Source organism: Cornus florida, unplaced genomic scaffold (assembly GCF_030987335.1).
Source record: "Cornus florida cultivar Cherokee Brave unplaced genomic scaffold, ASM3098733v1 CherokeeBrave_3.0.0_Hap2_Chr11, whole genome shotgun sequence".
Taxonomy (NCBI): domain Eukaryota; kingdom Viridiplantae; phylum Streptophyta; class Magnoliopsida; order Cornales; family Cornaceae; genus Cornus; species Cornus florida.
In genome coordinates this window covers 68,206,200-68,278,288 of record NW_026775581.1, presented here as the reverse complement: position 1 = coordinate 68,278,288, position 72,089 = coordinate 68,206,200, and the positions used below count along the sequence as shown (strand labels likewise).

General features: G+C 34.8%; 1 long non-coding RNA gene across 11 annotated transcripts; it reads right to left on the bottom strand.

Moving 5' to 3' along the window:
• Positions 1–52,168: 52,168 nt before the first annotated feature.
• On the bottom strand, positions 52,169–70,257 carry LOC132286272 (uncharacterized). Of its 11 annotated transcripts, XR_009472738.1 has the most exons (10): positions 67,564–70,257; positions 65,548–67,389; positions 65,312–65,381; positions 61,746–65,235; positions 61,572–61,642; positions 61,349–61,396; positions 61,168–61,249; positions 55,859–60,946; positions 55,687–55,769; positions 52,169–52,510 (listed from the first exon to the last, which is right to left on the bottom strand). It is a non-coding gene; the product is annotated as an uncharacterized LOC132286272 (long non-coding RNA). The 11 variants fall into 11 exon arrangements; XR_009472737.1 differs by having other exon boundaries at positions 55,859–60,054; positions 60,171–60,219; positions 60,669–60,946; positions 61,168–65,235; XR_009472734.1 differs by having other exon boundaries at positions 55,859–60,219; positions 60,669–60,718; positions 60,822–60,946; positions 61,168–65,235.
• Positions 70,258–72,089: the final 1,832 nt, after the last annotated feature.

The window sequence follows — 72,089 nt, the reverse complement described above, 5'->3', positions numbered from 1 at the left end:
ACATAGGTCATATTCACGATTATGATATGTTGAGTTAAACGGTTATAAACGGGTTACCCGGATTAACCGCCCTCAACTCTAACCCTACACAGTTAAGTAAACGAGTTAATTGTGTCAACCCGTTTATGACCCGAACCCGTTTAAAGTCAACTCAAACTTGCTTATCTCGAGTCGTGTCGTAATCTGCCACCCCTACCTCCAATAGAATGGAGTTGTTTGAATTTCCATCACAATATTTCATGCCCATCTGGTATCACTGAAAAACATTTTCGGAATCTTCACTTTTTTTTGTTTTTAATTTCGTAAGGAATATGTGAAGTTGTTGCTGAATCCGACCCGAGTTATAAAACTCATGTTTAAGCTTTGTGTATATTTTATATCAAACCATGTAAATCTCTTATATCCTGTGTGAGTTTATGTTCTATCATGTTTTCTGATTGTATTATATTGATTGTCTATCACAATATCCTATAGATGTAAGCACTAATTATTCTTAGAATTTGAACCCCTTTGTTTTCATGTTTGAAAGTTTGAGTTTTTAGTACTGCAACAAAACACCATTGTAGGTGACATGTGATATATCGTCACTTATTAATCCACCAATTCGTCGCTCCTCCTAATTCGGGCCAAATAAATAATATTGGGCTCATATATTTTTTTTTTTGTTTTTTTTAGGCAGAGAAACAAGAAACAGCCAAGGATTTGGAATTGTGAACATCTATTATTATTATTTTTTAAGCATCTTAAACTAGTATACAAGTGGCTACTACGTTTTTTTTTAGACCTATAATTTTAATTTCTTCACATGGATCCCAATTGTTATTAGTAGTTTGGTTTCCATGAGCTCCTTGCCCATTGGGCCTTGCTTCTGGCTGTGTTCACTACTCAAAAAAATCTCTTTATATTAATATTCGATAAATTAATAATCTCTTTTAAATAATAAATTACGTTGATTCCGACTTAGGCCAATATGCTAAATTAACAATTCCCTTAAATTTATAAGATAATACATTTCAGAATATAAATAATATATATTCTTAAAAAATACATATTTAAGAATATAAATGTTTGGGACGGATACTAAGATTTTGTATGAGGAGAGAGAAAAAAAAATAAAAAAAGGAGTCATTTAAGGATATAAATCTTTAGAGCATCTCCACAGTCTGTTAAAATATATATATGTATATTTGTGTAAAATATACATTGTCAACAGTCTGTCACAAATGTGTAAAATTATTGTGTATTTTATATATATTTTTTACATAACCACATAAGCATATTCGGACATATATTTTTACACAAAAGGTATAAAACAACCTACATATGATGTGTCATAATAGATTTATACAAAAAAATTTGAATTATTTATTTTTAGCTCCAGTACCACGTTATGCCAGGACCCACATAACTTTTTTACAAACTTACTCAGGGTTAATTCTTTAATAGAATGAGAAATGGGGAGAGAAAAGAAATATATTGATGTGGCTCTGTAAAAAAAGTTATATAAAATACATAATAATTTTACACATTATTGACGTGACAATGTATGTTACATATCATAACTGTATATATTTTACACAAAAAAAAATATTTTAAAATTTTAACACACAAAAAAATATTTTAAATTTTTAATAAACTGCCGAGGATGCTCTGACAATGTATCTTACATATCATAAACTGTATATATTTTACACAAAAAAAAAAAAAAAAAAAGCCGAAGATGCTCTACCACCCTCTCTCTATATATGTATGTATGTTTATTGCCATCCTTGTGGTAATCCTTCCGTGAGTGGTTGAAAGAAATGAAAAAATTACACGACTCTAGAAAAATATATATATATATATATACACACATGAAGAACACACACCAGGACTAAACATATGTCACAAGAAATCAATATACAGGAGGACACCAAATTTAAAGAATATGAAATGTTTTATCATTTTTTCAAACAACTGTTAAATACATATTTAATATTTAAGTTAGTGTTGTTGTAAAAATGCGTGTTGTTGTAAAAATGCTAATGTGAGATAGAAAAAAAAAATTAATAATATAAATCTTTGGTATCGATATTTAAGATTATGTATAAAGAGGAGAGAGAGAGAGAGAGAGAGAAAATATAAAAATAAAAGGGAGTCATTTAAGGATATAAATCTTTGAGGCACAATATTTTTTGTATTGGTTAAAGTTTAAAAATTAATTTTTAATAATATTAGAAAATAATTATCATATAATTTATTTAAGCACATTTAAAATTTTGAGATCCTTCCAAATTGGAGGCCCTAGGCGACAGCGCCCTGACTTGAAAACATTGTCTACTTTAGAAAATCTCGACTCTTCTCACCCCCTCTCCCCCTCACTCCATGTATGTTTATTGCCATCCTTGGTCGTTGAAAGAAAAGAAAAAAAATACAGGACTCAATAGAGAAAAACCTATACATATGAAACACAGAGACTAAACATATGTCACTAGTACTCACGAGAAATCAATATACAAGAGGACACCAAATTTAAAAACCCTCAAATAAATATGAATAGGCCACCCAAGAGAGCAATTAATTATGAATAATTATAAGCACTAAGAAGTCAAATGATGATTTGATAATAATAGTAATAATAGCAAGTTAGGTAGCTCAAAAGGGCAGCCACAAAGATGGGCTCATTGCCATTAAAATCTATATATAGTAGATAGAGAATAGAAAATCACGCCAAGCATATTATTATTATTTGTCAATCCTTTTCTCATCTAATAATAATACCATATGCAAAATATTAACAATTTAATTAGGAGTCTAATCATGTCACGCCACGTGTTTAAATCTAATATTTTCAATGCATAACCAGTATTATTAATCTGTGTGTATTGGGAGAAGTTAATTAAAATGTAAACATGTCATTTTCTTCTTTTCACAATATCTATGTATAGTAAGCATATAAAGAATATTTGGAGTGTCTAGTTAGAATTCACATATGAAGAGAGCAGAGGAAGAAGAAGCAAATGATGTCATATGGGATTGTAGGAGTCCCTTGTATGATTCATTTGAAGTAGCTTCTATTAGTCATCACATCGAGCGGCACATGATGGTGTTGGTGTTGCCATCCACCGTTGGATCCAATGTGATCACTAGCCCGTCGAGTATGTCAAGATCGGACGGTGATAATGCAGCCATGAAGAAGAAGAATTATCATCAAGTGGGAACAATGACCAAATTTGAGGGGACCAATATGTGGAAGAGGAGGATAAGAAGCAAGAAGAACAAGCTCAAGAGTGGATTTCACCGCTTTTGTAATAGTATTATTGGTTTATGGAAGAAATAAAACTATGAATAAATGAATGAAAATCTAATTATTATTTTTTTGTGGCATTATTTTATGCTCTTTAATTATATAGGAATATGGAATGTTTTGCACTCCGCTTCTCTCTCTTTCTTTTTCTCAAGGGGTCTCCTAGGAGTACACTAGGTCTTTGAGCATGCATATGTAGCTTCATAATCCTGATCGTAGTTCATCCATTAATAAGTATGTAGGTAAATTATATGCATTTCAATATATAATGCATGATGATTATTTCTCTGAAATTATGGTGGATTATAGATATATATTGATTGATTATATCATAAGGGCAAATTAGGGGGAGGGGGTCTTGAATAAGAGTACATCCGTTCGGAGAGATGGTGGGGTGCTCTACCAATTAGGCCATCAAGTAATGCCCTAGTATGAAAAGATTACAACAGTATTAGTTGGTTCACCATATATGTTTATATGGAAGGAAAAAAACTCAGCAATGCTCTAACAAATTTGCATATACAGTAACATTAAAACAGAAGTACTAGGAGTTAGGAATTCGAATCACTGGGCCAATTTTTAAAAAAATTCAGCATGTGTTCAAATGATAAATTATGGGGCTGTGCTCATAAAGGTTTGCCACCATCATAACTATGAAAGAAAAAAAAAAGAAAAAAAAGGTTGGCCACCATCATGGACAAAATAAAAATAAAAATAAAAAGGGTTAATTATAATGACACCCCTGAGGTTTGCCTTAATGACAGCCAAATACAAGTGAGCATATTTTTGAACAATGACACTCCCTCAAATTTGATAAAGTTAACGAAGACACCTCGCTGCCTCTGACAAAAGCTAAAATGACATTGTTACCCTTTGCCTTTTCAATTGCCTTATTTTTTAATATTTTTAATTTAAATTTAAACTATACCAATTTAAGAACAAAAATAAACTCCACCCACAACACCGCCTTCTTCCTCATCTCTCTCCACCCACCCATCACCACCACCTCCATTACCAAATGTATGCTAATATATGTGTGTGTGTGTATAAATATATACAGAGGATGGTAAATATGAATTTTTTGATTTATAATATACATATATATATATATATATATATATATATATATATATATATATATATATATATAACCAAACAAATCTTCACCCTCCTTGCTCTGATCTTCTTTTTCTTTCCAAAGAAAAATCTGTCAATAATCAAAATCAGACTTATTGGCAAAAATCAGTAGGTATATATCATTGCCGGCCACCACACTTCCTCACCGCTGCAAGTTGCAGATCCATACCGCGCCACTGTGGGTTGCCATCGCAGATCGTCACTGTTGCTTCAGATACCACCATTTTCAAAACAAAATCACCACCATCTGCACCCCCATTGAAGACCCATGGCGGCCAAACTAATGACAACGGCCACTTTCTCCTTGCCAAAATTGTCAAAATGGGCTTATGGGTGCGAAAATTGAAGAGGGTAAAGAGAGATCTAACCATAAAATCCTTTGTCTTCGGCTTCTCAAACTTATTCCCAAGCTTCTCCACCACCATGTTGGTAACTGTTATGCTCGACAACGCCGTTGAAATCACCAATCTCTCCCCTTTTCAATTGATCTTGATGCTCCAATCTCTGGGTTTGGGGTTGAAAGACATCAAGCTAGTTCTGACGATCTTATTGTTGTTGAAGATCTTGACGGCAACATGGTCGGTGGTGGTGTCCCTAGCGTGGTAGATCTTAATCATACTTTTGAACATGTCCTTCACACCCAGTTCAATCTTCATCACCTAATCATCCTCCGACCGGGCTCACCACCGTCCACTTCATCGCCGCCACCAACATTTAAGATGAGAGCTTAGAGAGAAATGGTGGTTCGTATACATCAAGGGCAATTATGTCATTTATGTCCTTAGATATTTTACATTAAAAAATTAATTAAATGTTGAAGGGCAATCTTATTTTTTACCATTTTTTTAGGGACTGTTTGGCTGAAATTTCTGATAGGGGGTGTCAATGTTCAAAAAAGGCCTAACTTGTATATGACTGTCATTATAGCAAATTTCAAGGGGTGTCATTATAATTAACCCAAATAAAAATATGGATAAGAATAAAGCTTCCATGTGGAAAAGGAAAATAATAAATTTAGGAAAATGATTTTCAAAGTGAATAGCCATATAACCTTTGATGCATTAAAATTAGTCTATAGTATGATCCACTTTAAGATACGTGATGGCAGCTATAGATGTGAAAATTCACGCAACCCGAAACGATGACATTTCCTACAAAAAAGGATGACAAAGAGATAACTTCACTACAAATGGCACCGGTATAGTACCGATCGAGGACGCTCCGATGGTCAAGTAAGTGAGCAAAGACGAATGCAAAAAAATGTATTCAATGAATCGCTATTAATTTTTTACCCCACCTCATTTACTAGTCGATCTCCTATTTATTGTCATACTCGTGACCAGACCTGTGAAGATGAAAGTAGAGAAGATGAACCTTATCTCCTCTAATAACTTTAACAATCTTCATAAGTAGAAGTATCAAATGAGGCATAGGAAGAAATCTCTATGATGATACATATTTTGATAATATCCAAGAGTCTGGTTCTTTTGACTTTCATTTAGGCAAGTACGTGCATGTGTTCGTGTGTGCATTGGAGGGATAAAAAACATGAAGGGATGCTTCATTCATGCTTTCTTCCTCCTTCTCTTCCTTTCATTCTCCTTTTCTTCCCTTCCTTTCAACCTGTTTTCATTAAGGCAAGAACTTTATTGCAAGAAAACAAGTACATCAATAACAACCAAAACAATGTGAAACTTCTCTATCTAAAAGAGTACCAAATGATCCAAAGGTTGAGTACCAAATGATCCAAGGGTAGCAAATGATTGGGCAATGATAAGCACAAAATGGAGGGCCAAGATGCATTTTTCAAAACAGGAGTGCAAGGGTGAATTCGAAACATAATTTCAATTCAACATCCTAACCTTGTTACAACATATGTCAACATTGATTTCCATGTACATACTATTTGCCCCCTAAATTTAATTTTCAATTTAGACACATGGTGTTGTTGATTGGAGGAAAAGATATTAATTTAGCCACATGTCATTAGTTGATTGGAAGAAGAGATGTGTCTTTTTAGTGATAATAAGTTAATATTGTTATCTTAAAAGACTCTTAAATAAAATTGGAGTCTTAAGTCAATAAATTGCCTACGTCAGTTTTATTCCAAAAACATCGTTCATATGGATAAGCTTAAGACAAAGAAAATTTTCAATTCAAATATAATATTTGAATTTGAAAAGGAAACTGCTGAAGGAAACTGCTACTCCAGACATCTATAAATAGCACCATGAGGGCCTTGTGCAAAAGGTCCTTGACCAACACAAATTTCCTGTTTCTTTATCGATGTTTTTCATTCTCTGTAATTTAATACAGTCTTTTAATTGTATTTTACTTATGTTTATAGGAGTAGCCTAGTGTTAGAATTCCACTTCTTGTACTTTGTATAAGAATTTTACTTATGAAATTAAAGTCGACGCTTGGCATTAGTCCCCTATACTTTTATTTTCTAAGTCTCTTAGAATAGATGAATGCTCGTGTAATTTGTTTTACTCCCTTCATCCATTCTACTTATAGTGCTGAAAGTCCTCTTTATTGAGGCAATGAAGAATCTGAAGGAAGAGATCATTCTTGCCTTCCAGCAATCTCCTTATTCATTAAGGGCTGATTTCAGATTCGGTCAGCACCAAAGATAGTTTGGCTATCCAACCCCTTGGGTCAAAAAACTCTAACACACCCCTAAAAAAAACAGTCAAACAATTTGGCAAGCCCGGTGGGACCCCGAAAATGTCTAAATTCAACCTATATCTATGCCATTTACTCAATCTCAGTCGCAAAATTTGCCTGAGAAACAGCCTTAACAATAGAAATAATGGGCTGAAGTCGAAGTAAATCAACAACCAAGTAATTAGATGTTGGCTGACAATATTAACAATTTAGTGCAACGGATGGAAATTTCGAGCCTTACTTTTCATGGAGCATTAGAGCCAATCCATAACACATTGGCTAATTTGAGTAACTCTTTGATCGTCCTATCAACAAGGTTTGATCAACAACATATGCAATACCCCTAATTTTAAAAGGATAGTTCTAGTATTTAATTAAATGTTTTGGTTGCATTTTGAATTGATTGCTTGTTTAATTAATTGTTTTTATTGCATTTTGATTTGATTAATTGTTTATTTAATTGTTTTCTTTAATTAAATGTTGTTTTAATTGTTAATATATGCTTACGTGAAAATTGTATGTTTAGGTGGCAATTTAATTATTTGTTTTTATTCGTTGATTAATTAGGATCAGTTTTGGTAAAGCATATTAGGGTTGTGTGTGTTTTTAGGTGTTCATGTAATTATTATAGTCGACTTAGCTATATAATTAATTGTATTTTCTCTCTCCTTCTCCCAATATAATTTGTATTAGGGTTATGTTTTTTAAGCCCATAAATATAATTGTATAAGTCGTACTAGGGTTAAGAAAACCCTATTCAGTTTTACGAACAGAGAGAGTTTTGAGAGATAACCAGAGAGAGGAAAGTTAGGGTTTGGTTAGGGACAAAGGCTAAACCAATGAGGGATAATTGACGCTTGCTCGTGGGTTGAACCAGACGCAACAGAGCTCTGTGAAAACAACCAAGGTCGTCGGAATCATCAGTGACAGAGGTTTAAGGTTTCAAAACTGAAACCGAAGGCAAGTCTCTATTTTAACTCCTTCCCTTAAACCTGTATTCTGTGCATGCCTAGGTAGAATCTGTGATACCCCCGAATTTCCGAATGTGGGTTGGCCAGGCCCACGCCCGAATACCCGAGGATATCAAAACAAATTGATAATAAACGAACACAGAGTACAAAAGAATAAAGAAGAATAAATAAAATGCTGACAAGAAACTAAAATGATAATCTAATAATAAACCTCATAATATATTTTCATTAATTAATAAACTCTTCTGATACAATTGATCCTCCAAAATACAACTCGGGAATCCATACTGTGTGGACCCCTAGAAAATCCAAACTAAACAAATGACAGTAATCTGAAACAGGAAACTGAATCATAAAGGAACTCCTATGTAGCATCGGAAGAATGAAGTAGACTGATCCCCGCTCAACACGAACAATCTCTACTTGTGACGAACACCTGAAAAATAATGGTGGGTCAGGCCCACAAACAAGTTCTATTCTACTATAGTCCAAGCAGAGATCCGATACACGTATACATTCTAGTCAATCCAACAGTAACTAGTAGTCCGTATATATATATACACACACTAAAGGAATCTCATTACACTATAGGGTTGTCTCAACCTGAATAGTAGGTAACATGCAAAACACACATATAGTGAGCATGAGTACCTAGACCTACCAGGGTACACAACTACACTATATCTAGCTACACATCCCTGGCGATATACGCGCCCTAACCATTGATCCTGAGACTCAAGCTCATATCATGGCACCATACTTAAATATATATAATCTAATAACCATCCTATCCAGTATAAATTAATCCTCCATAAGTCATTCAACTTGTTCAGCTGACCTGACTTTAATATAAGTAGGACTTAACAATTTAGTTAATCTATTCCCTTATATAATAAATTAATCCTCCATAAGTCATTCAACTTGTTCAGCTGATCTGACTTAAATATAAGTAGAACTTAACATTTTAATTAATCCATTCCCTTATATAAAATAGGTAGGACTTAACTGATAAGTTAATCCATCCCTAAAATGCCACCGTCTCATACCGGTGCATTAAACCACACAATCCAACAATTGATGTAACAATTAAGGAAATACATCAAACATTCCATAAATAACTATGATAAATATGATATCAAGTTATCACATAATAGGAATGACTTATTATTTCTTTAAACTTCCTATATCATATGTCCTACACAAACTAAATCTTATACATGATGATATTTTATTATACCGTTAAATAAGGATTCTCTATATCCAATTCATCCTACACATTTAATCTCAATTGCTAAAATATTTTAAAAGATTAAATCCATTCGTTTGTTTAAAACATTCAAATAGCAAGCATCATTACGATTGAGTCTATTTAAATTTATTTAAACCCAAATCTAGTTCCTATTTAATGTTCAGGAATCCTAGGCATGTTTCTACGTTCCATCATTCCACAGATATGAAAAATACATAATTTAAACATATAAAAATTCACACCGGAAATCAAATAAAAATCATGCATTTATCAATTCATAACACAAGAACAGATATGAACCAAATTCATAAAACCTATATTCTAATCCAATTAAATATGCATAATTATTTAATTTTATGTGTTTAATAAATCCTGGAACTTCCTAGGCATGTATAGAAACACGAACCAAAAGGAAAGAGATAGAAGAAGAACTTGCCTTAAATTTTCGGATCGAAAGTTAAACTTCTTCTTCCTTGATCTTCTCTCTACAGGGTTTTTTTTTCTTCTTTCCCTCTCTAACTCTCTCTCTCTAGAATATATCACGTGAATATTTCTAACCCCCTTTTACAACCTATAGCTATATATTTATAGGTTAAATAAAATAATCATAACCCTTTTCCCAATCAAAGTCAACTTAAAAAATATATATTAAAATATTAAAAAGGTAAGTAAAATATGTTACGTATATAATTTATGTATATCTTTATTAAATAAATAAATTATACCTATCCCATTATTTATTAATGGATTATCCAAAAATACTTAAGTTACAATAATATTATAAATTAATTTAAAACATAACACGTATCAAATCTACGTATATTTTTATTATTTAAATATAAAACATATACATCAGATTAAATATTACTACCCAAGTTACCATAAAAGTAATTAATAAATTACTTTCCCTTTTATATATATTAAAAAGGTAAGTAAAATATGTTACCTATATAATTTATGTATATGTTTATTAAATAAATAAATTATACACATTCCATTATTTATTAATGGATTATCCAATAATACTTAAGTTACCATAATATTATAAAGTAACTTAAAACATAACACGTATCAAATCTATGTATATTTTTATTATTTAAATATAAAACATATACATCAGATTAAATATTACAACCCAAGTTACCATAAAAGTAATTAATAAATTACTTTCTTTTTTATATATGTATATAATATATATCTATATATATATACATACACAACTATCCATGGGTAATAATCCATACATATCCAACCTCCTATCCAAGTAGTCCATGGGACCCAATTGGTTGGCCCATTACTACTAACCATAACCATAAAAGAAAAAATAAAATAAAATAATAAAAGAAAAAAACATTTAATTTACAATTAATCAAAATAACATTTAAGCACATAATCTAATTAAACAATTAACACATAGATAATTACAAATAATACATAGACACATAATCAAATAATCAAGTAATACCTAATTCAATTAAACACATAAGCAGTTAGTTAAATAATCAATTAAATAATTAAAAATACAATTAAAACAAATAAATAAATACCGAGACTATCCTTTTAAAATTAGAGATATTAGAGAATCCAGGGGTTAATTAATGCTAAAACATATCTTTTATGCATGTTTAAACTGTATTTAATTTCGTTGAATTAAACTAGGTTGAGTTTTCTTAAAGTTTCTAATTGAATCCTACTGCCGTTGTTTTAAAAGCTTGTGTTCAATTCATGTCGTGGTTGTATAACAATGTTTTATGATTAATCTGGGACTAAGATTGAACCCTAATAACATATATATATGCAGTATAGAGGGTTTAGATAGCGCCGGAGACGAAGAAGACGATCAGAACAGGTATAACGACTCATAGGGAGATTGAGACGGCTCCCTGAATGAAGGAGCCAGCTCCCTCAATGATGGAGCCGGCTCCAAGGAGTGTGGATCCAGTTCCCATTTTTATAGAGCAGGCTCCCAAGTGTTTGGAGCATGCTCTTAACTTTTGAGAGCTTGCTTTCGCACAAAAACGCGTATAAACTGTTTTAGGGGCTGTTTGGGCTGTCTTGAGTATTTTTAAACAGTTTAAATTGCACTGAAGGATGTAAATAGCTGTGATGGACCTATGAAAATATTATGAAGCATTATTACAATAATGTATTAAGGAATGGAGTAACATGAAGTGAAAGAAAAGCCTACAAGTGGAATACTGTTTTATCAACTTGTTTGCTTACTAAAACTTAACAAATCTTTGTATATGATTTAATAATATTTAATCATATTCCAATAGTGTTATAAGTGTAAGGGATTATCTGAAAATAGCTGTGGTTGGATTGGGTTAAATTGATGTTTTTAATATATCATAAACTGCAACAATTTATGGACTGTTTGGAGGATGTAGTTGCGTACTATAATTCTAGCAATTTGTTTACGTATGATTTAAACAGTATTAATCATGTTTAAGCACTTGATAAGCATAATTGAGTATCTGAAACTGGAGTATGCTTATATGGAGTTAATTGATGTTTTAACTGATTGGATTTTATCAATTATTGGATTTAATGAAATTTACATTTAAGAATTTCATTATAATGCGCTCAGTAATGTTTCTGGTTATCATTATATTGTTCTGGATTATAATTGGTAAACTGCTTATTCTGTTTGTCAATTGGATGGATATGGATAGTTTAAATTGTTTATCATGACTCTAGCAATTTAAAAGGAAATTATATGATTATAGTCATACACTGGATGCATAATAGGATCTTGTCTATATATGATTTCTATTATGTTTGTCTCTGGATGTATTTGATGTTTAAATGAGTGTACATTATGTCATATGCATTATATGCACCGGTATGGGACGGTGGCATATTAGGGATAGATTAAATCAAAACGCTAAGTCCTACCTATTCATACATACGGAATGAATTAACTAAAATAGTTAAATCCTACATGGATGCATGTCTTGTCAACTAAAACAATTGAACGACATATCGGATGTTTGTTTTTTTTTTTTTTGTTTTTTTTTTTTTTTTTTCCTGTATTAAGAAGGATTTATATATATATATATATACATATGGTACCGTGATATGAACGTGAGTCTCAGGATCATGATTAGGGTGCGTATATCGCCTAGGATGGATAACTGGATATAGTTGTTGTTCCCTGGTAGGTCTAGGTATACATGACCACGTTACGTGCGATTTGCATGTTACTTTCTATTCAGGCTGAGACTACACTATAGTCTAGTGAGTGTTCTATAGTGTGTATTTATACATATATGGACTATTCTAGTTATTGTTGAGCTATCTAAGATGTATCTACATATCGGGTTTCTGTATGGATTGTAGTCGGATAGAAGTTGCATGTGAGCCTGACCCACTCTTATTTTTCAGGTGTTCGTCAATTCCAGGCTTAGGGCTTGATCGTGCTGAGCAGATACAATCACTCACTCCTCCGACTACATAGGATTTCCGTTCTTATTTTAGTTTTGGATGTTGGTTCTTTATTTTACTTTCATTTGGGATTATTAGGGGTCCACTAGATAGATTCCTGAGTTGTACGGATTTGGAAAGTTTAATATTATATCAATGTATAATATTTTGAGGATTTTTTAATTTAGAATTCTTTCAGTTTATTATTTTATTCTTGTTTCATTTTTGTATTCCGTGCTTATTTACATATTAATTGTTTGGTATCCATCGGATCTGTGCTCGGACTTGATCACCCGTGACTCTAGAATTGAGGGGTATCACACTTTATTGCACGATCGAATACTACATATACTTTGTTGCATGCACAATAATAAATTCCAGCGCCTGTTAGGGTTCAACAGAATTACTACCAACACCAGCAGCAAAGGTTTCAACCCCTTCTACAGCCGTTGCATGGACAGTATCAACCGCAAGCTAATCAATCGCAGGCTAATTAGCCACAATATCAGATAGCAGCGGAACATCAACCAATCGGAGGGGCAATCAGAATGTGAATTGGCGACCACTTAATCGATTTATCAACACCAACCGCATGTATGTCAGCCCCAAGAAGGGCGAGATAATTTTTATGCTGGTTTTAATTTTCCAGCGTTTTAGCCTCAAGCGCCGTATGTGCCTCAGCCTCAGGTGCCGAACGTGTCTCAGCCTCAGGTGTTGTATATGCATCAGCCTCAGACACCTTATATGCATCAGCCTCAAGCACAATAGCCAAATCATCAACCCCTTATGGTTGATATAGATCAATTGGCTAATTTAATTTAAGAAACTTATGGACCAACCCCAAGAAGAGTTGGTCGCCTTACATATAGGAAGCCATATATGGACTATATAGACCGATATGAGTTTCTAAAAGGGTATAAAGTTCCCGATTTCGTTACCTTTTCGGGAGAAGACTCCACTTCGACCATAGAACATATTGGTCGGTTTACCATTCAATGTGGTGAGGCTAGAGTAAATGAAAATTTAAAATTAAGGCTATTTGTTAATTCCCTTAAAGGGACTGCATTTTCTTGGTATATAAGTTTACTGGCAAATTCGGTCTATACTTGGCAACAATTGGAATAAATGTTTCATACCCAATTTTATAAGACCGAACCAAAAGTATCGATGGCTGACTTATCTAGGCTATCCCAAATGCCTGGAGAAACGGCTGAAGCCTTTATTGGTAGGTTTAAAAGGGTAAAACACAAATGCCAAGTAGCCCTACCAGAAACTGAATATGTGAGTTTAGCCTTTAATGGTTTAGACTTTGAATTACGAAGGAAATTTGAGGGAATGCAATTTCGTGACTTGTTCCAACTAGCCTCTAGTGCTACAAGATATGAAAAGGGCTTGAAAGGAGAACAAGATAGAAAGAATGCCTCTAGGGATACCTATTACAAGGACCCAAACTATGAAATTCATGTGATAGAGGCGTCGAATAGTAATTATGTCAAAGATCCTACTTATGAGATTCATTTGACAAAGTCTGAAATTGGCATTGAAGTTGACGATGCAGAACTGATAAATGTCAAGCTTTACATATGTCAAGTATCGAAAAAGCCTCTAGAAATGGTTAATGGTGTTCAGGTGTTGAATTCAATAACCAAAAGGACACCAAAAGAGGCTGAAAAATAATATAATTTTGAACTAAGGCTTACTTGGCCTTAGGCGGCAACTCATTCGGCTCTAAGAAATCCCAAGAGGTCGAAAGAATTTTCGTTCGATCCAAGAAGACCCATTAAGTTTTTCAACCATTCGGGGTACCAAAGAAGAATCGATTATTGTGACCGATTTAAATTATGAGTTGTTGCTTGACAATCAAATATGTACGTTTTGGTTGCTAATGTCAACAATTTAGTGCTGAGATTGGAAATTACCCGGGGGCTAAACACAATCAGTTTCTATATAATTCAATCCTGCACCTAGACCACATACTTGTCACTTTGGTGGCAAGGTTTGATCAGCACCTCAATTGATTAAGTGCTCAAAACGATTGTATGGTGAATGTGCCGTAGTTAGGATGTGGCTAAAAGATTGCTGATAAGCGAAATAATAAAAGGGCTGACGGCAAGACGGTGCTGATCGGAAAAACAATCGAAGAATTGTCAGAAGATGTAGGGACTGGTTAGCTTTGTGAAATGCTGAATAAAAGTGACTGATTTAAATTGTGATCCATTAGTTCAACTCTTTAAAATTTCGGTCTACCCTTATTTCAAAAAGCGCGAGGGGGGGGGGGGGCATTGTTTGCACCCTAAATTTAATTTTCAATTTAGACACATGGTGTTGGTTGATTGGAGGAAAATATATTAATTAAGCCACATGTCATTAGTTGATTAGAAGAAGAGAGGTGTCTTTTTAGTGATAATAATTTAATATTGTTATCCTAAAAGACTCTTATATAAAATTGGAGTCTTAAGTCAATAAATTGCCTACATCAGTTTTATTCCAAAAACACCGTTTATATGGATAAGCTTAAGACAAAAGGTAAAAAGAGTTGCATTTGGACAAGCTTAAGACAAATGAAATTTTCAATTCAAATATAATATTTGAATTTGAAAAGGAAACTGCTGAAGGAAACTGCTACTCCAGACATTTATAAATAGCACCATGAGGGCCTTGTGCAAAAAGTCCCCGACCAACACAAATTTCCTATTTCTTTATCGATGTTTTTCATTCTCTGTAATTCAATACAGTCTTTTAATTGTATTTTACTTTTGTTTATAGGGGTAGCTTTGTAACGACCCGAAAAGATACTAAAATAATAATAAAAATCTATAAAAATTTTGGCATGACCTCCGCAGAAAATGTCCCTCAACAACCTGTTGAAATACAAAAATAAATGCAATGGCCTCACTGGGCCTTAAATCTAACTTATCCTGTCCCAACGCACAATTCAGATATTATACTACATTCCCAAAATGATTACATACATACAAAAGTCCCGTTCCTCCATCTCATCCAAACATGGAACCCACTTAAGTTACATCAAATTACAGTCCATAAAATGTAGCCAGAATTAAAAATCCATAGCTTACAACATTATACTAATTAAACTAAAGTGTCACAAGGTAGTTAATATTATATTTACAAAATACTAGAGTCTAATACAAAAGATAACAAAATAGAATGGGTCTTCAAGCTCATCTAAACCTGTGGTGGACCGTCGTCCGCCACCTCTTTTCCATATCCTGGAAAAATGTTAAAAATAAGGGGGTGAGCATAAGCTCAGTAGGAAGTGTCTAAGACACACTTCTTATGTCCCCGTGAATCCATACAATGAATAGATAAAAAGTGAACGGGATCATGCCATCGAAAAACACACATTCTTAACCATAATAACAAGGATATAACAAATTGTAATACCCCTAATTTTAAAAAGGATATTCCTGGTATTTAATGGTATTTAATTTATTATTTAAGTGCATTTTATTTGATTATGTGTCATTATTTTTTTTATTAGGTGCTTAATTGTTTTCTTTTGTGGTGATTTAATTTATTTAAATGATATTTATTTTTAGTTATTTGATTGAAATTACTTGTTAGTGTTTTAATTATTTATTTGGCGTTAGTGTTTTAATTATTTAATTGGCGTTAATGGTTTAAGTGTAATTGGTTTAATTATTTTATGTGTGTCTTATTTTATGTGTTTCTTATTTGGTTTAATTGGGTTTACTAATTATTATTTTGTTCAATTAGATTATTTGTTAAGTATTTAATGGTGAATAGGGTAATTAGGTAGATACATCTAACTAGGGTTTTAATTACAGTATAAATTAGGGTTTTATATTATAGCCGTCGTAGGTTTCTACGTTAATTGGATGGGCCGGTTAGGATTGTGAGTTGGACTTAAATGAACTTAGGGTTTAGGAAAACTCTATAAGTATAAGGTAGACGTCTGTGTAGGGTTTTTTTTAAACAAAACACACGTTTTGTGGAAGTGGAGAAGGAAAAACGCAGTTTTTCACATTCTGCCAGATTTCATCAAACATCCGATCCCGCTTCGTCCGTGGTCCGATCAAGCTGAATTTTGGAGGAGAGGTTCACGACTTAGTGACGCACAATCTGAATGGTGGAGATCAGAGTTTGACCTCGGGAACAGTGATTCGTACTCGTGAACAGTAACTGGGTCGCACAGGTTTTTTTTCCATTCTGACCAGATTTCATCAAGCATCCGATCCTGCTTCGTCCGTGGTCCGATCGAGCTGAAATTTGGAGGATAGGTTCATGACTCAGTGTCGCACAATCTGAACGGTGGAGATCAGATTTTGAGTTCGGGAATAGTGTTTCGTACCCATGAACAGTAACCAGGTTTTGGAACTCGCAGGGATTTTTTAAGAAAACGACGTTGAAACTTTGAACAAAAGTTTCTGAGGCAAGATTCTATCCTTACTCTTTCCCTTAGGATTCATACTCTTTGCACTCTTAAATGATTCCAGGATTAATGAAGATTAAACCAAACTAAAATGATATCTGTTTTGCTATGAAATTGGTAGTTACAGTAGTGTTGTATGCTTGTTCAACCTAGACTAAGCATGTTTGTGGATGCATTGTGGTTCTGTGGTTCACGTTTTTCCTTACCACTGCTAGTATAAATTATTGGAAGGATGGGTCTAGATGATAGCTATCTTAACTTCTGTAATAGCAACTGTTGGAACTTAAATACTAGGAGGATTTGAGTTTAACACTCGATCGGTTTTGTGGAACACTATAATTTGAGCATGTCTACATACATACTGTGAATATTGTTTTGATGCTTACATTATCACAGTTAGTATCAACTGTGGAGGTTAGGATTTTGTGATACATACCCTACATATCTGTATGTCATTTGTAAGGTGTTAAATGGAAGTTTTAATTAATTCTGTCTTTATATCAGACTAAAGAGAACAACTTAAATTGGGCATGTATATGTTGTTGTTGTGACCCTGTTTATCAATGCTTATTTTATCACTGCTAACATTGAATGTTGGATATTGGAATTTAGTTGATATATACTTGATTTATTGGTATTATTGACTACTGGAGGATTGGAAAGTAGGCACCGGTATGGGACGGTGGCATACTAAGGATGGGTTTGGTTTTTAAATCAATACCATTACCCACCTACTTGGAATAAGGATGGGATTAACTAAAAGTTAAGTCTCGTGGATTTGTATTGTCATGGCAACTACTTGTTGAGCGGCAATACCAGGGATTTTGAATGGATTTTATATATGTACTGTTATGGTGCCTCGGTATGAGCTTGAGCCTCAGGACCGATGGCTAGGGAACGTATATACATTGGGATGTGTAGCTGGCTACGATAGTTGGAGGTGTACCCTGTTTAGGTATAGGTACATATGCCCACTTCGTGTGCGTTTTAGCATGTTACCTCTATTCAGGTTGAGACCGGCCTGTAGTCCAGTGAGAGTCCTTTAGTGTGACTATATATATATATTTACGGACTATTAGCTATTGTTGAATTGTTTAGGATGTACATGCGTATCGGGCCTCTGTTTGGATTGTAGTAGTATAGAACTTGCGCGTGGGCCTGACCCACTTCTATTTTTCAGGTACACGACAGTTCCAGGCTTAGACGTATTCGTGCTGAGCAGAGGTCTCTATTCACTCTTCCGACGATGTAGGACTCTCTCTATAGTTTTATTTCTGGACGTTTATTACATTTGTTCTATCTTCCGTTTGGATGTTTAATAGGAGTCCACTAGAGATAGAATCCCAAGTTGTAAACTGATGGAGTTTTGGAGTTTGGGTTTGATGGATTTTAATAATTATAATATTTTGCGGATTTTATTTTGTATTCCTTCCAGCTTTAATTTCATTTCTTAATTTATTTTGTATTCCGTGTTCATTATAAAATATTAATTGTTTTATATTCCCTCGGGTTTGGGCCTGAGCCTGATCAACCCGTGTCTCGGATCCGAGGGGTATCACACAAATATCAACCAATCACAAATTTACCACGATGTCATGAAGTGCAATGTTATGCAAATGTCACTTCCCATTTCTGAAACAATTCCGTTTCAACAACCAAACCGTTAGTGTAGTCCGACCCAAGGCACCTTCATGGCGTCACGAAAGAAAGGTTGGTTAACTATCCACGACCACAAGGCACCTCCAAGGCGTCGCATCCGGCCTAGTTAACTCAACTACATTCCCTTCTAGACTACACCAACATCACGGACCACTAGGCGCTTCCTAGGCGTCCGGTTTTCGCAACACTTTTAAAAAATATTTTCCCCGAAACAATTTTATTTGTTCTAATAATTATTTTTCCCCCTTTCTCTTTCCCAATGCATGAATGCTTTATACTTCAAATCATTAATTTAACTATATATTTTCACACATTTCCGTTTACATCATCATCACAATTTAATGAAAATTTCTAAACATTCATTTTATTTATTTATTTATTTATAACCATAGCACCCATTTTTCTTCAAGACAATAAATAAATAAATAATCATGGAACATACAACACATCAAACACTAAGCATGCTCATTTACCGTAATAAAAATAGACATGTATATGAACTTAAATAACACATAGAATACAATTATCATTGTAATTAAAATTTAGCATGCTTAGGATCAAATTTAAGGGGAAAAATTCACCAAAGGCCAATAAATTGTAGATTAGAACACCCATACCTCAAATTGATGAAAACCCCCAATTTGAGCCAAAGAACCCTAGAATTTTGAACTCCCTAGAGTGCACCAAATGATGATTGGCTCCTATCAAATTAACGGCCTCGAAGAGCTCAACAACTTTGCTTCACAATGTTCTACCAAATTCCCAAAGGAAAAAGCAAGATCAAGGTTTGAAGTTGCAAAAAGAAAAAAAAAAAATGGAAACTGCCGAGAGCAGTTTGGTTGCAGCAAGAGAGAGAGAAAAGTGGACTCATGCAATGACCTTATGGCCTTTTGTGTGTTCATAACATGGGTGGGGCCCACTTACTTTATTTCTTATATATATATCACAACATTACATTCTCCCCAACTTTAAAAGATTTCGTCTCCAAAATCAAGCCATACCTGAGGAAGAAAACAACTCTGGATACTTGGAACGAACCTCATGTTCGAGCTCCCAAGTAGCCTCCTCAACTCCATGATGCCTCCAAAGAACCTTTACCAACGGTATCGTCTTTTTCCTCAACACTTTCTGTTGTGTGTCAAAGATCTGAATTGGTCCCTCCTCGTAGGAAACATCCTCATTAATGTTTACATCAACCAAACTCAAAATGTGAGACGGATTCGGCTCATACTTTCATAGCATCGATACGTGGAAAACATTATGGACCCTGTCCATCTGCGGTGGCAATGCTAGTCTATAGGTAACCTCTCCTACACGGTCCAAGATCTCAAAAGGTCCAATGAATCGTAGCGACAACTTGTCACTCTTCCCAAACCTCATCAACCCTTTCCGTGGAGAAACCCGAAGAAAAACGTGGTCTCCTACCTCAAAGGATAGCGGTCGTGTCCGCCTATCTGCATAACTTTGGGTGATCCTCCCAACTACCACCCAAGTCAAGTACACAGGCCCGAAGCATATCCTCCAAGATCTGGATGGTACGTTCCGACTAGCCGTCCGTTTGTGGATGGAATGCCGTACTAAGGTGCAACGCTGAGCCAAACGCTGCTTGAAGTCCTTCCCAGAACTTCAAGGTAACTTAGCATCCTTATCTGACACAATAGCCACTGGAACTCCGTGCAATCTCACAATTTTTTTCATAAAAAGTACACCAAGTGCCTCTGCGTCATCTGTTGCCTTAATAAGCAAGAAGTGAGCCATCTTAGTCAATCTATCAATAATGACCCATACGGCTTCATTTCCCCTCCGTGACCTAAGAAGACCTGTCACAAAATCCATTGCAATCTCCTCCCATTTCCACTGCGCTACCGGCAACGGCTGCAATAAACCAGCTGGTCTCTGGTGCTCGGCCTTCACCTGCTGACAGGTAAGGCACTTAGCTACAAACTGTGCAACATCTTTCTTCATTCCATTCCACCAATACTGACGTCTCAGATTGTGATACATTTTGGTACCACCCGGATAAACTGCAAAGCGGGAAGTATGAAACTCCCGTAAGACGTCCTCACGACAAACTGTAGGAACAACCAACAAACCCTTAAACCGTAGACCTCCATCTGCATGTAAGGTCTAATCCTTCATGGTCTCGCCACTGGAGATCAAAGTGTAAATGGCATCCAAATCTGAATCCTGTCTCTGTGACTCAATCACCAGTCTAACAAGAGTAGGTTGAGCCACGAGACTAAACAAGAATGCTGACTCACTGCCATCATCATCCTCAAAGCAATACAATCCCATTTCAGCCAAATCTTCCAGCATCTTCCATTTCCGAATGGCTAAACTAGCCAAAGTCCCACGAGATTTCTGGCTTAAAGTATCAGCTACCACATTTGCCTTGCCAGGATGATGCTGCAAATCAAAGTTGTAGTCTTCTAAGAATTCAACCCATCACCTCTGTCTGTTGTTTAAGTCCTTTTGGGAGAAAAGGTACTTGAGAATCTTGTGGTCCGAGAACACCTCAAATCTCTCACCATACAAATAGTGTCTTTAACATTTCAAAGCAAATACAACTGCCGCTAACTCTAAGTCATGAGTAGGGTAGTTAAGCTCGTGAGTCTTCAACTGTCGAGACCCATAAGCCACTACTCTATCATCTTGCATCAGTACACAACCAAAACCATCACGTGAGGCGTCACAATAGATCACATAACCCAAGCCACGCTCAGGTATCACCAACACCGGAGCCGTAGTCAACCTTGTTTTCAACTCTTGAAAGGATGACTCACAGGCCTCATTCCATGCAAACTTGATCCCTTTCCTGGTCAATCTGGTCATAGGAGCTGCCAAACGGGAAAAATCCTTCACAAATCTCCGATAATAACCCGCTAGGCCAAGAAAACTCCGGATCTCAAAGACATTCTTGGGTTGCTCCCAACTCAAAACTGCCTCTATTTTTTAAGGATCAACTGAAACCCCACCTTCTGAGACAACATGTTCCAAAAATTTCACCTCTTGTAGCCAAAACTCACACTTTTCATACTTGGCGTACAAACGGTGCTCCCATAGAATCTGCAACTCTATACCCAAATGGACCTCGTGCTCCTCCCGAGTTCGTGAATACACAAGAATATCATCCACGAAAACTACCACAAACTGATCCAAGTAATCGTGGAAGACACGGTTCATTAAATCCATGAATGCCGTCGGCGCATTGGTTAAACCAAAAGGCATAACAAGAAACTCGTAATGTCCATACCGCGTACGGATTGCGGTCTTTGGAATATCCTCCTCTCTAACCCATAACTGATAATAGCCTGACCTCAAGTCAATCTTCGAAAAACAACTGGCTCCCTTCAACTGATCAAATAAATCATCTATCCTTGGTAAATGATACTTGTTCTTGATGGTGGCATGATTCAACTTTCGGTAATCAATGCACAACCTCAAAGAACCATCTTTCTTCTTAGCGAACAAGACTGGTGCACCCCACGGTGACACACTCGGTCGTATAAAGCCTTTCACTCTCAAATCATCAAGTTGCTTTTTCAATTCTTCTAATTCAATCGGTGCCATACGACACGGTGCCATAGAGATTGGCGCGGTACCAGGCATCAAATCAATAGCAAATTCCACCTCTCGGTGTGGAGGCAACTCAGTCAAGTCCTCTGGAAACACATCTAGAAAGTCACGCACAACCGCTAGATAATCAACCCCGTAAAACTCAACGTCATCATCGGCGAGAAGACTAGCCAAAAAGAATGTCTGCCGATCCGACCCCTAACACTATAAAATGAATGAGTGAGAGGATCACACCGATCTCCCACAAAACAGAAACAATCCCCATCCGAGGTACACACTGAAACCCTGCCCCTGAAATAATCAATGACAGCTTTGAAGGATGACAACCAGTCCATCCCAAGAATGACGTCAAATCCCGACATCTCGAGAAGGATGAGATCGAATTCAAGAACACGTCCGATAATTGTGATGGAACAACTCCTACAAACTCTACTAAGAGCAACTGAACCCCCTATAGGCGTGTCAACACAAAGTGGTCTGTCTAACTGACTGACCTCTAAACCTAATGCCCGTGCAAATGATGAAGCAACGAATGAATAAGAAGCACCGGAATCAAACAATACACGAGCCCAAGAATGGGACACAAGAAACATACCCCTGACAACTGAAGGACTGGATGGTGACTTGGTTGGAGTGAGTGCAACACACGACCGTGGGTCCTCTGCCCTTGAGAATTGCCTGCCTGATAGCCAGACTGCTGAGTAGGTGCACTCGAAGAAGCTCTCCTACCAGGTCGAGAACTCTGGGATGACATAGCTGGCTGAGACGGCTGAGGTGGTGGTGGTGGTCGAAACCCTGACTGAACTGTGGCAGACTGTATCTGCCTCTGCTGTGAACCTCCACCTCTGCCCAAACCACTGCCCCGCTGTGGACAATCTTTCACCCTATTGCCCTGCTGGCCACACCCGAAACCTCCACCAGACACCACCTGAATCTGAGTACACTGGGACTTGTGATGCCCTGGCTGCCCACACTTGAAACAAATCACTTGAGCTACCTGAGTCTGAGTGCATTGGGACTTGTAATGTCCTAACTGCTCGCATCTGAAACAAGTAACATTCGGTCTAGAAGACCCCATGGACACTGAAACTGTGGGTGCAGATTTGACTGGCTGCTGTCCCCTGAACCCTGACTGCTCATGCTTCTGCTTCTTACTTGATTGACCCTCGGAGAAAGTACTCATACCCCTGTTGTGCTTGTAGGACTCCCTGATAGCCTTGTTGTCCTTGCTCTCAGCCTCAACCACTAAAGCCTTTCGCACTGCTTTTGCATACTCTGTCGGTTCTGAAGCAGCTACAATTGTCCTAATGGTAAGATCAAGGCCATCAACAAATTTCTCTATCTTTCCTTCTTCATCATTAGCAATTCCCGGTGCAAACCTCAAAAGTGATGTAAACTTGTTTTCCTACTCTGTAACTGTCATGTTTCCTTGTTTCAACCCATCAAACTCCTTCTTTAGTTCCCTCCACTTAGGCGCCGGAAAGTACTTCTCATAGTATAACTTCTTGAAAGTAGCATATGTCATAGTATCCAGATTATGGGTGTGAGAAACGGTCTTCCACCAAATCTCAGTATCGCCCACAAAATTGTAAGTAGCCAATGTAATCTTTAACTTGTCCGTTACCAAATTCATGGCATTAATATGCTTCTCCACCCTATCCATGAAACTATCCGCAACAAGCGGATCTGGACCGCCCTCAAATAAAGTTGGCATCAATTTCACAAACTTTGCAATGTGGTAAAGAATATCATCTAACTCATTTTTCTTTGGAGGTGGTGGTGGCACAAACTGTGACCATGACGCACCCGTCTGTCGATATGCATCAAAAATAGCCTCCTGAACGGTTAACCTCAACTGCTCCCTATTTATCTGAAAGGGTGGATCAACGGTCCCCCTTGCTTGTCCCTCTCTTGGTGGGACCAAATCACGCAATAAGATATCTTCCTCAACTTGCTCCTGATCCCTTTCCACGGGATTGGAGCTAGAACTTTCCCCGGGATCCCTTCGTGTTGCCATGAAGCTATAAGAAAAGGAAACGGATCAATTACAATAACACTAAAATACGCACGAGAACGGAGTCCTCACACGAATGACTTGACAAGAATGGAAACACATAAACACCTTCCATACTTCCAAAATACCCAACTAAGGATAAACATAATCATAATAATATACAATAACATTAACCACTTAACACGTAATGATATAAGCATTTAAACAATTAAGCATGCCTTTCAAATAATTAAACACCTTAACACATAAACATATAAGCATGCAATCACGTAAGCAATTAAACAAGTAAGCAAATAACTCAACTCCCCATGCAATCCTAGGTAGGCCTCTATCCGTCGTCCTAATGGTATTCGAACCATCGCTCTGATACCAAATTTGTAACGACTCGAAAAGATACCAAAATAATAATAAAAATCTATAAAAATTTTGGCATGACCTGCACAGAAAATGTTCCTCAACAACCTGTTGAAATACAAAAATAAATGCAATGGCCTCACTGGGCCTTAAATCTAACTTATCTTGTCCCAACACACAATTCAGATATTATACTACATTCCTAAAATGGTTACATACATACAAAAGTCCCGTTCCTCCATCTCATCCAAACATGGAACCCACTTAAGTTACATCAAATTACAGTCCATAAAATGTAGCTAGAATTAAAAGTCCATAGCTTACAACATTATACTAATTAAACTAAAGTGTCATAAGGTAGTTAATATTATATTTACAAAATGCTAGAGTCTAATACAAAAGATAACAAAATAGAATGGGTCTTCAAGCTCATCTAAACCTGTGGTAGACCGTCGTTCGCCACCTCTTTTCCATATCCTGAAAAAATGTTAAAAATAAGGGGGTGAGCATAAGTTCAGTAGGAAGTGTCTAAGACACACTTCTTATGTCCCCGTGAATCCATACAATTAATAGATAAAAAGTGAACGGGATCATGCCATCAGAAAACATACATTCTGAACCACAATAACAAGTATATAACAAATATCAACCAATCACAAATTTACCACGATGTCATGAAGTGCAATGTTATGCAAATGTCACTCCCCATTTCTGAAACAATTCCGTTTCAACAACCAAACCGTTAGTGTAGTTCGACCCAAGGCACCTCCATGGCGTCACGAAAGGAAGGTTGGTTAACTATCCACGACCACAAGGCACCTCCAAGGCGTCGCATCCAACCTAGTTAACTCAACTACATTCCCTTCTAGACTACACCAACATCACGGACCACTAGGCGCCTCCTAGGCATCCGGTTTTCGCAACACTTTTAGAAAATATTTTCCCCGAAACAATTTTATTTGTTCTAACAATTATTTTTCCCCCTTTCTCTTTCCCAATGGATGCATGAATGCTTCATGCTTCAAATCATTAATTTAACTATATGTTTTCACACATTTCCGTTTACATCTTCATCACAATTTAATGAAAATTTCTAAATATTCATTTCCTTTATTTATTTATTTATAACCATAGCACCCATTTTTCTTCAAGACAATAAATAAATAAATAAATAAATAATCATGGAACATACAACACATCAAACACTAAGCATGCTCATTTACCGTAATGAAAATAGACATATATATGAACTTAAATAACACATAGAATACAATTATCATTGTAATTATACATAATTATAACAACAACAAGCTAAGTAATTAAAATTTAGCATGCTTAGGATCAAATTTAAGGGGAAAAATTCACCAAAGGCCAATAAATTGTAGATTAGAACACCCCTACCTCAAATTGATGAAAACCCCCAATTTGAACCCAAGAACCCTAGAATTTTGAACTCCCTAGAGTGCACCAAATGATGATTGGCTCCTATCAAATTAACGGCCTCGAAAAGCTCAACAACTTTGCTTCACAATGTTCTACCAAATTCCCAAAGGGAAAGGCAAGATTAAGGTTTAAAGTTGCAAAAAGAAAAAAAAAAAAATGGAAACTGCCGAGAGCAGTCTGGTTGCAGCAAGAGAGAGAGAAAAGTGGACTCGTGCAATGGCCTTATGGCCTTTTGTGTGTTTATAACATGGGTGGGGCCCACTTGCTTTATTTCTTTTAACATTATATATATATATATATATATATATATATATATATATATATATATATCACAACATTACAAGCTTAATGTTAGAATTCCACTTCTTGTACTATGTATAAGAATTTTACTTATGAAATAAAAGTCGACGTTTGGCATTAGTCCCCTCTACTTTTATTTTCTAAGTCTCTTAGAGTAGATGAATGCTCGTGTAATTTGTTTTACTCCCTTCATCCATTCTAAGTCTTTTAGAGTGCTGAAAGTCCTCTTTATTGAGGCGTTGAAGAACCTGAAGGAAGGGATCATCCTTACCTTACAGCAATCGCTTGATTCACTAAGGGCCGATTTCAGATTCGATCAACACCAAGGATAGTTTGGTTATCCAACCCCTTGGGTCGAAAGACTCTGGCTCGCCCCTAAAAAAAACAGCCAAACACATACAAATCAATTTAAGAAGAAAGCTTAATCATGACAATTAATTTCAACTCAACATAATAACTTTGCAAAAACATGTCTCAATAGTTGAAAAAAAAAAAAAAAAAAAAAAAGAAGTCATCACTTGTTTTACCTAACATATCCACATGATCGATCGGCACCTTTACAACTTCAATCGACAAATTACACCAATGACATCAATCATTGCTCCTCTAAGATCGATGAAAATTACCTCAGAAGGAATACCAAACATCCTAGAAGCCTTGCCAAAAGTTTAAATACATTCTACCATCGTTGGATCGATCTAAACTCCTCTAGGATCGACCTCCATCCGCGAGGAATGAAGGAGTTAACCTTATGTGGTTCGAGTTGAGTTTTAGGGCCTCCGCCCACTAGGATTGAAGAGGATAAGTGATTGTTTCTTCCCATCAACAACCTGTTATCTTAATGTCCTAAAGTTAGGAATCCTACTTATTATCATCCTCATGATCTGAGTCAGTTGTGAAGATGAAGATAGAGAATAAGAACCTTATCTCCTCTAACAACTCTTTAAATAAGGTGGTCGTTTCTACCTGTCAACTTCTTGATGTGTTCGTATGTCCTAAACATAGAAATCAAAACGGATAGATAAAGTGAACACAAATATAAATTTCCTCACAATTAGCAATTAATTATGTAAAAGACCTAAAAAATTGGCCTAAATATCATTACTAGTAAACTAGCTTATAAGCTTATAGACAACTTTTTGTTGGATATGGATAAAGAAAAAGAGACCTTATGAATAAGGATTGGTATGATGGGAATGTTAAAGGAGTTTGTTTGCATTACAAATTGCAGAATACTCCTCTTGGTAGGCGACATTATCCAAACTTTTCACTTTGGTTAGAAGCAAATCCCTTCGGATTCGTTTGGTTAGCTGGTGGTTAGCCGAAAATTGATGGTAGAAAGTAAAAAGAAAAGAAAATTATGTTTATATCATGCATTTGATTAGCTTGATTTTTTTGTAAAACTTTTGTGGAAAAATGTTATTTCATTAGTTTGGTTAGCAAGAAAGTGAAAATAAAATGATTTATATGTCAAAACTATCCTTATGAATTCAATACTAAGTAATATATATCATGCAACAAGCTTAATAAAAAATATAAATAATTATTTTATGAATAAAAATATATGTGCGTGCATATATATATAGAGTCCTAATTTAAGGAAATTCTAACTTAATTAGGAGTTCTATTTTAAAGAGTCAGAAAATTATAACTTAATTAGGAGTCCTAATTTAAGAAGTTAGAAAGTTGTAATATACTTAAGAGTCTTAAGAAATCGCTACTTTTGTGAGTCCGAAAAAAAAGGAAGAGAAATAACTGACAAGAGTATAATTGAAAACTAACATATAATGATACAACTTTCATGAGAAACTAAAATTTTCGCATGTTAACCAAACTTACAAAACAATTTAAAAATTTTCCATTTCTTTTTCTTTCTAGTTAGTTGACGCTAACCAAACAAACCCTTCGGGATTTGAAATTGTAATTAAATAAAATTCTATTTGTGTGTTTGGAAGAAACTATAATTTGTAAAAAAAAAAATTGAAATAAAATAAGCTTCATACCAATTGGGAATATAAAAACGTGACAGTTATTAAGATGGTTTTCATAATTAACAAAATAGTTAACTCCCTTTGGGATTTGAAATTGAAAATGGAATTGGATTGTAAATGAATAAAAATCTATTTTTGTGTTTGAAAGAAACTAGAATTTGTTAAAAAAATAATAATAATAAATAAATAAATAAAAAATGAAATAAAATAAGCTTTGTACCAATTGGGAATATAAAAACGTGATAGTTATGAAAAAGGTTTTCAGAATTACCAAACACCTAGAAAGTACGGACACTTTTAAGAAGAAGTTATACTCGTATCAGATACCGACACTTCTCTTCTCGGATACGTATCCCATACCTCATATCCATAAAAAAAATAATTAATTTTATTATTTCGAACATTTCGCCGACATTTCTCGAATATTTTTAACACAAGTCTGCCCACTAATCTTAAAAATAATATAAAATTCGTTACAATGATGACATAATATCATTTTTTAAAATTCATTTCAGAATAATTAAAATTTTATAAAACTATTATTGAATAAATTTATAAAAATAAAAAATTATATTTATATGTAGAACACCGTATCCATGTCCTTAAAAAATTTGACATGTCAACTTTATGGTATCTTGTCCATGTCCTTGCTATATAGGCTAACACAAAACAGTTAATAAAAAATAGTGTTGTAATTCTAATTCATATCAAATCCAAAGATTCCAAACACATTAAAGGAAAAGAAGACGCACATGGGGCATCTAATTAAGAACAAGTACTACTTTATCTACTAAGTGGGAGACTCGAATAAATGTCAATTTTTTTTTTTAAACCAAATCCAATCCATAATTGGATCCTTAATCCATTCAAGAACAACTTTATTTATCATGGGCATCCAATTTCGTTATATTATTGCTTTTAGTCAACATTTAATTATTTATTTATAACATCATTTTAGAAAAAAATCTAACATTTTAATTTTTGTGGGGACATCGCAATTTAATCTCTACTTGCATTTCATTTGGCTCAAGAAAATGACACTGTTTACCCTTCATAAATATATTTGCCCTTCACGATTATTAGTAGAATTGCACTCTATTTTTTTGTTAAGAGTTTAAGAGTAATTGTCATTTCAATATTTAACCCAGATAAGGCCGTCAATTTAACCCCATGTAAGCAGAACCAAGAGTTGACAGAAACAAATTAATTCATTTTTCTCTCGTGTAAAAATTCATCATAAGGCTGTCAAATAAAGAATGAATGTCTAAATTAAAATATTCTTAGAGAAATAGCATGAACAAAAGAAACAAAACAAATAGCAACAGAATCCAATATTGTTGCTTTCATTTATAATACGTCAAACCAACCTGATTTACGTACCCCAAAAATGATGAAATTTTTTTTTTCCATCCAAATAACAATTGCAGCTACCAATTTATACAACAAAGATTAAAGAAAATATCAAACTCCAACATGGCAAATAGCTCCAAATTCAGAAGTGTAAAGAACGCAAAGTTCGAGATTTTTTTTTATATATATATATAAAAAAAACCATAATATTACAATTTACAACAAACAGATAATAATAATAATAATAATAATAATAATAATAAAAGCAGCAGCTAAAAGGTAAATCACAGTTCACAAGTAGCCATATATATACGGGTTTGACTGATGTTAGCATTACCATGGACTGAACTTGGCACATAAAGGAAAATGAAAATACAAAATTTTTTAATGTCTCACTAATTTTACTTGTAAATGCATGCCTGCGGTCCATGGACTAAACTTCTTGCATTCCCATGTTTGACCATCGAACCCTAGCAGGAAAGTGAATATATAATACCCCGATATTTTAAAGGATTTATTAATTAGAATTAATTACTTTTATTTTATTTTTTTAAAATAATTTATTTGATTCAATTTGAATTAATTGCGTTTACTTTAATTTTTAATTGATTTGTTTTATTAAGTGCTTAGATTAATTATTTTATTTTATTTATATTTCGTGATTTATTGATATGATGATTGTCGTGTGTGTGCTTAATTATTGATTGAATTGTTAGCGTGTTAATTTTATTGATATGGTATGACTTGGTTGTAGTTTATTGTTTTGTTTATGTGCTTAGTGTAATTAGTTTTTAATTTAAGTGTTTATTTAATTATTTAATTTATTTAAATTAATTGAATTTGGCTTAAGGGAAGTTGGACCAAAAGATGTGATCGTGGGCTTGTATGAAGCCTTATTAGGTTAATTAATAAAGGCCCATGGTTATTTAATTATTTAAATGATCATTTTTGTATTAATTATAAATACATATATAAAATTGTATATAAATATAATTAATTAATAATTGTTATGGAAAGATATATATATAAATATATATTTATTGATATATAGGTATATATGATTTAATTAACCAATGGATTAATTATGGAAGGTGTGTATATATATATATATATATATATATATAGATATATATATATTATTTAAAGATTATTATTTTATTTGAGAGTCCTAGTTGGAATAAGAATATGATTTGGATTTTAATGTGTATAAATATACACATAAGGTTTTAGGGTTAAAAATTTACACATTAGAAAAATAAGAGAGACAGAGAGAGAGAAAAAAAGAGAAGACCGATAAAGAGGAGGCCGGATTAGAAATTGAGGACGTCGGAATTGGAAGAGACAATCAAAACTTGAAGCATCGATTTCGTTTTGAGACCTTCAGGCGAGTTCTTCTCTATCTTTCCTCTTAGAACCTATAAGGATTTCACCTTAAGTATCAAGGTTTTAATTAAATTATTAATTTAAATCGTGATTAGAACAGATTAATCAAAGCATTAATATTATTTTATTTGATTAAATCGTGGTTAGATCGGATTAATTAAAAGAATGAGTTATTATATTTTATTTTTCTTTTAACTTTGGACTTTAAATTGTTGATGCATATGTTGTATTTATTTTAAAAATCAACTATTATGCTTGATCTTTGACCCAAGGGGGTTATTTATGGTTCTGGAATTTCTGAAATTTTTTTGGAATTTTTTGAAATTTTTTGGTCTTTTTCGAAATTTTTAGGAATTTATTGAAATTAATTTTTCTATATTTTTGTTAGAAAATTTATATATATACATATACTGTTTATGTATATATATATGTGCAATTGAGGTCTGTGTATCAGCGCACTAAAGAAAGGTGGATAATCGAGTGTGGTAGCGAGCATAGTAGATAGGAGTGTATGCGGATCTGGGCTGCTAATTCATTAGATGATGATTGAAATGATCCGGTGTATTGATGATCACAGTAGTATGGTGCGCCCATGTTTTGGAGGGCTGAGATGCACTGATGGGGAGCGGCTGATCCGGTGCAGGTACGCTCACGTAGTAGAGAGGAGAGTAGCAAACCAGAGTGCGCCACATCAGCCAAAAAGAAGGAACAGGCGTGTGACAGCGCATGTAACGCAGTTGAAGACAGCTGCCAACTAGGGGTGGCGCGTGGAAGTGCGTGAGATGTGTTTAGGAGAATGTGGCGGCGTGTGGGAGCACGTGCAGTTGTGTTTGATGCCCCGAGAGGTTGCTGTGGAGTCCGTTGATGTCCCAGAATTGATTTCAAGCTTGTTATTAGTAGAGGAGGTGTTTTAGGTGTTTGAGGGCTGTAGGATGCTATTACGATATTTTTAGTTGCATTTATTCGCGTAATATACTTAATTAATATTACGAGACGGAAGGAAGTGAATATATATATATATATGCAGGATTTAAATAATCAAGGATTATTAGATTTAAATAATCAAGGATTATTAGGGAAAGATTATACACATATATATTATATAATATATGTGTATATATATGTATGTTATTAAGATTATTAGTATTGTTATTCTCATTTAATGTATCTGAATAGACTGGTTATTAAATTAGGGATGTGCTTATAATCTGCATGAAATATCTATATTTATGTATAAATTAGTTATCGTGGAGCCTACAATTTATACATGGATGAGTTGCTATAGGTGTAAATATATTACCTAAGTATTTGTATGAATAAAATACATACATAAGAAGCATGGATGAGTTGCTAGTTTATTAGTATAAATATATATACTTGTAGAGACATTGTTGATTTGCCAATAAATATACTTATGGGGGCATGATTGAATTGCCAATGTATAAATAAACATACTTAAAAGAGGCATGGTTGAATTGCAAATATATAAATAAATATATTTATAATAGTATGGTTGATTTGTCAAAGTGTAATTATATTGTTATGTGTTAGATGATTAAAATATATCATCTATAATTATTGTATGTATAAGTTGGTATAAGATTAGATATTCTTAAATTAGAATAATCTAGTATTGACAGGTTAGTGTATTATTTTTATATATATTAATAAAATAATACTGATGGTGACATGGATGATTTGTCAAAGCCTAGATACTGTCGGTGTGATTTAAATACTTAAAAATCATTATTAGTTTTGGAATTTAATATAATATTTTTTTAATTATATTTTATTATTTAAATTATTAAATTGTTGTCTAGGATAGAATTAAGGTTAGAGGAGTTTCTTTAAGAAGAAATTGTGGACTGGACTAGATATGATTATTATTTAATCATTGATAACGGTTTTGGAATCAATGCACTTAGTTATAGATAGTGTGAATATATTGTATATAATCAATTATATATATGTATATCATTATATATTAAAGATAAAAGACTTTATTAAGATTGACTTTGATCAGAGATCTTTTTATTGATTTTCAGAGGACTGTTAGAACTTGTTCGTAGGGTTTAACCTGCGATTTGTTTTTCAAGTTATTAGAGGTTTCGGTCTCGAGGTTGAGAATCCACAACTGAAAACTGTCATTCATCTATTCATTTTGTATATTTTTAAGTAGTATTAGATTATTGGATAATGTTTTAAGGGATCTTTGAATTATAGAATTCCCGAGTTGTAATTGTTGAAAAATTATTAATTAATTTTTATTTATTAATTTTTCTTCAGTGTACTTGTTTGAAATACTTTAATTGTTTTGATATTTCTCTAATTTTGTGCGCGAATTTGATCAATCAGTGTTTTCGAAATTAGGGGTGTCACAAAATACATAAGAAGGAAGAGTGCCACAGTATTGACAGAATCCTAAACATGAGACTCGTAGACTAGAACATACAAAAAATATAATCAAAAAATAATAATAACCTAATACTAAATACAAAACTTTGCAGAGAAAATATATATAACTCAAGATAGTCCAGCTCATTCCCCAATGACACTTTCAGTGTGGCATAAGAGACCCTTCAGTAACTTGAGATGAGATCCCATGTGCAAACATACAAGCAAGACATCTTAACTCGTGCTTATTTCAGCTTGTAATGTCTACATTTTATCGTAGAAGCAAGCATGAAAAAACGTCAACCAGAAAGACGTTACTGTCCACTCATAAGGACTATTTACCAAAACTGGAAGTCAGTGACACATACCTCCTCTTAGGTAAATAATCCATCTCCAAATGTGAAATAATTGTTCCCTAACAGACATTAAGAATCAATAAACATCACCAAAACATTAAACAATTTTTAAAAAATACAAAATATCCAAATCTCCCAAGTCATCCAACATGCTTATTTTTGGTGACTTGTCAAATCTAAATTGGTGGGGGTAAAGAAATCCCAGATCCATATGTTCATGTCAAAACCGTCTACAAGGTCGCCTACAATGAAACTAGACACACCACCAAAAAAGAAAAAAGGAATGAGGAAAACAAAACAAAACGTCGGAAAGAAAAGAGATGCAGAAATATTTTTTCAGCCTCTTTTTTGGGATGTACAAGAGGGCGGCCTTGAAAACAGAACATCAATTGTATATTCTTAAAGTTTAAAGAAGATAATTTTCATTCACACAGAATTCATTACAATTGCACTTGCTCTAACACTATCCAACCAAGAAACAAGAAAGTAAATCTAGGGGAACAGAGATTCTCCACGAGAGAGAACATGTATCAAACAAGAAAGAAAAACACTTCTCTTTTTACTCATAAATACATTCAGATCATGTAATGGTAAAAGAGAAAATTCTACAACCACCACGAATAGACACTATATCAACGACCACCTTCCAATACTTCCACTGAAATATATAGCTGTAGAGAACAAAATACATTTTAGAAGCCAACCAAAAGATCAGTCTGGCTACTGGAGGTTAGGTAAAAACTTTTCACCTCACTTGAAAAACTGAACACGGTAAAACTTAAATGCCAATACTTGCACTGAAATATATAGCTGTAGAGAACAAAATACATTTTAGAAGCCAACCAGAAGATCAGTCTGGCTACTGGAGGTTACGTACAAACTTTTCACCTCACTTGAAAAACTGAACACGGTAAAACTTAAATGCCAATACCTCCTCCACATAGGAGTCCAGCCATCAGAATTGTAAACCACCGCCAAAAAACATAAAAAATCTCCTGCAGATAGTGTGGGCAAATGATGCAACAATAATTATGCCTAAACAAAACACCAATTCTGTCCTCAAGCTCATCAACAGTTCATTAGAAATTAGAACTGCTACCAAATATAAAACACCGTTGCACGAAATCCTTACAATCTTATTGCAATAACTCCCTCCCTCCAACCCACTCAACGGTCAGTTGTTATTGAGAGTTAAATCCCCCTTCATCTCACACAGCAGAAGTATCATCACATCACATCAACACAAGCATATATAGAGATAACAATCATACACATCCACACACAACACAATATTATTATATGATTCACCCATTTCTGGGGTTACGTCTATGGAAGAGAGAGATTTCACTAGTATGAATCAAGGAAGAGAATATATAACTACATGTCAAAACCCTACTCACTCACTCATCATCTCTTTTGAAGCTACATGTATACATTCGAGAACTACATATACTCTCCCCTCAAACCCTTTACATCTTTTCTCTTCTTTCTCTCTCTCTAAACCCCTCACACCCATCTCTAGTTATAGTCTTTAAACCCAATTCCTTGTTGGACAAGTATTCCCCAACTTGCCTACAAGAAGTTACCATATCAATCTCAATTCTAAAATACAAACATAATGGAATACAATTTCCTCTACAAATTTCAACCGTCCAAAACGTAAAAAGAAACTAATTTTCTGCACACAAATTTTGAGCCACAAATCCAACAATCTCCACCTTGGCTCAAAATTCAATCTTCACGTACTTTTCCATAACTCCACCTCGAACAAGGATCTCTTCATAACTTCACCTCAATTAAAGATTTCTCCACCTCGAACAAAAGCACTATGATGAACTTGAGAAACACACTAACAATCTCCACCTTTTCTTAAATTTCATCATTCTTCTTTTTGTCTATCCACCCCATTGGTGTTCAATTGCTCACGCATGGCAACCCACCAATTTTCAACTCATTCTCATCAATTGCCTTTCTAGCTCAAAGCAACAAACCTCTCTTCACTCTTCATATTCCCCTTTGCTCTTTATCGGGCTTAGAGCAAACCCCTTTATTCTTCACCCCCTTTGCCCCATCTTGAGAACTAGCACCACTCTTGGCTTGTCCCCAAAACTTATTCCTCGTGGGCTTCAACTCCATCACCTTTGCCCCATCTTGAAAACGACCATCATCCGGCTTGTTCAAAGACTTCTTCCTCATGGGCTTCACACCATCAACATACCCTGTGTCATCATCAACTCTTGATTGAATCTCCATAACACCTCACGATCATCTTCTGCTCTGATAAACTTCGCTACAATCTTCTTTTACTGATATTCAAGACCAATCACCGGCTCTGACCCATCATTGGCTCTAATACCAGTTGTTGGGGATAATTAACTCCCTCCAACCCATTCAACAGTTGGTTGTTGTTGAGAGTTAAATCTCCCTTCATCACACACAACGGAAGTAGCGGAAGTATCATCACATCACATCAACACAAGCATATATGGAAATAACAATCATGCACATTCACGTACAACACAATATTTTACATAATTCACCCAACTCTAAGGTTACGTACATGAAAGAGAAAGATTTCATTATTATGAATCAAGGAAGAAAATCTACAACCACATGTCAAAACCTCTCACTCACTTATCTCTTTTAAAGCTACATATATACACTAGGGAATTACATATACTCTCCCCTTTCCTCGCAACATTACCCTTAAACCCGTTACATATTTTCTCTCATCTCTCTCTCTAAACCCCTCACACCCATCTCTATTTATAGAGTCTTCAAACATAATTCCTTGTTGGACAAGTATTCCCTAACTTGCTTACAATGAGTTACCATATAAATCTCAACTATAAAATAGAAAATATAATGGGGTACAATTTTCTCTACAAATTTCATCATTCCAAAACGTAGAAGGAAATTAATTTTTTACACACCAATTTTGAACCACAAACCCAACACAATCAACATAAATAAATAAATGAAAATTGTACCAATAATCAAATAGGAAACAATAACAGTAATGAACTGCATTACAAACACAAAGATGATTATTTTCCTCCTTTCAGGCAGCACGTGGGATATAAGATTTTGCAATGGTTTTGTTCTGCCTGAATTACCAACAAATAAACTGCAGCCTAAAGCAATACTATAGGACTGTTGATAAAACTTCACATTGCTACCCAGACTGATGTGGTTTAGCATAGGGATATGTATGTATTAGGAAAACAATGTATCAGGCATCAATCAGAAGGAAAGAGGATGAGGTCTTCAATTACCGTGATAGATTATTATTGTGGATCGCCAATATCAGTTCCTTATAAATATATATGATTTGATTATATCAGAAGGGCTAACTAGGGGTACTCTACCAAGTAGGCTCTAACAATTAGGCCATGGAATAATGCCCAATTGTGGGAAGATTACAACAGTTGGTCCACAATACATGTTTATATGAAAGGTACAAAACTCTACTATTGGAAAAAGTAGAGCAATGCACCTATAAATTTGTGTAGTATCATTGAAACAGGAGTTTAGGAATTCAATTCACTAGGCCAAATTCTTTCAAAAAAATCCAGTATGTGTTCAGTGATGAATTATGAGATTGTGCTATGAAAGGTTTGCCGTCATCATAACTGGTAAAAAAAAAAAAAAGTTTGCCACCATCATGGACAAAATAAAAATGGAAAAGGATAAGAATAAAGCTTCAAATGGAAAAGGAAAATAATAAATTTAGGAAAATAATTTTCAAAGTGAAGGCTATATACAATAGTCTAACTGTATCACTTATAATTTTTGATGCATTAAAATTAGTCTCTAGTATGATTCATTTTAAGATACATTATGGTAGCTATTGATGCGAAAATCCACACAACCCGAAACGATGATATTTTCTTTTAAAAAAAAAAAAAAAAAAGGGATGTCAAAGATATAACCCTAGTATGACCAACTTTAAGATACATTATGGTAGTTATAGATGCAAAAATTCACACAACCTGAAACGATGACATTTCCTACAAATAATGTCACTACAAATGGCACCGATATGGTACCGACCGAGGACACTCCGATGGTCAAGTAAGTGAGCAGAGACTATTCAATGAATCGCTATTAATTTTTTTACCCCACCTCACTTACTGGTCGACCTTCTATTTATTGTCGTCCTCGTGACCAGAGTTGTGAAGATAAAGGTTGAGAAGATGAACCTTATCTCCTCTAACAACTCCGACAATCTTCGTAAGTAGAAGTATCAAATGACGAGGCTATGTTGATACATGTTTTGATAATATCCGAGAGTCAAAAAAATGAACGGATGTTTCATCCCTGCTTGCTTCCTCCTCCTCTTCCTTTCATTCTCTTTTTCTTCACTTCCTTCCAACCAAGTAAGGAAAGTTTATTCCATCCCTCATCCCCTTTTCGTGAAGGCAAAAACTTTATTGCAAGAAAACAAGTACAATACATCAACAACAACCAAAACAGTCAACCAAATGTTAAACTTCTCTATTCTACTCCTTAAAGCCCACCAACTACTTGATGTGCCACACCACTAGGTTCATGAGATACGGAGAAAAACCAATAAATCACCATGAACTTACCAAGCTTCTTCAGGAAGACAATTTCTGCTCCATTAGAAGATAAATTGGAATGGCTTTTGAAGATGATGTGTTGAAAAAATAATTTTTGAAATCAGGCTGAAAGCCGAAAATTCCGCAGGACCAAAGAGCAACTTCCTTGTACTAAGTTGCAATTTCCAAAAGAGTCCCAAATAATCCAAGGGTAGCAAATGATTGGGCATTAATGATAAGCACAAAATGGAGGGCCAATATGCATTTTTCAAAAAAGGAAGTGCGAGGTGAATACGAAACATAATTTCAATTCCACATCCCAACCTTGTTACAATATGTGTCAACATTGATTTCCATGTACATAGAAATCAATTTAAGAGGAAAGCTAAATAATGACAACTAATTTCAACTCAACATAATAACTTTGCCAAAACATGTCTCAACAATTGAAAGAAAAAAAAAGACATCACATGTTTTACTTAACATATCCACATGATCGATCGACACCTTCACAACTTCAATCGACAGACTACACCAATAACATCAATCTTAAAAGTTCAGATACATTCTAAAAGGCTCACCAAAGTTCAAATACATTCTGCCATCGTTAAGATCAATCCTAGCTCCTCTAGGATCGACCTCTGTCCACGATGAATGAAGAAGTTAACCTTATGTGGTTCAAGTTGAGTTTTAAGGCCTCCGTCCACTAGGATTGAAGAGGATGGGTGATCTTTTCTTCCCATCAACAACCTGTTCTCTCCATGTCCTATAGTTAGGAATCCTATTTATCTTCATCCTTGTGATCTGAGTCGGTTGTGAAGATGAAGGGAGAGAGTATGAATAACAACTCGATCGTTTCTACACGTCAACTTGTTGATGTGTTCGTATAGTGAACACAAATATAAATTTCCTCATAAATAGAAATCAATTATGTTAGACCATTTGACCTCAAAAATTGGCCTGAATGTCATTACTAGTAAACAAGCTTACAGGCTTATAGATAACTTTTTGTTGAATATGGATAAAGAAGAAAGAGACCTTGTGGATAAATTGGCATGATTGGAGTGCTAAGGATTTTGTTTGCATCACAAATTGCAGAATACTCATCTTGGTAGAAACGTGACAATTATGAAGAAGGTTTTCAGAATTAGCGACCACAAAACGATAATGTCGTAATTTCAATTCCTATCAAATCCAAAGGTTCCAAACAGAGTGAAGGAAATGAAGACCAAATGGGCAGCAAACCAAGAACAGGTACTACTTTATCTATTAACTGGAAGATTAGAATAAATGTCAATTTTTTTTTATCCATATCCAATCCATAATTGGATCCTTAATCCATTCAAGAACAACTTTATTTATCATGGGCATCCAATTTCGATATATTATTGCTTTCAGTAACATTAGATTATTTATTTATAACATCATTTAAGAAAAAAATCTAACATTTTAATTTTTGTGGTGACATCACAATTTACTCTCTACTTGCATTTCATTTGGCCCAAAAAAATGACATATTTTGGGTAATATACCCTAGCATATTCCTTATATGAAATATTGAAAAGACAAATCACTCTTAAAAAAAAATAGAGTGCAATTCTACTAATAATTGTGAAGAGCAAAAGATTGTGACGTCACAACAAAAATTAAAATGTTATTTTCTTGATAAAGTACCATGTTAGGAATTTGTGAGCACAAAATATCCGAACTTCAATCAAAGCCTAGAAATTATCAAATGATCTCAAACCATTAATACTTGTGGTCCAATCTAAAAGCAATGCAAAATCTGTATAATCAAGGTCATCAAATTTGAAATAGACAATGCAAAACCCATAAAAGCAAAACCTACAGTATTCAAAGTGATCTCTAAACATTATATTTGTGTTATTACCCGCCCACTCGTCTTCACCCACACAAACAGAAACCAAGAGATTTCGTATTGCCAAAACTAGAAGTTCTAGAAACAGTAGTTTATAAACAGTGACACATACCTCCTCTAAGGTAAATAAACCATCTCCAAAAGTGAAATAATTGTTCCCTACTAGACCTTAAGAATCAATAAACATCACCAAAAACATCAAATAATTTTTTAAAAAATCCACAAAAATACAAAATATCCAAATCTCCCAAGTCATCCAACATGCTTTTCTTCGGTGACTTGTCAAATCTCAACTGGCGGGGGAAAAAAAATTCTAGATCTATCTGTTCAGATCAAAACCGTCTACAAGGTCGCCTACAATGAAACTAGACACCAAAAAAGAAAACATCGGAAAGAAAAGAGATGCAGAAGTATTTTTCAGCCTCTTTTTAGGATGTATAAGAGGAGAGCCTTCAAAACAGAACATCAATTTTATATTCTTAAAGTTTAAAAAAGATAAATTTTATTTACACAGTATTCACTACAATTGCACTTGCTCTAACACTATCCAACCAAGAAACAAGAAAGTAAATCTAGGGAAACAGACATTCTCCACGAGAGAGAACATGTATCAAACAAGAAAGAAAAAGAAAAGCAACGATACCACCTATATCAAGGACCTTCCAATACTTACAGAGAAATATATAGCTGTAGAGAACAAAATACATTTTAGAAGCCAATCAGAAGATCAGTCTTGCTACCGGAGGTCACGTACAAACTTTTCACCTCACTTGAAAAACTGAAAACGGTAAAACTTAAATGCCAATATCTCCTCCACATAGGAGTCCAGCAATCAGAACCGCAAACCACCGCCAAAAAAAAAAAGAAATCTCCTGCAGATAGAGTGGGCAAATGATGCAACAACAACTATGCTTAAACAAAACAGTAAGTCCTCAAGCTTATCAACAGTTCATCAGAAATTAGAACTGCTACCAAATATAAAACACAGTCACATGAAATTCCTACAATCAACATAAATAAATAAATAAATGAAAATTGTACCAATAATCAAATAGGAAACAATAACAGTAATGAACTGCACTACAAAAGCACAAATGGATTAACAGTAATGGCAGCACGTGCTCCACATTTCTGTGCTATACATCCTACTTCCGGAAGTAGGATATAAGATTTTGCCATGATTTTGTTTTGCCTGAATTGCAACCAACAAATAAACTGCAGCCTAAAGCATTACAATAAGTGATGCAGGATCGGGTAGGGGCGATCCGAAAATAGAATTCAAGTAAATAAGAAAGAGGTTAAGAGAGAGATTGAGAGAGAGATAGAATTAAGAATAATAGGGGAAGAAATAAGAATGAGGGAGAAGAGAAGAATAAGGAGAAATCAGAATTGAGGAAGAAAAAACCACAATAATTTCTGAATAATCAATATCAAAAGCTAACTTTCACAATGTCTCAACCAACATATAAATAGACATCAAATAAAAAACCCTAATCAACCTATTACCATAAACAAAACCGTAAATTGCTGAATATCCCATAATAATAATAAATAAACAAAAATCCCTAATTCTATCTTTCTTTCCCATGTCTCCATTTCTATGTTTCTGGAAGGAGTTTTTATGATAAGGTTGAGGTAGCGCACAAATTATAGCATAATCTCCTTCATTAAATTCATGATTCCTATTATGAGCATATGTAGCAAGTTTATAATTCTTTTTACTTAATACAATTTCTTGTCGCATAGCGGCATAAAAACTGTTGGAAATATCTTTATTATTTTTATTTTTATTAGATGTTTTATGTAAGATCCCTATAATCATGGGATCATGTAGATAAGATCCCTATAATTATGGGATCCCGTGGATAAGATCCCCATAATCATGGGATCCCGTAGATTTTGGCATATTTTATGTCTTTCTTTGATTTGGTTTCCTTTCTTTGTTCCCTATTCATGTATATAAATATAGATCTTGGCTTTCAGTTTGAGTAAGCCAAAACCCAAAACTTTTTCTTTATGGTATCAGAGCAAAAACAAAAACCTTCGTCTCCCCATCTTCCTCCCCAACGCCGCCACCTTCTCTCTCCCTCTCTCCATTTTCCCTCACCTCCGGCGCACCTCCATATCTTCCCAGCCCTTGCACCGGACCCCTCGGGTAACCCTCTATTTTTGGCTCCTTTTATAGGAGAATTCCCTTAGGTTTTTTTTAATGATCTAAGGGTCCTTCTAGTGTTTTATTTTTTTATTTTTATTTATTTATTTTTTTTGGGCTGCCTGTGTTTGTTCGGCAGCATATTTGGTGGAAAGCCCCGATTTTTCCGACCTTACTTTTTCTCTTTCCTCCTTCTTTGACTTGTGGACCAGCCTTAGTTTGGTACTATGAATGATTCTAGTAGCCAAAATGACACTTTTATCTTCGGGCCGTGGCCACACTGCCGCAATAACCGATACTATTGGTGGGTATACTACTCCACAGATTGTTGTCCCTCTTGCTTCAACTCCTCCCAGATCATCTTTTCAGAACTTCAAACAGTTACAGCCCCAAATTGATCAGCTTCAGGAGCAGTTCGGAGCCTTATCTACCAGGGCTGGCTCTTCTACTCTCACGACTACTATAGCTACAAGTACTCCTGCTGCTTATCATGTTAAAGCGGGAAAACCTACTTGGGTTCTGGATTTCGAAGCCAATGATCACATGACTGGTGAGTTGTCATTATTTTCTACTCCCGTTACCCCTGTTAATCAGGTTGTTAGTCTAGCCGATAGGTTAACCACCATTATTCATAGCAAAGGAAATGTTCATCTATCCCCTGATATTATTTTGCCATTTGTTCTTTATGTTTCTGACTTTGCATTTAATCTTCTATCGGTTAGCAAGCTTGCCAAATCACTAAATTGTGCAGTGATTTTCTTTCCTCATTACTGTGTTTTAAAGGACCTGTGTTCGAAGAGGATTTTTGGCAGGGTATATGAGCACGATGGCCTCCACTACTTTGGGGATCCTCCAATGACACCCCTCCACTTGCTCCAAGCCTTCAAGCCTCTGTTCTTCCATTTTCGAGGTCTTATGATTTTTCTTTTTAGACTTTAAGTTTATAGCATGCTCGCCTTGGGCATGTAAACTTTCAGTATTTATGTTTACTTTTCCCTTCATTAAAAACGGCTTGTAAGGATAATAAGTTTCAATGTGAGATTTGTGAGCTTTCTAAACATACTAGAACCAGTTATATTTCTCATATGCATCGTGCACCTAGTATGTTTGATCTCATACATTCTGATGTGTGGGGTCCTTCTCCTGTTACTACTTTTTCGGGGAATCGTTATTATGTCACATTCATTGATGATTATTCCCGTTGCACATGGGTATATTTACTTAAAAAGAAATTTGAAGTTTTTCCCTTGTTCACTCAATTCCTCCAAATGATCAAAACTCAATATAAAACTGTTGTTAGGAATATTAGGTCTGACAATGGTCGTGAATATGTTTCCAATAAGTTTCAGTCTCAACTTAACCAACAGGGTATTCTTCATCAGCTTACTTGCCCATATACCCCTGAACAGAATGGTGTTGCAGAGCGTAAAAACCGCCAACTAATGTCAGTTGTTCGATGTCTTTTAAGTGGTATAAATGTGCCAAAGTTATTTTGGCACATGACGATTCTTACAGCTACTTTTCTCATTAATCGTACCCTTAGTAGAGTCTTAAATGGAAAGGCCCCCCTACAAGTGCTTCAGCCTAATATTACTCTTTTTTCCATCATGCCTCAGGTGTTTGGATGTATATGTTTTGTTCAAAATCGTAGCCCTTCTTATACTAAAATAGACGACAAGGCCATTAAATTTATCTTTTTAGGGTACTCTTCCAAGTCAAAAGGTTACCGGTGTTATGATCCAGTACACAAACACACATCACTCTCTTGATGTCACCTTTCATGAGCATTCCCCTTTTTATGGTTCTAACACTATCTTGCAAGAAACTTCTACTCTCGATCAAAGAGGCTTCTCATCTTGCTCGTCCTCTTCCTATTTTCCAAGAAGAGCCTTCTCTTGTTGTTTCCTCACCCCCTTTGCAGGTATATTCACGCCGCCTTCGTGCTCCGCCTTAACTGCCTTCATCCTCCTCAGACTCAGGTACATCTCTCGCTTCTTTACATTGCCCTGACCCTGTTCCTGTTCCTGAGTCTCAGCATCCAACTCAGGACCGCAAACCCCCTGCTAGATTTGGATTCGCTTGTAGTACTGATTATCTTATTTCGCAATATATCTCTTATGATTGTCTTTCAGGGTCTTACCGAGCCTTTCTAGGCAAACTTGATTCCATTTCCATTCCTAGAACGTTGTCTGAGGCTCTCTGGAATCCTAATTGGATGTCTACTATGAAGGTAGAAATGGATGCTTTGCAACATAATGAAACATGTGAGCTTGTATCTCTCCCTCTTACTGAAAAAACTGTTAGTTGCAAATGGGTATTCAGTGTTAAATATCTGGTTGATGGTTCTATTGATCGGTATAAAGCCCGTTTGGTGGCCAAAGGGTTTACTCAGATTCCTGGTAAAGACTTTAATGATACCTTCGCTCTTGTAGCTAAATTGACCTCAGTTCATTTGCTTAGTCTCCGCCTCTCACAATTGGCCTCTTCATCAGCTTGATGTGAAGAATGCTTTCCTTAACGGTGATCTTCTTGAGACGATTTACATGGATCCTCCACTCAATTTTTGGGTTGAGGGGGAGTATGCCGGAAAGGTCTGTCGATTGCGGAAGTCTTTGTATGGATTAAAACAATCTCCCAGAGCTTGGTTCAGCCGCTTTAGTGATGTAATTCTATCCATAAAGTTTGTTAGATGTCATTTTGACCATACATGTTTTATCCGCCGTTCCTCCAATGGTCGATGTATCATTTTGCTTGTCTATGTTAATGATATCATCATTACTGGCAATGACATCCCTGGGATTGCTCAAGTAAAGCTTCAATTGGTTAAAGCTTTTGATGTGAAAGACCTTGGGCAGCTCAGATATTTCTTGGGAATTGAGGTTGCTAGATCTAAGCAGGGTATCTCCTTATCGCAAAGGAAGTATGTCTTGGATCTTCTTCGAGACACGGGTATGCTTTGGTGTAAACCTGCTTATACTCCTATGGATCCTAATCTAAAGATCTCGATTGAATCCGAAGATCTCCTTTCTGATCCCTCGCAGTATCAGCGCTTGGTAAGAAGATTGATTTATCTTACCAACACCCGTCCTGATTTGGCTTTTGCGGTTAGTGTTGTGAGCCAGTTTATGCATGCTCCTCATACAGCTCATATGGATGCAGTATATCATATTATTAGCTATCTTAAGTCCTGTCCTGGACTTAGATTATTCTATTCTTCTAGCAAGCAAGTTGGGCTACCCTGCTTCAGTGATGCAGACTATGCTGGGTCCAAGACTGACAGACGTTCCACATCTGGCTTCTGTACTTTCTATGAAGACCATCTTATATCCTGGAAAAGTAAGAAACAACCTGTAGTTTCGAGATCTTCAGTAGAGGCTGAGTATCGTGCCATGGCTCTTGGTACTTGTGAGATTCTCTGGCTTTGATCTTTCTTGGAGAAGCTAGGGCTAGGAGAAAAACAGTCCTCAGACTTGTTTTGTGATAATAAGTCAACCATCATGCTTGCTTCGGATTCTGTTCTTCACGAGAGGACTAAACATATAGAGGTGGACATTCATTTTATCAGAGAGAAGGTTCGTTCGGGAATTATCAAGCCGTGCTTTGTTCGTTCCTCTAATCAGTCGGCCGATGTGTTCACCAAATTTGTTGGTCCATCTTTGCGTCATTCCTCGATTACCAAGCTGGGCTTGAATGATATCTTCACTCCAGCTTGAGGGGGAGTGTTGAAATATCTTTATCATTTTTATTTTTATTTTTATTAGCTGTTTTAACCTTTTATTAGATATTTTATGTAAGATCCCTATAATCATGGGATCACGTAGATAAGATCCCTGTAATTATAAGATCCTCATAATCATGGGATCCCATAGATTTTGGCATATTTTATGTCTTTCTTTGAATTGATTTCCTTTCTTTGTACACTATTCTTGTATATAAATATAGATCTTGGCTCTCAGTTTGAGTAAGCCAAAACCCAAAACTTCTTTTTTAAAACCATGAACAAGCTGCACGAAGGAATCAACAAATTCAAGTGAATGCATACATGGAGGTGGATGAAAATAATAAATTGACTGGCTTGGCACTTTAAATAACCTCAAAAGAACATATGCCAGTACTATCATTAGTCAAACTAGTACAACAAACTCCATGATGGGTAAAAACAAGTTCTAAGTATCTAGGTGCATACTAACATTAAAACTAACCAACTTTCTTAGTCCTTGGTTCACAACCTCAATTTTCCTATCTGTCATCGAACAAGATGCAAAAGGAAACTTCAAATTTGTTCCTAAAAATGTACAAAGTGTCTTCCAGAAATTATTGCGGTACTTGATATCTTTATTCAACACAATGGAATTAGATGACTTATGATATTTTAAAATTCTTTCAAAACGATCTTGAGTGAATTCTTTTTGTGCAAACTAATCATTTGGTTGACTCAGTTTAACATATTCACAAGGATGTGTGAGATTTTGTGTGACATTGAATATGATCCTGGGGCCAAGGTAATTGTGTTTTGCACAACATTCATGTGGCAATTCAGACACATCTTGACAAATAGAAACGATTACTTCCATAAAATCAATGGACAAAAGGCCCAAAGAATGTAGAGCCTTTGGAAGAGGGGAGTAGTTTTTCAAGACTTTCTCTCCTAACTTATAATAAGATTGAGGTGAAATAGTCTGATTTCCTTTTCCTAACACTAGTTTGAAGAGGACGAAGTTGCTCTACGAAGATATAGTCGCATGTACAAGGGTCATAATTTGCTCTTACATGTTAAAAGATATTGTCCGGATGATAATCTCTTATTTATGTTAAAAACTACTGAAGCATCTGGACAATCAACTCTTCACATTCCAAATCTAACATTATTAATCATGACTTACACTTGCAAATGTGTTAAGGGTTTTGACCCTTTTATCATAAGATGGACTGATCTATCATATTGACTTTCAAAAGATGATACAATCATTGTAACTCACTAAGGCATGAAGCTACTGCAACTCTAACATCACAATCTATAATCCTTTAAAATTCTTTAGCAATTAAAAAAATACCCCAATGTTAAATCATACTCTTCAGGAGATATATATACAGATATTAATCTACTATTATAATAAATATTTAACAAAATAACAAAATATAAAATGTTACTCTAAAGGATATGAAAAAAAATATAAAAATATTTCTGAGCCAGGATCAAACTCAAAGATTCACTAAGAATACTGATAGTACGTGGTCAAACCTGGTGAACACAGCTACATGCGGATGTACAGGATATCGATAGCCATTAAGCAGAATCATTTCTTGAGCGATCCAGAGAAAGCCTTCATTATTGGAGAGAGAGTGCAACTTGCATTGAAGCACATGAGTCCTAGTGTACTTTGCAAAGCAAGTGATTAGTTTTGTTAAGCAAACAAAGGAGTTCACTGATTGAGGATGGAATTTGAAAAAGCCTATTTCCAATTTTCAAAAGCAGTTGTTCCAAATTTATTTTCAACGTTGTTTTTGTTTTCCTTTCATTTTCACACCAGTTAATTCTATTTCTAATGGGAACCTTGGTTTGGACTCAACAATCTTAACCTTGCTTGGCTTATAACAAAGCCATTGGGGACATAAAACGAACAAAGCCATTGGGGACATAAAACGATATTCTCCTCTGACATCGTTAAGAAGATGTATCAACTAGGTCAGTGGATAAAGTTTAAAGAAGGTTGTTAATAGTCATGGTGAAATGGTAGGACATAAGAATGGTTGAGGATAATGCCAACATAGACCTCAAATTGAATCAAGTACACTAAATTATAAACTCGAACAATGCACAACTAAGAAATCTGAATGCAAATGAAATTAATTATGCTAGAAGTAATGCACTGGTGTCGGTACTTAGGTGTAAAATTAAAGGTGGAAACAATAAAAAAGATATATATTTATTTGGTTCAAGGGTTCAATTAGGACCATTTGCAATTTCTAAACTAATCAAATGGATAAAAGTACTAAAACAACTTTCTGAAGTCCTTTGTGATCAACCCAAATATTGAATGCTACTAAAAAAGTCAATCTCATTTTATTCGTTTTTTTATTTTTATTTTTTTTTTGAACTGGTTCACAACTGGAATTGTTGAACTGGTTCAATTTTGAACTGATTTCAGAACTTGTTCAAAACTTGAATAGCTCTATACCCCAAACCAAACAGGGCTGGTGTAATTCTGGTTGGCACTTGGGCTGAAGTAATACTAGACTGGGCCAAACAACTAATCTGATCTGATCCTCTGATCCTCTGATATGTATACCCTGCGCTTTCTTTCCAAATGGATAGAAGACCAAAACTTTAGGCTTGAATCAGTGACCTTCCAGCAATGACAACAACGAACAGCAGAATCGACTCCGACGATGGTCATGAAACTAACGATGGCGAGGGCAACGCGATGCGATTCTGACTACGGCTTCCGGCAATGATGTTTGTATCAGATTCCAATTTGAGGATTTGCAGCGGCGGTGAAGGTTGACGACGACAAGAACGAACAAAAAGCTCTTTGACAACTGCGACACGGCAAGGAAGCTGTTGGTTTGAGTTCTGTAGATTGGTTGTGGGTTTGGGTCCTGTAATTGTGTTTGGGTTTGTTGTTCTGTTTGGTGGGTTAGATGGCTTACTGCTGTTTTGGTGGAGGTGGGTTGGTTTGTTTTTGGTCTGGGCTAAAGTTTTGCAAGACTTGATGGATGGCAGCAGTAGTGGCAGCTAGGGTGTTGACTAGGTTCTGATTGTACGTTTTGGGTGGATGAGAAATGAGGATGAACAGACTTGTGAACAGTAGAGTCAACAACGTGAATCTTTTGCTCTGATACCAATTGATGCAGCAACGGGTAAGAACGATTCGATAACAGAATTCAAATAAGAAAGAGGATAAGATAGAGACTGAGAGAGAGATAGAATTAGAATAATAGGGGAAGAAATCAAAATGATGGAGAAAAGAAGAATAACAGAGGGAGAAATCAGAATCGAGGAAGAAACCACAATAATTTCTGAATAATAATCAATAATCAATAATCAATATCAAAAACTAACTTTCACAATGTCTGAACCAATATATAAATAAACATCAAATAAAAAACCCTAATCAACCTTTTATCATAAATAAAACCCTAAATCGCTAAAATATTCCATAATAATAATAATAAATAAACTAAAATCCCTAGTTCTATCTTTCTTTCCCATGTCTCCCAATAGTAGGTGTGGGCCATGTGGTCTTCAAGCTCTCAGGCCAGGCCCGGTTCCGGTTCTCCATCAATAAGACGGTTGATGAAACTTCACATCACTACCCAGACTGATGTGTTTTAGCATAGGGATGTTTGTATTAGGAATACAATGTATCAGGCAGAGATCAATCTAAAGCAGAGAGGATGAAGTCTTCAGTTACATAGGAGAAGAATGACCCGACATTAATTGAAAGGATCACCAGCAGCATACTATAGGTTAAACCTACGAACTATGCTCCTAAAAGTAATGATGACCCTCAACCTGAAGTATCAAAATTAAAATTCCACCCTACTAAGCGTACCAAAATTCTCAATAGTCAGTCAAAAAAAATACTCAAAACACATTTTCTTTAACTCCAAATTTCTAGAAGTAATATGAACAAAAAGAACCTGCAACACGATTCAATTCTTGCAACATGTCATCCGTATCTTCCACATAAAACATTGAAGTTGTAAAGCTCAACAACTCGAAGATTTAACTCTCCACTATAATGAAAACAGAAATGAGAGAAAAAAGAAAAAAAGTAGTAGTTATTTCGGAGAAGAGAACAACAGAACACACAAAACCAGAATAAAATATAAGGTTATAGAAATTAAACCACAAAAGAACTAATATTAACACTCGAGGATAAAAAGTAAATCTCAGTGCTATCTAGGAAAAGGAAGGACGTATTACCAAAAAAACAATGGAATGGACGTTTTCTATAACACTAAGGGAGGAGAAAACGGAGATGGGGAATCAAGCAGCAGACCCCTTCACAAAGAAAATACCACAACACTACCGTTCCTACAAATTGTTATTAGATAGATACAACAAATTCAAATTTCTAATTCCACAATAATAATCTAACCTCACTCTTGACAGCAGGACACACTCACGTGTGTGTCATAACAGCACCATATACATTCAATCACTTAGATCTTGAAATATACCATGAGGTCCCTAAGAAACAAGAAGCCATCCAGGCATCAGGATACAGAAGCGGAATTTACTAGAACAGGTTAAATAACTGCAATCAAGTCCCCAAGCACATGCTGCTAAATATAGCTTCAACATGTTGCAACGAGAAAGCAGAGAACTCTCTAAACAGGCTGCTGACGCACATTCCCCAAGAGTGTAAGTGTGTACATATCCATATGTTATAAGAACCTCAATCATAGTAAGTGAGGATCAAGCAGCATTCCTACGATGAGAAGATGGAATCATAGTTAGAGAAGTGTTCTCACACATTTTAAGAACCATCAATTTCACCAATGATCCGCTGATCGCATCTATATTGGCAAGTAAAAGGAAAAAATGCAATCTAAAAATATCTATTATAAACCATGCGAAAGTGTGAGGGTATAAAGTTTAACCGCCGGCATGCAACTGAACCTGCCTTTAATATGTCAATTTCCTTGTAATGGATGAAACGACAAAGAGTAAAGAGTCAACAAAAACCCTGCATGAAAAGAATATAAGAGAACTAGCAGCCTGCAAACAAGGAAAGGCAACTACAATCAGCAGCCTCACATGAAGGCAACGAAACAATATTCTCATTTCATCTTTCGACTCAATGGTGAAGAGAGAGTCATTAAAAATGGTTCCAATAACCTCATTTAGACAAAGGTGAGTTTTCAATTTAACACAACCACCAAAAGGAACGAGGGGATAGCAGAAGACTCTGCAAACACTAAGTACCAATAATTTCATTTACACAAGGAGTGTTACAAGAGTTAGAATTCATTTTTGTTTGTTAAGGGCATTACTGTAATTTTGCTTACTTAATACTAGTATAAATACATAAAATAGAACCCTGACATCCATCAGATTCTCCTCCTCCTCTCTAACCCTAAAACAGAGTGTCATTCACTTTAACTGAGAGAGGAGGAGTCTCTACACCACTTCAAGAGGTAAGGTAACAAGAAAAGACAAATTTCAGGTAAAAGATGGCATCCATAGACAAATGCAAATTGAAAGCCAACACTAACACCGGAATGACAAAGATAAAGAGAACTAGGAGACATAACTAGATGATGGGATATAATGCTATAAATAGCAATGGTTCTTTGGTCAACTCTTAACTACTTATCAACACATCTTCTATAATACAAATGGTAAACGCTATCTTCTGGAACAATAATCACCAATCGTCTCATCCAACAAGCAATTCACCCAAAAACGATACCAGCAATACTTTCCCAATAGATTATTAGTGTGTACACATAAAAGAAGCAAAGTTAACAGCCCAAACTGATGCATCACTAGATGGAATCTAGCATTATTCAACTGTCAAGAAATTTCGTATGATCCCTACAACATAACCCAACATGCAGGACAAAAATATCAACATGGCAAACAAACAAAAAGAGGGCAACAAATAAAACTAGTATTTATTTACACTTTTCTTTTAATTCTAAATACAATCTCAGCAACATAGAGTTGCTGCTAATTGCATTACACATTAGCCAATGGAAAAGAAGGCGGAAGCAAGATAGAATGATCTCCCCGTACTCTCCAAAATCCATATAAAAAAAACACAAATAAATATATCACACATAAAAACTAACATAAACAAATAAACAGAATGCACATATAAACGAGAACACTTGTATTGGGGTCCGCACGATAGACATCATAGACAAATAACTGTTTGATGTTCCAACTGCGGGTGCTCAATCAGTGAATTGCAATATATCCTCCCATACGTTCACTGCAACGAATAAAGAACAAAGAACCATATCACCAAGAATCGATATTAAAAAGAGATGTGTATTTGCAATTCAATCTATGTTGCATCAAAACTTATTTGGTTTAACCAAGATGGTCCAACCTACTCTTGGAATTCAAAGCACTGCTATTAACCTTAGACTAAGAATCTAATTTAAACAAGATGCATACAATTATCCAAGTATAAGATTGAAAATGCAAAAATGTAAGACATCACATCTTAAAATATGATATCAACAATATGTGTCTCACAAAATAGATAAGACCATCATTTTAAGGAAATGCAGATATTAGTAGGTGAGTGCTTTTAATGACGCAAATCACCAAGAAAAGTACTGAGCACAGTCCACAAAAGGGAAAAAAATAACCGCAGTCAATCAATTGCAGCCACCAAACACCAGAAAGCAAACAGCTAGCAGAAGCTCCACCAGTTAGAAAAAATGGATAATAAGATAACAAGAACAAATATATATATATATATATACACGCACACACAATCAGAAAACTCATCAGCTGAGATGGCGTAATTACAGTGATGGCAAAACCCAGAATGGAAGTCGATTGTCCAAGAGTTAAGTTCAGTCTGAAAAGGAAATGCATCCTTAATTTTTTTTTTGGTTTGTGTGCGTGTGGGAGGGGGGAAGAATTTGCTTCCTTACAAAAAGGAGGAAGATAATACAAAACATAAGATACCAAGGTTTAGAGTGTATCCATAAAACACAAAACAATTTGGTTCAGAAAGAAGATGGAAAGGAAAGAACAAATAGCTTGTAAGCAGCCGCAACATCCTGTATCGTTAACAATCTAACAGAAGCAGAAAGACAGAAAAGAAAGTACCAACAACAGCTATATATCCTAACAGAAACTTACAAGCAGAAGTGCTATAACAACAGCAGCTATATATCATTCGCACGAGACTTATAAAAATTAAAGGGTAAAAGATATCATTCGCATCAGGCTTATAAAAATTAAAGAGCAAAAGATTGATCATTTCCTGCAATCTAACCACACTTAGCTATTCCAAACGACCGTGCTAAAAATCCACCTTAAGGTCAGGTCCAAGCAAAGCGACTACAAACAAGCAAAGTGTCGGTAAACACCAAAGAGAGTTTTAAAGCAAAAATAAAGAAAATAGAACAAAAAGCAAAAACAAAGAATTAGTTTTTGGCAGGATATAGTCCAATAACAGAAGTAAGAAGTCCAGCCACGCAAAATAACAGAAGTAAGAAGTCCAGCCACGCAGAAGGCTCTTTTAACTTTCACCAAGTCCATCTTCAAGTAATAGATTGCAAACAAGTAAAAAAGTAACAACCAACCAGCAAAAGGAACTCATTCACACATGCTACAAAACAAAAACTAAGAATAAAAGAATGTTGCAGAGACGGGATTTGAAATCGTGACCTCAAGGTAATGAGCCTTGCAAGCAACCGAACTGCTCTCTGCCCTACACTGAAGAGAAGTGAGAACTAATAGACAAACAAGGATTTAATGCACCCCTCCACTATATATCTGTACAAATAGAATAGCCCATTTAAAGAGAACAGTAATTCTAATCCTCACCTAATATTTCAAGTAAGATGGATCCATCAACTTTTAGAACAAAAGGCAGAAAAGGTGAGAGAGATGAAGAAAGATTTAAACAGAGCAGTAAAAAATGAGTATAAGGGGAAATAATACAAAAGATACTGTTACACAACTTTCAAAATGTAAATAAGCACTAACCAAGATCAATCAAATGCAGCCTGCCACAAGGACCCAACTGCACTTTGACATTTACTTTAGTCTTTATTAAGATCCTGCAAAAAATCCCCCCACTGTTATTATTCAAAATCAAGTTCACCTAAATTTGTTAGTAACAAATATAAAAATCATTGACAAGGAAGATAATACAAAACACAAAACACCCTCGTGAAAGAGAAGTGTAAGTGAAGAACCGAGGGGAAAAAAGAAAAAGAAAGAAAGCACAAAGCAGAGGAGAGCCTTTGCAAGAAGCCCTTGAAAGCACAACCATTCAAAAGTACTGTACCACAGCAAGGCCTTCAGCAGAAAATCTACAAAGCAGAAAATCCATAAAATTTGTACCTCAGAAATTAGAGATAGAGCGTAATTACTTCCAAGAAATCAAAAGAGAAGGGGAAAAAAAAAGTTTTCAAGGTTCACATGTCCAGCTGGACAACAGGCACTCTAAAAGAGTTTTAACAATGATCCAACTATTACTCGTACGAGTGTTCAGATCACGTAATGTGAACAACTGGCATAACCTACAAGAAACAAAACTGCAGATGCACCTATCAAGGACCATTCTACACTTTGCAAGATATAGCTGCGGAGAACAAAATATTAACTTTTTAGAAGCCAACCAAAATATCAGTCTAGCTACTAGATACTATGTAAATATTTTCCACCCGTCACAAAAACTGGAAACTACAAAACCTAAAAGCCAATACCTTCTCTACATAGGAGTCCAGGCATGAAACCAGCAAACAATAAAAACTCATTCACATGCTGAAACAAAAAATTAAAAATTAAAAATTAAAAAATATAAAATAAAATAAAATAAAATAAAATAAAATAATACTGCAGAGACGGGATTTGAACCCATGACCTCAAGGTTATAAGCCTTGCCAGCTACCAAACTTCTCTGCCCCGCGCTGAAGACTAGAACTGAGTACACTATTATATACAAACAAGGATTTAATGTGCCCCTCCACTATATCCGTATAACTAGAATTAACCAATTTATAAATGAATTGTAAAGGAATTCTCTAATCCTCACCTAATATTTCAAGTAAGAAAGCTCTACGAATTTTCAGAACAAATGATAGAAAAGAGAGAGAGAAATGAAGATTAAAAACTAAACACAGCAGTACAAAAAAGGGAAGATGGTGAAATAATACCAAATATACTGCTACAACTTTCAAAACGTAAATAAGCAAAAAACCAAGACAAATCAAATGCTGCCTACCACAAGGTCTCGACTGTACTATGACATTTCCCGAACCCTTGTGGCCTTCTTGAGATCATACATAAAAACACGCAACTACTATAATACAGGCAATTACGTAGGTCCGACAAGTTCGATTGATTGAAGACTACAAGAAGCCTAAAAGAACCTATCCACATGCAATCAATACATTCTGAGTTTGAACTAAATATTACCTGAAACCAATTCATCGGTCGATCATTCAATCAAAGCTCTCTGAATGGATCAAAGCATAAATTCCAAGCTTTCGAAAAAAAATCTAAAAAATAAAAGTTTAGAATCAAAACCAGTGTAGGAGCCAAACAAATATTAAAGGTCAAACTAAGGTATTTAATGAAGTCCATTTACCGGCAAATATCCACCATGATCTTCTTAGTTTCTCTGTCTGCCATCACTTCAAAAAAATGCCCATAAACTAGGATATGCCAATGACTTAATATCCTAACACAAACTTAATATAAGATTGATCATTTTCTGCAGTCTAACCAGGTAAAGGTTCTCTTAGCTCTTCCAAAAGACCATTCTCAAAATCCACTACAAACAAGAAAAATAACAAGCGTCTGCAATCAACAAAAATAGAGGTCAAGCAAAATCCAAGAAGATAGAACAAAAAACAAATACAGATAATTAGATACTCTTCTGTTTTCAACTAATCACAGGATGTACAGTCCAATAACAAGTAAAAAGCCCAGCCACAAAAAAGTTTCTTTTACTTTTGCTAAGTACATCTTCAAGTGACTGCAAAATGCAAAAAGCAAAAAAAATTAAAAAAGTAACAAGCAACCAGCAAAAGAAACTCATTCACACATCCTGGGATTAAAAAAAAAATGCTGCGGAGACTGGATTTGAACCCAAAACTGAGAACTAATAGACAAACAAGGATTTAATGCACCCCTCCACTATATCTGTGCATACATATAGAATAACCCATTTATAGTGAATTGCAAAGGAATTCTAATCCTCACCTAATATTTCAAGTAAGAAAGATACATGAATTTTAAGAACAGGTAGTGAAATAATTACCAAATATACTCTGTTACACAACTTTCAAAATGCAAATTAGAACAAACCAAGACAAATTGAAATGCTGCCTAACACAAGATCCAGACTGCACTATGACATTTACCGAACACTACTGGCCTTCATTGAGATCCTACATGAACCCATGCCATCAAAGTTAGGAGCCTTGCGAGCTACCAAACTAAGTCTACCCCACGCTGAAGACAAGAACTGAGAAAAAATAGACAAACAAAATATACTGTGCTCCTCCACTGTATCTGCACAAATAGACTAAGCCATTTATAATGAATTCTAAAAGGAAAAGTAATCCTCACCTAATATTCCAAGTAAGAAAGATCCATGAATTTTAAGAACAAATGGTGGAAAGGAGAAATATATATGAAGGAAGAATAAACACAGCGATAAAAATTGGGAAGATGGTGAAATAAAATCAAATATACTGTGAAAAAACTTTCAAAACATGAATAAACACGAACCAACACAAATCAAATGCTGCCTCCCACAAGGTCCCGACTGCACTATGACATTTCCCAAACACCCTTCATTGGGATCCTACATAAAAACACGCCACTACTATAATACAGGCACCGAATGCATAGGTCCAACAAGTTCGATTGATCAAAGACAATAAAAAGTCTAGAAGGAATTCAACCTATCCACCATGCAATCGATGCATTCTCACTTTGAACTAAATATTTACCTGAAACCAATTCAATCGATTGATCATTCGATCAAAAATCTCTGGATCGATCAGCTCATAACTTCCAAGCTTTCAAAAAAATCTAAAACTTAAAGTTTAGAATCGAAACAGTTTAGGAGCCAAACCAAGATCAAAGGTCAAACTAAGGTATTTACTAAAGTCCATTTACCTGTACCTAATTCTGCGATTGATGATACAACTATTCCACCATGATCTTCTCAATTTTTTGTCTGCCATGTCTTCAAAAAAATGACAATAAAAAACTCAAGGATCTTTGATATATCAACTCAGGTTTTGGGTAATACGATATGCCAATGACTCGATATCCTAATTCTTACAACGAAGAATATCCCATGCAGTCTAACCAGGTAAAGGTTCTCTTAGCTTTTTTCCAAAAGTCCGTTCGCAAAATCAACTACAAACAAGCAAAATAACAAGAGTTTGTAAACACCAAAGAGAAAGGTCAAACAGAATCCAAGAAGAAGAAAACACAAAAACAGAGAATTAACAAGAAGTCCAGCCACACAAAAGGCTCTTTAACTTTCACCAAGTCCACCTTAGCAAAAAAGTAACGAGCAACCAGCAAAAAAAAAACCCAAGAATAAAATAATGCTGCGGAGAAGGGATTTGAACCCATGACGTCAAGGTTAGGAAACTTGCGAGCTACCAAACTTCTCTGCCACAGGCTGAAGACAAGAACTGAGTAGATAAGACAAACAAGGATTTAATATGCTCCACCATTATATCTGCACAAATAGAATAACCCATTTAAAATAAATTGTAAACGAGTAGCAATCCTCATCTTATATTTCAAGTAAGAAAGATCAATGAATTTTCAGAACAAATGGTGGAAAAAAGAAATATAAATTAAGGACGAATAAACAGAGCAGTAAAAATTGGGTAGATATTTCACCAAATATACTGTTACACAACTTTCAAAACATAAATAAGCACAAACCAAGACGAATCGAATGCTGCCTACCACAAGGTCCCAACTGCACTATGACGTTTCCAAACACTACAGGCCTTCATTGAGATCCTACTTAAGAACACGCCACTACAATTATACCGGCACCGATACATAGATCTAACAAGAAGTCAAAAAGGAATTCAACCTATCCACCATGCAATCGATGCATTCTGACTTTGAACTACATATTACCTAAAACCAATTCAATCAGTTAATCATTCGATCAAAGCTCTCTGGATCGATCAACGATTAAAAAATTACAAGCCTTCCGAAAAAAAATATAAAACTTAAAAGTTTAGAATCAATAACAGTTTAGGAGCCAAAACAAGATCAAAGGTCAAACTAAGGTAGGTATATTTACTAAAGCCCATTTACTTGTACCAAATTGTCCGATTGAGGATGCAAATATTCCACCTTGATCTTCTCAATATTTTGTCTGCCATGTCTTCAAAAAAATGTCCATAAACAACTCAACGACTTTAACACATAACATCGATCATTTCCTGCAGTCTAACCAAGTAAAGGTTCTCTTAGCCTTTCAAAAAGACCGCTCTCAAAATCAAACAAGCGAAAAACCAGAGAGAGGACCGCTCTCAAAATCAAACAAGCGAAAAACCAGAGAGAGGTCAAGCAAAATCCAAGAACAAAAAAATAAAACAGAGAATCAGATGCTCTCTTCCATTTTCTACTAATCACAATATGTATAGACCAATAACAAGTAAAAAGTCCGGCCACACAAAAGGCACTTTAGCTTTCGCCAAATCCATCTTCAAGCAACTGCAAACAAACAAAAAAGCAAAAAAGTAACGAGCAACCAGCAAAAAAAACTTATTCACACATGTTAAAAAAAATAAAAATAAAAACCCAAGAATAAAAATAATGCTACGGAGACGGGATTTGAAACCATGACGTCAGGGTTAGGAGACATGCGAACTACCAATAGTGGTAAAAATAGAATAACCAACTTATAATAAATTATAAAGGAATAGTAATCCTCACCTAAAATTCCAAATAAGAAAGATCCATGAATTTTCAGAACAAATGGTGGAAAATAGAAATATAGATGAAGGAAGAATAAACAATAGTGGTAAAAATTGGGAAGATGGTAAAACAATAACAAATATACTGTTACACAACTTTCAAAACATAAATAAGCACAAACCAAGACGAATCGAATGCTGCCAACAACAAGGTCCCACTGAGATCCTACATAAAACAACCACAATACTATCATTAAGGCACCAAATACGTAGGTCTGACAAGTACGATTGATCGAAGCATACTGGAAGTCTCACAGGCATTCAATCTATCGACCTACGTATTCAGTGAAATAATAACAAATATACTGTTACACAACTCTCAAAACGTAAAACTAATGTATTTACTAAACGAGATTAAAGTTCAAACTAAGGTATTTACTAAAGTCCATTTACCTGATACCTAATCATGCGATCGAGAATTTAAATATTCCACCATGATCTTCTCAATTTTTTGCCTACATGGCTTCAAAAAAATGTCCATAAACAACTCAAGGCACTAAGATACATTACAACTCGGGTTTTGGGTACAAACTCACAGAAACATCGATCATTTACTGCAGTCTAACCAGGTAAGGGTTCCCTAACCTCTTCCAAATGACCGCTCTCAAAATAAACTATAAACAAGCAAAATAACAAGTGTTGGAAAACACCAAAGAGAGACGTCAACCAAAGTTCAAGAACGAAAAATGAAAACAGAGAGAATTAGATACTCTCTCCTGTTTTCAACTAATTACAGGATTACAGTCCAACAACAAGAAAAAAGTCCAGCCACCCACTAGGCTCTTTAACTTTCACCGAGTCCATCTTCAAGTGACTGCAAACAAGCAAAAAAAGTAACGAGCAACCAGCAAAACAAACTTATTCACATGTTAAAAAAAATATATCCAAGAATAAAAATAATGCTGCGGAGACGGAATTTGAACCCATTACGTCAAGGTCAGGAGCCTTGCGATCTACCAACCCATGCTGAAGACAGGAACTGAGAACAAATACACAAATAACGAATTAATATGCCCCTCCACTATATCGGTACAAATAAAATAACCCAATTCTAATGAATTGTAAAGGAATAGTAATCCTCTCCTAATATTCCAAGTAAGAAAGATCCATGAATTTTCAGAACAAATGGTGGAAAAGACAAGTATAGATGAAGGAAGAATAAACACAGCGATAAAAATTGGGATGATGGTGAAATAATACCAAATATAAGCACAAACCAACACAAATAACGAATTAATATGCCCCTCCACTATATCGGTACAAATAAAATAACCCAATTCTAATGAATTGTAAAGGAATAGTAATCCTCTCCTAATATTCCAAGTAAGAAAGATCCATGAATTTTCAGAACAAATGGTGGAAAAGACAAGTATAGATGAAGGAAGAATAAACACAGCGATAAAAATTGGGATGATGGTGAAATAATACCAAATATAAGCACAAACCAAGACGAATCGAATGCTGCCCACCACAAGTGACTGCAAACAAGCAAGAAAGTAAAGAACAACCAACAAAAGACACTTAAATCACATGTGCTAAAAAAAAAAAAATACCAAGAATAAATTAAAATGTTGCAGATACAGGATTTGAACCCATGATGTCAAGGTTAGGAGCCTTGCGAGCTACTAAACTGCTCTGCCACACGCTGAAGACGAGAACTGTGAACTAATAGACAAACAAGGATTTAATATGCTCGTCCACTATATCTGCACAAATAGAATAATCCATTTATAATGAATTGTACAGGAATAGTAATCCCCACTTAATATTCCAAGTAAAAAAGATCTATGAATTTTCAAAACAAATGGTGGAAAAGAGAAATATAGACGAAGGAATAATAATAAACAGAGTGGTAAAAATTGGGAAGATGGTGAAATAATTCAAAATATACACTTAAAAAACTTTCAAAGCGTAAATAAGCACAAACCAAGATGAATCGAATTCTGCCTACCACAAGGTCCCGACTGCACTATGACATTTCCTGAACACTACTGGCCTTCATTGAGATCCTACATAAAAACACGCCACTACTGTTATACAGGCACCAGATACGTAGGTCCAACAAGTTCAAATGATTGAAGACTACAAGAAGTCTACAAGGAAATCACCCTATCCACCATGCAATCGACGAATTCTGACTTTGACCTAAATATCATCTGAAACCAATTCAATCGGTTGATCATTCAATCAAAGCTCTCTGGATCAAACAACACATAACTTCCAAGCTTTCAAAAATAATCGAAATCTAAAACTTAAAGTTTAGGACCAAAATAGTTTAAGAGCCGAACCAAGATCGAAGGTCAACTAAGGTTTTTACTGAAGGCCATTTACCTGATACATAATTGTGCGACAAAGAATGCAAATATTCCACCATCATGATCTCAATTTTTTGTCTGCCATGTCTTCACAAAAAATGTCCATAAACAACTCAAGGCACTTTGATACATTACAACTCAAGTTTTGGGTAAGATATGCAAATGACTCAATATCCTAGAACAAACTTACAGAAACATCGATCATTTCCAGCAGTCAAACCAGGTAAAGGTTCTCTTAGCTCTTCCAATAGACCGCTATCAAAATCAACTACAAATAAAGCAAAAAACAACTAGTGTTTGTTAACACCAAAGAGAGTCGAACTAAAAGAAAAAAAAAAAAAAAAAAAAAAAAATAGAACAAAAAACAAAAACAGAGAATTCGATACCATCTTCTGTTTTCAACTAATCACAGGATGTACAGTCCAAAGACAAGGAAGAAGTCTAGCTGGCAAAAGGCTATTTAACTTTCACCAAGCCAATCTTCAAGTGACAGCAAACAAGCAAAAAGGTTAACAAGCAAAAAAGTAACGGACAACCAGCATAACAAACTTAAAAGGAATAAAAAGAAAGCTGCGGAGACGGGATTTGAACCCATGGCATCAAGGTTAGGAGCCTTGTGAGCTACCAAACTGCTCTGCCACACGCTGAAGACAAGAACTGAGAACTAATAGACAAACAAGGATTTAATATGCTCCCCCACTATATCTGAACAATTAGAATAAGAAGCCATTTGTAATGAATTGTAAAGGAATAACAATCCTCACCTAATATTCAATGTAAGAAAGATCAATGCATTTTCAGAACAAATGGTGGAAAAGAGAAATATAGATGAAGGAAGAATAAACACAGCGGTAAAAGTTGGGATGATGATGAAATAAAAACAAATATAAGCACAATCCAAGACGAATCGAATGCTACCTACCACAAGGTCCCGATTGCACTATGACATTTCCCGAACCCTTCTTTGAGATTCTACATATTAACACGCAAATACTATTATACAGGCACCGAATACGTAGGTTTGACAAGTACGATTGATCAAAGACTACAAGAAGTCTAAAAGGAATTCACCCTATCCACCATGCAATCGACGCATTCTGACTTTGACCTAAATATCAACAGAAACCAATTCAATCGGGTTGATCATTCCATCAAAGCTCTCTGGATCGAACAACACACAACTTCCAAGCTTTCAAAAATAATATAAATCTAAAACTTAAAAGTTTAGGACCAAAATAGTTTAAGAGCCACACCAAGATCAAAGGTCAAACTAAGGTTTTTACTGAAGTCCATTTACCTGATACATAATTGTGCGATTGAGAATGCAAATATTCCACCATTATGATCTCAATTTTTTGTCTGCCATGTCTTCAAAAAAATGTCCATAAACAACTCAACTCTCTTTGATACATTACAACTCAGGTTTTGGGTAAGATATGCAAATGACTCAATATCCTAAAAAAAACTTACAGAAACATCGATCATTTCCCGCAGTCTAACCAGGTAAAGATTCTCTTAGCTCTTCCAATAGACCACTCTCAAAATCAACTACAAATAAAGCAAAATAACAAGCATTTGTAAGCACCAAAGAGAGAGGTCAGGCAAAAAAAACAAACATAGAATTCGATACCATCTTCTGTTTTCAACTAATCACAGGATGTACAGTCCAAAGGCAAAGAAGAAGTCTAGCTCGCAAAAGGCTCTTTAACTTTCACCAAGCCAATCTTCAAGTGACAGCAAACAAGCAAAAAGGCAACGGAGAACCAGCATAACAAACTTATTCACACATGTTAAAAAAACACACAAAGAATAAAAAGAAAGCTGTGGATACAGGATTTGAACCCATGATGTCAAGGTTGGGAGCCTTGTGAGCTACCAAACAGCTCTGCCACACGCTGAAGACAAGAACTGAGAACTAATAGATAAACAAGGATTTAATATGCTCCCCCACTATATCTGAACAAATAGAATAAGAAGCCATTTGTAATGAATTGTAAAGGAATAGCAATCCTCACCTTATATTCAGTGTAAGAAAGATCAATGTATTTTCAGAACAAATTGTGGAAAAGAGAAATATAGATGAAGGAAGAATAAACACAGCGGTAAAAATTGGGATGATGATGAAATAATACCAAATACAAGGACAATCCAAGACGAATCGAAATCTACCTACCACAAGGTACCAATTGCACCATGACATTTCCCGGCCTTCTATGAGATTCTACATAAAAAGACGCCAATACTATTATACAGGCACCGAATACGTAGGTTTGACTAGTACGATTGATCCGAAGCCTAAGAGAAGTCTAAAAGGAATTCACCCTCCTATCCACCGTGCAATCAACACATTCTAACTTTGACCAAAATATCAACAGAAACAAATTCAATCTGTTGATCATTCGATCAAAGCTCTGGATCGAACAACACATAACTTCCAAGCTTTCGAAAATAATATAAATCTAAAACTTAAGTTTAAGACCAAAATAGTTTAAGAGCCAAACCAATATCAAAGGTCAAACTAAGGCTTTTACTGAAGTCCATTTACCTGATACATAATTGTGCGATTGAGAATGCAAATATTCCACCATTATGATCTCAATTTTTTGTCTGCCATGTCTTCAAAAAAAATGTCCATAAACAACTCAAAGCACTTTGATACATTACAACTCAGGTTTTGAGTAAGGTATGCAAATGACTTAATATGCTAAAACAAACTTACAGAAACATCGATCATTTCCTGCAGTCTAACCAGGTAAAGGTTCTCTTAAGCTCTTCCAATAGACCGCTGTCAAAATTAACTACAAATAAAGCAAAATAACAAGCATTTATAAACACCAAAGAGAGAGGTCAAGCGAAAAAAAAAAAAAAAGAACAAAAAACAAAAACAAAGAATTAGATACTATTTTCTGTTTTCAACTAATCACAGGATGGACAGTCCAAAGACAAGGAAGAAGTCTAGCCACACAAAAGACTCTTTTAACTTTCACCAAGCCAAACTTCAAGTGACTGCAAACAAACAAAAAAGTAACGGAAAACCAGCATAACAAACTTATTCACACACGTTAAAAATAAATAAAAAATAAAAAACCAAGAATAAAAATAAAGCTGCGGAGACGGGATTTGAACCCATGACGTCAAGGTTAGGAGCCTTGTGAGCTACCAAACTGCTCTGCCCCACGCTGAAGACAAGAACCGAGAACTAATTGACAAACAAGGATTTAATATGCTCCCCCACTATATCAAATAGCAATCCTCACCTAATATTCAGTGTAAGAAAGATCCATGAATTTTAAGAACAAATGGTGGAAAAGAGAAATATAGATGAAGGAAGAATAAACACAGCGGCAAAAATTGGGATGATGGTGAAATAATACAAAATATAAGCACAAATAGATTAACCCATTTATAATGAATTGTAAGGGAATAGTAATCCTCACCTAATATTTCAAGCAAGAAAGATCCTCAAATTTTCTGAACAAATAGTGGAAAAGAGAAATATAGATGAAGGAAGAATAACATGGCGGTAAAAATTGGGAAGAAGGTAAAATAATACCAAATATACTGTTACACAACTTTCAAAACCTAAATAAGCACAAACCATGACGAATCGAATGCTGCCTACCACAAGGTCCAGACTGCACTATGACACATATCGAGCATTACTGGCATTCATTGAGATCCTACATAAAAACACCCACTACTATTATACAGGTACCTAATACGTAGGTCTGATAAGCACGATTGATCGAAGCTTACCAGAAGTCACGCAGGCATTCCATCTATCAACCATGCAATCAATGAATTCTAACTCTGAACTAAATATTACCTGAAACCAATTGAATCTGTTAATCATTCGATCAAAGCTATCTTTTTCATTTGAAGCATAATTTGCAAGCTATCAAAAAAAAATTCTATAAGTTTTGAATCAAAACAGTTTATGAGCCAAACCAAGATCAAAGGTCAAACTAAGTTATTTACTTAAGTCCATTTACCTGATACCTAATTGTGCGATTGAGGATGCAAATATTCCACAATGATCTTCTCCTTTTTTGTCCGTCATATCTTCAAAAAAAATGTCCATAAACTCAAGGCACTTTGATACATTACAACTCAGGTTTTGGGTAAGATATGCCAATGACTCAATATCGTAGTACAAACTTACAGAAACATTTGATCATTTCCTGCAGTTTAACCAGGCAAAGTTTCTCTTACCTTTTCCAAAAGACCACTCTCAAAATCAACTAAAAACAACCAAAATAACAAGTGTCCGTAAACACCAAAACGAGAGGCCAAGCAAAATCCAAGCCGACAGAACAAATAACAAAAACAGAGAATTAGATACTCTTTTGATTTCAACTAATCACAGGATGTACATTCCAAGAACATGTAAGAAGTCCAGCCACAAAAAAGGTTCTTTAGCTTTCACTATGTCCATATTCAAGTGACTGCAAGCAAACAGAAAAGTAACGAGCAACAAGCAAAAGAAACGCATTCATATATGGTAAAAAAAAAATATTAAAAAACCAAGCATAAAAATTATGCATCGGAGACCGGATTTGAACCCATGACCTCAAGGTTATGAGCCTTGCGAGCTACCAAACTGCTCTGCCCCGCGTTAAAGACGAACTGAGAACTAAAAGATAAAAAAGGATTTAATGCACCTCTCCACTATATCTGTACAAATAGAATAACCCATTTATAATGAATTGCAAAGGAATTCTAATCCTCACCTATATTTCAAGTAAGAAAGATCCGCAAATTTCCTGAACAAATGGCGGATGGAAAATAGAAATATTGATGAAGGAAGATTAAACACAGCAGTAAAAATTGGAAAGATGGTGAAATAATACCAAATATACTACACAACTATCTAAACGTAAATTAGTACAAACCAAGACCAATCGAATGCCTGCCAGCCACAAGCTCTCTGGATCAATCAAAGAATAATTTCCAAGCTTTTGAAAAAAATCTAAAACTTAAAAAGTTTAGAATCAAAACAGTTTATGAGCCAAACAAAGATCAAAGGTCAAACTAAGGTATTAACTAAAGTCCATTTACCTGATACCTAATTGTGCGATTGAGGATGCAAATATTCCACATAATCATATCATTTTTTGTCTGCCATTTCTTCAAAAAATGTCCGTAAACAACTCGAGGCACTTTAATAAATTAAAACTCGGGTATTGGGTAAGATATGCCAATGACTCAATATTCGAATACAAACTTACAGAAACATTGATCATTTCCTGCAGTCTAACCAAAAGGTTCTCTCAGCTCTTCCAAAAGACCACTCTCAAAATCAACTATAAACAAGCAAAATAACAAGTGTCTGTAAAAACACCAAAAAGAGAGGTCATGCAAAATCAAAGAACTAAAAACAAAAACAGAGAATGAGATACTCTTCTGTTTTCAACTAATCACAGATGTACAGTCCAATAACAAGTAAGAAGTCCAGCCATGTAAAAGGTTCTGTAACGTTCACGAAGTCCATCTTCAAGTGACTGCAAACAAGCAAAAAAGAACGAGCAACCAGCAAAAGAAACTCATTCATACATGCTAAAACGTAAATATATGATACCCTAAATTTGCGAGTAGCAGATATAAAAATCATTGGTAAGGAAGATAATACAAAAAAAAAGAAGAGAGAATTGGAAGTGAAGTGTAAGGTAGGTAATATAAAAACACAAGATACCAAGGTTTTGCGTACATCCATCAACACTGAATAATTTTGCTTAGAAAGAAGCTGGAAAGGAAAGAACATATAGCTTGTAGGTGGAGAAAGAGTCAAATAATAAACCTCTCTAATGTGTTCCTACATCCTGTATCGTTACAATCTACAAAGACACAAAAGAAATTACCAAATTAGAAACAATTCAGTATATGCATGTTTCTGCAGTAACCTAAAACCACAGTTGAACATAAAGCTGAAAACGAAATGCAACATAAGAGAATCTCAAAACACCGATGACGAAAAAGCTGATCTGATTAAAAAAAAAAAAAAAACTCACATGGCCCAACTCAACAAAGGTTTTCCCAAAATAGCACAAATGTAAGCCAGAGGTAACAAGTAAACAGTTGCTGCAGCAGGTTGCAGGTAGCTGCTGCATCTCACCATATCAAAAGCAGAGGGATCTCTACGTATCAGAAGGGATCAACTGATGTCCAATCAGTCTCATCCAAGGAGAAGCACTGCATTCCTGAACAGCATCTTTAGTTAATCCTAAAGAGAGCTCAAAGTTGACAGTTAAAACCTAATGCATCATTACTAACAGTATATAGAATTATTGAACCATCCAGAACTGTCCTGGAACCCCTACAAGATGTAGTTACAAGCAACAGTAATAGCTATATCCAAAAAAGAATATATGTTCACAAACAACTCCAGGCACTTTGACACATTGCAATTCAGGTTTTGGGTAAAATATGCCACTCACTCAATATCCTAACACAAACTATCAAGCAGAAGGTTCTATAACAACAACAGCTATATATCATTCTCGCCATGCTTATAACAATTAAAGAGCAAAAGATTGATCATTTCCTGCAGTACAACCAGGTAGAGATTCTCTTAGCTCTTCCAAAAGACCGTACTTGAAATCATTCTTAAGGTCAGATCGAAGAAAAGCGACTACAAACAAGTAAAATAGCAAGTGTATGTAAGCACCAAAAAGATAGTTCCAGCAAAAATCAAGAAGAACAAAAAACTAAAACTGCAAATTAGATTCTCTCTTTTATTCTCAACTAATCGCAGGATACATTCCAACAAAACAAGTAAGAAGTCCAGCTATTTAAAAGGCTCTTTAACTTTCACCAAGTCCATCTTCAAGTAATAGACTGCAAACAAGCAAAAAAGTATTGACCAACCAGCAAAAGGAACTCATTCACACTGGCGAAAAAACAAAAACCAAGCATAAAAAGAATTTTGCCGATACAGGATTTGAAACCGTGACCTCAAGGTTATGAGCCTTGCGAGCTACCAAACTGCTGTGTCCTGCACTGAAGAGAAACTGAGAACTAATAGACAAACGAGGATTTAATCAATGATGGGATTTGAGTGCCTCTTATGTATTTTTGTGCATTGTATTTTGTGTGGCAAGCAACTGCGTGCATGTGTGTCCCGTGGGAGGAGGAGGATGAGGGCCCGGGGGAGTCCATCGATGAAAAATATTTGATAAATGTTTACAGAATTAGGAGTTCAAGTTTTTCTCATATAGCCAATGTTCTTAATGTATCTCTCTTTGGAGACAAAAGTACACCAAAGAACTAGAAGTAGAAGACTAGGTAAAGGAAAAGTTATTGTGATGTTAGTCATGGAGTTAAATTCAATAGCTGACTTATGATGCTACTATTCGCTGCAGCTATGTTATTCTAGAAGTTACAAAAAATAGAAAACAAGGTCGAAATATGTTCAATGTACTATTGTTGAAACAAATTTTAAGAAATCGAGTTAATACAGTCAACTTACTTGCAGAGAACAATTGGTATTTAATCCAATTAAAATCTTGCGAAATGGAGGAAAGAGGGTTCTAAATCATAAAGGATCTCGGGATGCGGAGGAATTCTTGCTAATTTGAAGAAACAGAATCTATGTTGACAATTCATGATTGGTGTTTATGCTTTTTTATTGTCCTTGTGTCTATTAAAATCGCATTTTCTAGTTGTTTCCTGGAGTTACCACATCTCAAGAATCTAAGAATCTAAGATGAAAATCAGCTCTGAAATTCTATTGCAACTTCAGAAAACTCTTTTTTTGATGGGCTGTGTAGGGAGAATTGGGTGTTAATATTGAGCTTTTATTGATTATTTCGGAATACATAGACTGATGGACTTTCATCCAGTGCAAATAAGTCAATTTGCAGATAAGTAGGTAATTTAATCAGCAACGCACAACCTACAAAAACCTAGGAACGAAGGATTTAAAAAAGGTGACTTCGTGTAAGATTAAAGACATATAATCACTTGATAAAATTAGGGGGGGTGCCTCCTAGGTATTTGCATGCATTGCATTTTGTGTGTTGTTCTGAGATCATCCAAAATAAGTATCTTTCCAACAAATCCCTACTTGTATGGTCCTAACCCTAATTGTATGGTGAATTAGGTTGCTAGAAATTAAATATATAAGTGGAGTGTGAAACAGATAGAGAGTATCTATGGATTATCAATCATATATTTAATTCAACAAAAAGTTCCAAACCAGTAAAGAACAAAATCTTGAGAAAAACACAGAAAATCTTCGTCTAAAAAGTAAACACCACCCAATCACCAATAAATCATTCACCACGAGAGAATTCCAATATGGCATGTTATTTTCTTCCAAATAAAAGAGAAACAGTTTTTTCTGAAACTTCAAATTAATATTGTAGGAATTCCCATGAATGTAAAATAATGGATAATCATACCTCGAAATTTTTAAAGATCAAATTATTTGTAATTATAATAATTAAATATTTAATTCAACAAAAAAGTTTCAAACCAGCGAAGAACATAGTTCGGAGAAAAACACAAAAAAAATCTGTGTCTTGCTTAAGACCTCATTCAACACAGCAGAATTCCAAGAAATATGGCATCAAAACATTGATATAACCATGCAATCGTAAAAGCTGCAAATTATTTTCTACCGAAACAAATAAACCTAATATCTCTATAAGAACTCACAAAAGAGGATCGATTCGACCAGAAACCCAAGACCTAAACGAGTCGCTAATGGCAATCTGACGTTTCCGACAGAATTTATAGAGAGCGATGGTGGTTTTCAAGGGCTAGGATTAAGCGGTGGATTTTAATCTAACGATGACAAATTTCCCTATATAATATTGGAGTATACAATACGCGTTTATTATAGGCGGTGGAAAATAAACCACGTGTAATATATAAATTATAAGTATTCCTTAATACAGTATATTACTCCGTATATATATTTATATATATATATATGTGAACAGGTCTACGCGCCATCACCGTTTGACCGTTTGTCGACATCCCCGTTTGACCATTTGTCGACATCCCCGTTTGACCATTTGTCGATAACCGTGTTCCAGGCTTCCAGCCTTAATCAAAAGTAAAGTGAATAATAATAATAATAATATCCTCTCTCCCGTTGGATAAAGTGAATAATAATAATATTAATAATAATAATAATGTTATAAATAAATACTTAAAAATAAAAAATATTAATTTCAGATTTTAAGAGTATATATTAAGGGCATTTTAAAGTTTATATAATTAAAATTTAAAAAAAAAATAGATTGTGTATATGTATTACTAGTATTAGGGGGCAATTTGTACATATTTTTAAATATTATAAATTTATATATAAATTCTAAATAGGACGAGTGTTTTTTGTGTTTTTTTATTTTTTATTTTTTTGTTTTTTTTTTTTGCACTGTACCCCTCTTCAGTTATTTCTCTTCACAGGCATTTCCAAAAACAATAAATAAATAAATATATATATATATATATTTTTATTATATTTTTAGAATTAAACAAAAGGATTTTTTTAATTTAGGTGTTTAATCCTTCAAGAAACAGATATAGAATAATAGAAAACAATTGTTTATGCGTCTGTCATTTTTCGCTCTATGGTATATTTTCCAAATATAAAATAAATTTAATATTAGAAAACCCTTTAAAATTTTGCAAAATTTAAGAAATACACCCTTATAAATATCAATTCTGAAATACAATTTTAATTTGTTACCCATCTCTCAACTTCAGTCCATCCTATTTTTTTTTTTGGAGGTCGACTAAAATTTGTCAAATACATCCCCGTCTATGTTCCCATCTCAATACCTTCACATAACATCCATTTTGAAAATAATCTTGGAAAATATTATCCAAAACAGTGAGTTGATCGTGTGCATCAATTTCATTTTTTTTATTTTTTCTATTTTCATTTTCTTCAAGTTGCCACGGGTTTAACATTTTGATTTATGAGTCAATAATCAGAATTAAATAATCCAAATAAGGATGTAAATTTAACCCGTAACCAAAACCCAAAAGTTGAGTGAGAAACAAATTCACCCATTTTTTCAATGTAAAAAATTTATCAAAAGAATGAATGTCTAAACTCTTGTAAAATATTATCCGCAAGGGAGAAATAGCAAAATCCAAGGGACAAAACAAATAGTGACTAAATTCTAAGAGCTAGTCATGATTCATATAACTGGGTTTGTAAACAGATAGGATTAGGACGGGCAGGAAAAATCCAGGAGGGGGAGGGGTTGAAAGTGAATTTAGTGTAATTTTTTTGTAATTTTAAGAGGGAAAAAGTGAAAATAAGAAAATTTAATGAAAAGTGAAAATTTAGTGGGGGCAACCAATGTGCCTCCCGTCCCTGCGGAAGGGATCAGGTCTGAACCGGTCCGAATTGATAAGAAATATTCAATTAAGTCCGATTCAATAATCATTATTTTATGATTTAATTCAAAAAATGATTTTTTGTTAATCAAATTTTTGATCCGATGAATCAAATCCGAAAAGTATATAACCTTTTGTAAAAAATTTTAATCTCAATAGAGATTAGCAAACAATGACA